At 41.6% G+C, this 64,004-nt stretch overlaps 1 protein-coding gene across 1 annotated transcript; it reads right to left on the bottom strand.

Moving 5' to 3' along the window:
* Window positions 1-11,757: 11,757 nt before the first annotated feature.
* LOC124291905 (fibroblast growth factor receptor 4-like) lies at window positions 11,758-57,950 on the bottom strand (the record flags this gene model as incomplete). Its single annotated transcript, XM_046728973.1, has 10 exons — window positions 11,758-13,727; window positions 17,508-17,613; window positions 18,472-18,680; window positions 18,963-19,085; window positions 21,523-21,731; window positions 22,570-22,680; window positions 24,170-24,401; window positions 25,776-25,891; window positions 26,898-26,963; window positions 57,768-57,950. Coding segments are annotated over 10 exons (1,538 nt in total), but the record flags the coding sequence as incomplete, so codon positions are not given.
* Between the last annotated feature and the right edge of the window lie 6,054 nt (window positions 57,951-64,004).

Raw genomic sequence — 64,004 nt, forward strand, 5'->3', positions numbered from 1 at the left:
AGATATTCCGTTTCCATCAAAAGCAACTAAACCTGTATGATATAATAAAGCGCAACAAAACATCACCACTCTATAAGGTAGATCAACATCTCAAAGCTCATGGCCATGACACTTTACGTTTACTGCCATACCAGTGCGATCTCATTTCAACAGCACTTATCTGGGGTATCATAAAATCTGATGTGGGTCGCGACAATACCACGTTCAAACTTTCGGACGTTCAAATCGAAGTACACATCGCCATCAGTAAAGTAACACCAGCAATCTGGCAAAACTGTGTACAGAAAGTTGAAAATGAAATAGAGAATCAGTTCTTGATAAAAAGTGGCTTAGATTATGCCACCATTCAACCAGTCATCATAAGTGTACAATCTGAGAGTAATGAAAGTAAATGCGGAATTTCCGCAGATTCCAGTCCGGAAGAGTTTTGAAACAACCCAAAACGTTGGCATACTAAGCTGCACGTGCTTCCCGCCCTTAAGGTTGTTCCTGCAACAGTACTACTGTTACTTTACCCTCGTAAAACTTCATCAAAACAAAATGATGATAGTTTGTTAAGTTGGAGTTTGTGATTGTGATTCATCGGTATCATTTTGACCCAAACAGGCTGTAGTTGTGACATGGAGTGGACCGGATCTGGATATTTCTCGTATCCCTGCGTCTGATAACGGTTCCATAGTTAATATGTAATGGTGCTTGGCGTTAGGTGAAGAAATCTTGCTTATCCCGACGCCGATTTGTTTTGTTGCGTTGAGGTTTTGTCAGTCGTGTCGCATTTTCACTTTTCACTTGGTGTACAATTGTGATGAAAGAAAAATGAAAACCCATCGTTTTCATTGTCCAACAAATCGTGATGCACGTTCATTTTATGCAGGTGTGTTTGGCTGCCACGCTCCCACCTGGTTGCGTTCAGCATTTCCCCCACTTTTTGGGGTATTTTTCCGTACTTTTTTCTATTTTGTTTCAATACAGATTCTTGTACCGTTGGTAAGGAGTACACGTACCTGCATCGAAATGTCGATTTATGAAATAAACGAAGTTGCTGCCCATAAAGTTTGTCGAGATTGTACTTTTTTCTACCCGAACAAATCACCCCAGAAACATGCAGACATGTGACATTCACATATGGTATTCACATATGGTATTCATTTTGTATGAATATAAACAAAACTCCCTCATATATTTCCAAATTAAAGTGTATGTTTTTTTTTTTGGCAGACTATATAGTTAGATGACTCTCAACTTTTGTCAAAACATATACATATCTTTTCACTTTTGGTTTGACAACTCTTCCCAAATTCATAAAAGCTGGATACTGTAATATCGGAGTGGAGGTATATGTACCAAATCCACTCCGGTGTTACAAATGCCAAAAATTGCACAGGTAAGTCAGTGTGCTCACGCTGCAGTGGGGCTCATGAAAGCACTGAATGTACTAATGACATGAAGTGTGCCAACTGCAGTGGTGGGCATCTGGCATCATCGAAAACTTGTCCAAAATTTGAGTATGAGTGCAATAATAATATTTCATACTTTGAAGCAAATGAATTGGTTCAGGCTCAGTCAAGACCAGCAACAGGTCTTACCTATTCTGCTACAGTATCTTCTCCTGTTCCCTCTACTGTCAAAAAAGCTGCATCCATTTCAACATCTTGTCAGACTGACATATCTTGGGTGAATGACGCTCAGATAACCTTAGATGACACGACTCAATCATCACAAGATTGTCAGCGCTCATCAGCCTCCCAGACTGAGGAGAACCAACTAGGACAGATATCAGATATTGATTTAACTCCAGATACTCAGAGCGTTGTTAAACTCTCAAATAAAGAAAAGAAAACGTTGAGAAGAAAGACAAGAGCCCTTCAACATTTAGAAGAGCCTTCTCCTTTAACACCTTCTGCGGCGGTTCAAAATCTGTTCGAACCGCTTGACATGGAGATCACTCCTTCACAAACAGGCTGTAGGAGTGGCGCTGCCGCGCGCTCACAATCTCCAGTGGAAGCTCCCAAAGCAGTTTTATGAAAATAATACAATGGAATTGCAGAGGCCTCAGGAACAATTTTAACGACCTACAATTATTGTCACAAGATTTTACACCGTCAGCTTTTAGTCTACAAGGGACATACCTAAAAAAGTACAGATCGATTTGAATTGCGTCGGTACAATTCGTTTCATTCATTCTCACCTCCAGGTGATAAGGCCACTGGTGGTGCTTCTATTCTCGTGAGGCAGGGTGTTATCCATAGCCCGGTTCCTCTTAAACCAATCTTCAGGCTGTTGCTGTCCGTCTCACTTTACAGATAACCTTTACACTTTGCTCTTTGTATATTTCTCCTTCTTCAGTTCTTCAGCAGTCCGATCTTCAGGATCTATTTGACCAGCTCCGGAAACCCTGTATCATCCATGGGTGATCTTAATGGACATAACCCTCTGCGGGGAAGTTCCGCAACTAACACTAAAGGTAAACTCCTTGAGGATTTCATTTCAAATAATAATTTATGCATATTTAATGATGGATCAGCCACATATTTGCATCCTGGTACAGGAACATATTCTGCACTTGATCTGTCACTAACAGATCCAAACATTTATAACGAATTTGAATGGTCGGTCCACGACGACCTGTGTGGAAGTGACCATTTACCCACAATACTTTCAGCTATAAACCCTAATGATGAGCCTCCTACAACAAAGCGGAATGTTACAAAGGCCAACTGGCCTTTATTTCAGACTCTTTGTTCTGACCGATTGAAATCTGACTGTTTTGTCAATGTTATGGATCCTATTCAGTTGTTCTCGGACAAGCTAAATATAATAGCTGATGAAACTATTCCTAAGTCCTCTGCGACACCACACATTCGTAAACCATGGTTTACTGATGACTGCAAACAGGCCAGGAAGTGTAGGAAGAAGGCAGAGAAATACTTTCGCCGGCATCCTACAGTTCACAATTTAAATAATGTTAAAATGACTAGTGCCAAGGCTCGACGTGCTTTCAAACAGACTAAGCGTCAGTCTTGGCGAAATTATGTTTCCAAGATAAACTCACGGACACCGATTTGAAAGGTGTGGAACATGATACAAAGGATAAAAGGTAAAGGTTCCAAATCTACTGTTCATCATCTGAAGGATGGTGATAATTTGTTAACTGATCAGACTGACATTGCCAATAAACTTGGTGAAATTCTCGCCAAACATTCGTCTTCATCCAATAATGTCCCTGAGTTTCAGAAACATCAGAAACAACAGGAGAAGAAAAGAATAAATTTTACTTCAGACAATGGAGAAGACCACAATGAATTATTTTCAATGCATGAGTTACGTACTGCCCTTGAGCAAGCTCAGCAACAGGGGCTGATAATATACACTATCAGCTCTTGAAGCATTTACCTGAATCATATTTGGAAACACTTCTAAATATTTTTGATACAATATGGACTTCAGGGAATTTCCCAACTTCGTGGCGTAAAGCCATAGTAGTCCCTATACCAAAGCCTGGCAGGGATCATACTGATCCGTCTAATTACAGACCAATCTCTTTAACGAGTTGCGTCTGTAAAACCATGGAACGAATAGTGAATAATAGATTAACATGGTATCTTGAAACCAATAATCTCATAACAAATATTCAATGTGGTTTCAGGAAAAATCGTAGTACCATTGATCATTTGGTACGTTTAGAATCCTTTGTCAAAAATGCAATAGTAAATAAACAACATGCAGTATCGCTATTCTTTGATCTCGAGAAAGCATACGATACCACCTGGAAGCATGGCATTTTAAAGGATTTACATGATTTTGGTTTAAGGGGTCGTTTACCTCTTTTTATATCACAGTTTTTAACAGACAGGCAATTTCAAGTCCGGTTCTACCCTGTCTGACCATTATAATCAGGATCAGGGTGTCCCACAAGTCAGTATTTTGTCTGTAACATTGTTTAGTATTAGGATCAACAGTTTATCAAAGGTTTTAAACGATTCAATTGATGGATCACTTTTTGTGGATGATTTTAACATTTCTTGTCGCGGTAAGAATATGCATACTACTGAACGGCAACTACAGTTGTGTTTAAACAAAATAAATAAATGATGTCTTGAAAACGGCTTTAAATTTTCTAAATCCAAAACTAATTGCATACATTTCTGCCGTAAGTATAAATCACATAAAGACCCAGAACTGTTTTTAAATGACACTCCCATCAAGGTTGTAAAAGAGGCCAAGTTCTTGGGTCTGATTTTCGACTCCCATTTAACCTTTCTTCCGCATATTAAATCCCTAAAAACTAAATGCATGAAGGCACTCGATTTATTGAAAGTCGTTTCTAATTCAAAGTGGGGAGAGGACCAAACTACCCTCCTACACATATATAGATCACTGGTCCGCTCGAAGCTTGATTATGGCTCCATCGTATATGGTGGAGCCTGTAAAAGCAACCTAAAACTATTAGATTCTGTCCACCACCAAGGTCTGAGACTTTGTCTTGGGTCATTCAGAACATCTCCTGTTGACAGTCTCTACGTCGAGGCAGATGAACCATCTCTTACCCAACGCCGTATAAAACTATCATTACAATATATTACCAAACTATATTCTAACGAGTCTAATCCTGCATTTCACTGCATCTTTAATTATCTTTATGAGGATTTGTACAACAAGAAATCTTCTCTTGTTCCGCCTCTTGGGCTCAGGATTAAGCCATTTATTACTGCTGCCGGCATTGAGCTGGAAAATATATCACTCACTAAATTTAAAAATCAGAAACTAATGACTTACTATATAAACAAGAATATAATCAATTAAAAAGAAAGTAAATATAATACATATAAATATTTATTTACAGATGGGTCCAAGGATGGTGGCGCGGTTGCTTGTGCCACTGTCATTGGGTCCAAAACAATATCTTCCAGATTACCCAATGACAGTTCAATTTTCACAGCAGAAGCAAACGCGATACTAACAGCTCTTAAATATGTAAATAGACACCCTAAATATAAACAATATATAATATTTTCAGACTCTCTTTCTTGCCTTCAGGCGATTAAAATATTTCTTGTAAACATCCACTTTTAAAAGAAATTATAGAAATATATAATGATCTTGCAACTGGCCAATACGACCTCGTCCTCTGTTGGTTACCCTGCCACGTTGGTATTTCTGGGAAGACAATGGCCGATTTTGTTGCAAAGGCAGCACTCAACAAATCTGTGACACCACTTCTTATTCCATACTCTGATAACAAAGCTAGTATTAGAACTTACATCAGCGATCTGATGCAGAAGAATTGGGACACCCAAGTAGGTATTAATAAATTACATGAAATAAAACCCTATATTGGTTACACTTACTTGGGTTGTCAGTCCAGATTTGAAGAGGTCATCATACGACGATGTCGTATTGGCCACACAAGATATACGCATGAGTACCTATTAAAAGGTGAGGATCCTCCGTTTTGTATCCCTTGTGATGAACGAATCACGGTCAAGCATGTCTTGCTTGACTGTGTTGAGTACTCCATCACAAGGGATAAATATTTTAAATCCCGAACTATGAAGGATCTTTTTACTAATATAAGTCCTCATTTAATCATTGCTTTTTTAAAAGAATTAAATTTGTTAACAGATTTGTAAATAGCTAAATATTTTATGATTGGAAGTTTGAATTAGTAACACAGATTGTTAGTGGCTGTATCCTCGAGGGGGGTTAAAGTACTGTAAAATTATTGTCCTTCTGAGAGGGTACGTAAGTCCCAAAACATTCAAAGTAAATTTCAACTTTCCGTTTTTTAATCGTAGAATATGTGTAATTTTAATGTATGGCTAGATATATCTCAATTGCTAACAGCTGAGGGGATGATGTAAATCCAGCTAGGGCCCATGCAGGAAGCAAATGTACTGTAAGTCCCCATGGTCCCTAGTGTGGTGATCTACCTTCAGTTGTTGGCAATCTATAGCCTGTTTTTATATTGTATTGTCATTTATAGTTCCAATATTTTAGATTTAATTGCTGGTTTTAAATGGATATCTTTGATACACTAGTAGTTTTACTGTTCTTCGTCAACAGGTTTTTTAATGTCCTACTTTATTGATCTATAATATAATTATAAACTGTTCTCGTCACGATATGGCTGAAATATTGCCGATGTGACGATAAATATTAACTCACTCACTCACTCACTCACTCTTACTCCAAGTCCTGTCTGAATAACAAAGACAAAGGATATCCATAACCATATTTAGGAACTGAACTTAAAACAGAACCTATTGCACAACTATTTTAGTCCTTTTCAAGTTGTTTTCACATAGCTGTTTCCTATTGCAGAAATTGACGTCATATATATACCTACTTCCTGGTTTCAGATTACTTATTTAATCAGACCAGTCTCTGTGTGTGCTACAGAAATGGACCAGACGTTGATCAGCTGATCATGTCGGCGTCTGGAATGTGTTTGTTACAAGATTGACATTTAAAACAAAAGTGTTTACTTCAAGATCTTTAGTTAGGGTTGAAAGTTGTTAGCACTTACTCACTCACTCATGGGAGGGGCGTTTGGGTAGCCCCCTGAGAGGGTACATAAGTCCCAAAACTTTCAAAGTAAACTTTAAACTTTTAAACTATGTATTTTTGTTATTTTAAAGTATGGCTAATTTTTCCAACAATCTCCAGAAGCTGAAGGGATGGTGTAAATCCAACTAGGGTCCATGCAGGTAGCAAAAGCACCATGGTCCCTAGTATGCGGATCTACCTTCAGTTGTTGGCGATCTGTAGCCAGTGTTTTATATTGTATTGTCTTCTTTAATTAAAATGTTTTCGTTGTTTTCAATTATAGGATATTTATAGGATATGTATATAGCACACACATATCCACGCAACTAGTACATGCTCAAGGCGAAATAGTTTTACATGCTATTTTATATTCATATCTGTGATACTCTAGTATTTTACTGTGCATCGTCGGCAGGTTTTCCTCTTCAAAATGTTTTTTGTATAAATTGTTTTCGTCACGATATGGCTGAGACATTGCCGATGTGACGTTAAATATTAACTCACTCAGTCACGGTTAGATAGCCTAGTGGATTTCGCTCGTCAAGCTGAAGACCTGGGTTCGATTCGCCACATGGGTACAATGTGTGAAGTCCATTTCTGGTGTCCCCCGCTGTGATATTGCTAGAATATTGCTAAAAGCGGCGTAAAACTGAACTCACTCACTGTTCATAGGAAGTATGCAGCTATATTGAAAATTTTCCTCCCTTAGGAGAATGCCCTTAATTGTTTCTGCCGTTGCCTTCGCAGATGCGAGTATAATAATGTTTGACATTGGCGTGATAAATATGAGCCTACTGACATGAGTTTGACTTCTAGATAAATGTTTAGCAATTACATGCAAATACAAATATTTTCAGCCATACGTTTTAGACATTTTCAGCAACACAGTCAAGTTAAAGACTGTCACCACAGTGACTGCCCACCAATACCAATCCTTGATTAAAAGAAACACTGGTCTTTATTCTCGTGACGGAACCTTCGCTATAGCATTGACGAAATTGTTCAAACCCTCCGTTGGTTATCATAGTAAACAAATGTTTGCCTTGCAGAGGCCGCCATTATGCAGTCATGGCCCTGGTTAGTGCACCCCCGTGAAGGTTCAGTAACCCATGCTTGTCGTAAGAGGCGACATACGGGATCGGGTGGTCAGGCTCGCTGACTTGGTTGACACATGTCATCGTATTCCAATTGCGTAGATCGATGTTCATGCTGTTGATCACTGGATTGACTGGTCCAGACTCGATTATTTACAGACCGCTGCAATATAGCTGGAATATTGCTGAGAACGTTGTTAAACAACAAACAAATAGTGTAGTGTTCGGGACAGCGAAATCAGGGAACTAGACAGAACATTTTGTGACTGCGTTTACATAGAAACAACAACAACAACAAAAATGTTCGGGTTCATATCAAAAGTCCATTCGTTTAGTAAAATGTTATGATGCATTCCCTTTGCAATACCCAACCTATACCTTTAGGCATACGTTCTGGGTTATTAATGCATTCAGTATGGGTTCTTTAAATATTACAGGGCCACCAAGGTGAAACCGGAAACGCCTTAAATATTTCGTGTCTTGAATCTCCAAGTTTCACTTCTCATCCTGCTTGCTCGAAATCTGTGAACCAATCATCGAAAAAGCAATATGGGATATCCATCGAAAGTTCCAGATTTTATTCACTCGAAATCAGATACCATCATAAATCCAGATGGCACCGCTCCCAGTGCAGATTGACTGAAATGTCCGGATATAATAATCATGGTTTTGAAGTCATTGCCCACTGTATCACGTCTCAAACAATTCCATCCATAAAAGGAATATCCATAGAAACGTGGATCCGGAAACACGAGATTACATGAATCAAAATACAGTGAAGGAATGTTGGTTTTAGATATTTTATATATAAGGCAACAAGCATAAAAACGTCCAACACATACACACTTAGAGACGTTATACGAAAGCAAAACGTGGACCTCCTTCTGCGTTGTACGTTGAAATGTTTATTGTCAATGCCTGGATGTCATCTGATGTATTGCTCTGACATGTGTCCTCGTCGTGTTGGTGATCGTCCTTGCTGGACCACTGGTCCTTTGTATAACGGGCATATTATTTTCCTGTCAGATAGGTCCACAAAAACACTCGACAAACGTGAGCTAACAAACCTGTTGGTTGATATACCTGTAGTATATACAGTTGATATCACATTCCTCCACATGCATCGTTCTGAACTAACAAACCTGTTGGTAGATATATCCTTAGTATATACAGTATATATCACACTTCATCGCTCTGAACTATCAAACCGGTTCGGAGATCTCCTAGAACGTACATACACCTAATCTTACACTCCCTCCACAATCGTTGGTCTGAACTTACAAACCAGTTCGGAGATCTCCTAGAACGTACATACACCTAATCTTACACTCCCTCCACAATCGTTGTTCTGAACTAACAAACTGGTTCGGAGATATCTCAGAACGTATATACACCTAATCTTACACTCCCTCCACAATCGTTGGTCTGAACTAACAAACCAGTTCGGAGATCTCCTCGAACGTACATACACCTAATCTTACACTCCCTCCACAATCGTTGTTCTGAACTAACAAACCGGTTCGGAGATCTCCTAGAACGTACATACACCTAATCTTACACTCCCTCCACAATCGTTGTTCTGAACTAACAAACCAGTTCGGAGATATCTCAGAAAGTATATACACTAAATATTGAACTTCCTCCACACTCGTCGTTCTGAACTAACAAACCGGTTCGGAGATATCTCAGAACGTATATACACCTAATCTTACACTCCCTCCACAATCGTTGGTCTGAACTTACAAACCAGTTCGGAGATCTCCTAGAACGTACATACACCTAATCTTACACTCCCTCCACAATCGTTGTTCTGAACTAACAAACTGGTTCGGAGATATCTCAGAACGTATATACACCTAATCTTACACTCCCTCCACAATCGTTGGTCTGAACTAACAAACCAGTTCGGAGATCTCCTCGAACGTACATACACCTAATCTTACACTCCCTCCACAATCGTTGTTCTGAACTAACAAACCGGTTCGGAGATCTCCTAGAACGTACATACACCTAATCTTACACTCCCTCCACAATCGTTGTTCTGAACTAACAAACCAGTTCGGAGATATCTCAGAAAGTATATACACTAAATATTGAACTTCCTCCACACTCGTCGTTCTGAACTAACAAACCGGTTCGGAGATATCTCAGAACGTATATACACCTAATCTTACACTCCCTCCACAATCGTTGGTCTGAACTTACAAACCAGTTCGGAGATCTCCTAGAACGTACATACACCTAATCTTACACTCCCTCCACAATCGTTGTTCTGAACTAACAAACTGGTTCGGAGATATCTCAGAACGTATATACACCTAATCTTACACTCCCTCCACAATCGTTGGTCTGAACTAACAAACCAGTTCGGAGATCTCCTCGAACGTACATACACCTAATCTTACACTCCCTCCACAATCGTTGTTCTGAACTAACAAACCGGTTCGGAGATCTCCTAGAACGTACATACACCTAATCTTACACTCCCTCCACAATCGTTGTTCTGAACTAACAAACCAGTTCGGAGATATCTCAGAAAGTATATACACTAAATATTGAACTTCCTCCACACTCGTCGTTCTGAAATAACAAACCAGTTCGGAGATATCTCAGAAAGTATATACACTAAATATTGAACTTCCTCCACACTCGTCGTTCTGAAATAACAAACCTGTTCGGAGATATCTCAGAAAGTATATACACTAAATATTGAATTTCCTCCACATTCGTCGTTCTGAAATAACAAACCTGTTCGGAGATATCTCAGAACATATACACACCAAATACTGCACTCCATCCACTCTCATCGCTCTGAACTAACAAAACAATCGGTAGATGCACCAGCATGTGTAATATCATATTTCTTCCGCTCTCATCGATTAATATAAAGAACGCCCTTCTCATTTAAAATGTCCTGAACCAGCTAACAGCTGCAGGCTGGTAGATATTTAAGAACGTATAAGGAGCTCATTTAAATTGTCCTTCAAACTAATCGTAACTCGTCGTAATAAACTGCTGACTGACTGACTGACTATGGTTTTACGCCGTTTTTAGCAATATTGCAGCAATTTGACGGCGGGTAACACCAGAAATGGGCTTCACAAATTGTACCCATGTGGGGAATCGAACCCGGGCCTTCTGCATGACGAGCGAACGCTTTAACCATTAGGCTACCCCATCGCCCCTGTAATAAACTAAAAAGCTGTTGGTAGATAAATCAGTACAAATGAACAGCTTTCCTTTCCATCCACATTCATCGTCCTAAACGCACGCACCAGTTGAAGATATCCCAGTTAGTATGAAGAGCTCTTATAAATGGTCATTCACACTCAATTTCTGGAACTAACAAATCAGTTGGTAGCTATACAACAACGTATAAAGACTTAGAGATAGTACCTTCAGACCCGTCAGTAAATATTCTAGTGCGTATGAGCAGCCTATATTACAATTCCACCACATTCACTGTTCTGAATTAACCAACCCGTTGGTAGATATCAGTACGTATAAACATCTTGTATCACATTTCCTCCACAATCATTGGTGTGAAGTAACCAGCCAATGGGTATATATCCCAGAATGTATGCACATCCAATATTACAGTACGTATATACACCCAATGAAATAATTCATCCAAACTCATCGTTCTCAACTAACTAACCAATTGGCAGATATACAGTGCACGTGACATATGATAACACATTTCTTGCACTCAAAAAACCCAACAACACTGAAATATTTAAGTTGTCCATTGTGCTCGCGGCGAGTACATCTAGCACGTTTCAGGACAGTTCTGTAACCTGAAATCATCTTTTCTACGATCTTTTCAAAATACGTTCCTCCATCGCCGTACTTGCGATCCTACATTGTCGTAGTAAAGAGTGTCGGTTTTTGTGAATTAATGACGAAACCTTAGTGGGAGTAGAGTCTATATGACTTCGGTGAGTTATAAATATCCACAGAAGTCGAATAAGCCCAACTTACTGCATGAGTGAATTAGAAAGTTTAGTTTTAAAACTAAATGGCAGCGGTCTGTAAATAATCGACCAGGCAATCCCGTGATCAACAGCATGAGCATCGTTCTACGCAAATGGGATATGATGACATGCGTCGACCAATCCAGTTAGTCGCCTCTTACGACAAGCATGGGTTGCTGAAGATTAATTATAACCCGGATCTTCACGGGTCCTGACTGCATGAAGTTAAATTTGCATATAGATGTACATTCTTCAGAAGAAATATTGCCATTTGGGTAATGCCACATCAGTGTCCATTGGCAGAGCACTCTCTGGTCATGCAGGAAAAGGGACATGGCTTGATTCGGACCGAGGATACATATAAAGAATACAGAACAAAGCGGCGGTTTGTACATGCCAACACAGAATATTCAAACTTGAAAAGAACTGAAGGGCGGAAAACCTCACGAACCCACTAACGATCCAATTCCTGAACCAGCAGTATAGTCTTGGAAGCGAAGGCCTCTCTGCTTAACACTCTAACGATCCAGTTCCTGAATCAGCAACATGGTTTTGAAGGCGGAGGTCTCTCTGTTTAACACTCCTCAACCAGAAATATGATCTTAAAGCCGAGGTCTCTCTGCTTAAGACACTACCAATACGGTTCCTGAACCAGCAACATAGTCTTAAAGGCGGAAGTCCCTCTGCCAAACACACTACCAATCCAGTTCCTGAACCAGCGACATAGTCATGAAGGCGGAAGTCCTTCTGCAAAACACACTACTAATCCAGTTCCTGAACCAGTGACATAGTCTTAAAGGCGGAAGTCCCTCTGCCAAACACACTACCAATCCAGTTCCTGAATCAGCGACATAGTTTTGAAGGCGGAAGTCCTTCTGCCAAACACACTACTAATCCAGTTCCTGAACCAGTGACATAGTCTTAAAGGCGGAAGTCCCTCTGCCAAACACACTACCAATCCAGCAACTGAACCCGTGACATAGTCATGAAGGCCGAGGTATCCCTGCCAAACATACTACCAATCCAGTTCCTGAACCAGCGACATAGTCATGAAGGCCGAGGTATCTCTGCCAAACACACTACCGATACAGTAACTGAACCAGTGACATAGTCTTGAAGGCGGAAGTCCCTCTGCCAAACACACTACCAATCCAGTTCCTGAACCAGCGACAAGGTCTTGAAGGCGGAGGTATCCCTGCCTAACACACTAACGGTCCAGTTCCTGAACCAGCAACATAGTCTTGAAGGCCGAGGTCTCTTTGCCAAACGCATTACCGATCCAGTAACTAAACCAGCAATATGGTGTTAGAGGCGAAGGTCTCTTTGCCAAACACACCAATGATCCAGTTCCTGAACCAGCAATGCAGCAATATGGTCTTATTGGCGGAGTTTTCTACACACTTGTAGGGTCACGTTAACCTTTCCAAAGTCGGAGAATGCTCACGATTATGAAGTTTGTCCATATGGCTTTTCTCGGTACCAGCTATGTAAAACCTAAATGTCACAAAGGTCACTTATTCTGTGGGTAGAACCTTGTTAAAGGGAGGCCTCTGTCGGAATTCATAGAAGATCAAGACCAATATCATATCACATGTCGAGATGCGTTCGTATAAATCTAAAAAAATAATCTCAATTCAAACTCTCACAAATATGTTCCGCCACATGGAGTACTGTGGAGAAAAGTTTGTACCCATATATACGGAATCGAACCTGGGGATTCGGCGTGACGAAAAATGTTTTTCCCATAAGGCTATTTCAACACCCGTTTTCAGTCGATGTCAGTGTTGTTCCACCTGTCCAAATCTTTATTGGGTCTTTAAGAAAATGTTTCACAACTGGGTCGATGTTTAGATGAGACAACTGTTTCGAAGCGAACCAAAGCAGCGAACCGGTTAACAAATCCAGTTGTGGAACTTGTTGACAGGATACTTCAGGAATAAAAACCAGTTTGCGAACTGGAATAACCGGAAGTTGACGTGTCGCTTGTGTCCACGCTGGTTGTCCTTCCGACAGATGGCTTGGTATTTTCTTGGCGGACGATCGTATCAGCTGATTTCGTCTGCGATGAGTGAATCGTCTCCTGTTTAGGGACACTTTCCAGTGCGAGGTATTCCTGTACGATAAAAGAAAAACTGTCAGCATGGACCAAATTTTACATCTGGAACGTAATCATCATCTGAAGCGGCGGGGTAGCCTAGTGGTTAAAGCGTTCGCTCATCACGCCGAAGACACGGGTTCGATTCCCCACATGGGCTCAATGTGTTGAGCGCACTTCTGGTGTCCCCCGCCGTGATATTACTGAAATATTTCCAAGAACAGCGTAAAACCTTACTTCAAAAATGGCTACAATCTGAGAAGCACATTTCTGGTTACCCCTGACGTGATATTGCTGGAATAGAGCTATATATACTCACTCAATCACTGACTCATCATTGGGTTGGGTATTTGCCACTATTGAACAGCGTTTAAGATAAATCATGGCGTGTGACTTAGTTGGAAGACACGCAACGTGATGAGGATGGACGGTTATAACTTCGGTGGAACTAATACCACTGATTTACATCAAACATAATGCTATAGTTTGGCATGAAATGCATGTGGACCCGGTTTTTTGTAAATATCTCTTCATCCAATGACCCAATCGATCTCAAACTGTGCAAGTGGATGTTTTGTCAGACAACATAATCACATTGTAAATCACCGATTTTATGCATTTGTATTAAAGAATCTGTCTATGTAACTGTCAACAGTAACTGGCAACAGATCCGAATCCTCTTAGACTTCAACACCGCCCAGCTTCTAACGACCAGCCTTGTTCTCTCTAAACTTGATTACTGCAACTCCCTCTATTACAACTTTCCTCAACAGCTCCTTTCACAACTCAAACGGATTCAGAATTCAGCCGCCCGTGTTGTTGCCCGTGCACCACGCTACCAAACTGTGACACCTATCCTCCAAACTCTTCACTGGCTTCCTGTATCAAGCAGAATTCAATACAAACTTCTTCTTCTTACACACAGTTGCATCTATGAAAACATGTTTTCTCAATATCTTAAAAGCCTCATTCATCTCCATGTTCCAAGCCGATTGCTCCGCTCGTCAAACTCCCTACTGCTTACACAGCCTCACGTCAAAACAGCCATGGGATCAAGAGCGTTCTCTGCTGCAGCCCCCTATCTCTGGAACATTCTACCACTCACCCTAAAAGAAATAGAATCTGCTGATGCTTTCAAAACTCATCTGTTCAAACTCTCTTTTCCATAGACATTGTCTACAATCTTTTCTCTTCATAGCGCCATTGAGCAATAACTTTTGGAAATAGGCGCTCTATAAATCAATTATTATTATTATTAAATAAACAGCAGAACGCAGACGGCTTGCAGAGGGAGGGAGCCAATGACCTGTAACAGCGGCAGTGGTGGGTCATAAAGGTCAACGTTCGTCAATGTAGGTCAGCTATGCACGTGACAGGTATGAAGAGGTGTCACAGGTCGTGAATAGGGTAAGGTGGGTGCCAACTGTTAACCATCATACGGAGTTTGTTTCTCTGTGTTGTTCAACATTAACCACAAAACCCATTAGTGAGAATTATTCTGTAGGTTAAAATCTTTAAATTTGTAATGTTAATGTCATATTTTGTTTATGCAGTACCTAAGTGGAAATGCATTTAAAGAACACAGAACGTATATTTACACTAAATCATTATTCGGACAACCTATGGTTAGAACTCAACAACAGTTAAAGCCCCGTTCCCTCGGACACAAGCGCACACAATCATGCACACTTATTGAAGAAAAGATAGAATGAAGACAAAAGTGTTATGTTTTGATGTCGTTCACATTCCAAATTAAGCAATGCATTTCTAATAGCTTTAAGCATATAGATAGTTAATATTTATATTTTCATGATAATTTTATGTGAAATGAGTGTTTCATGTTACACTATAAGTCGTTGGAATTAGTCAGTGCTGTCATTGTTAAAAGAAATTATATTTCTTTGAGCATTTCTGGCTGGATACTATTATTATCTGTAAATAATATAACAGAATTAAACTTCATCAAGTTCACTCAATTCTTCCACAGAGGAGTCATCAGTGTCCAGACGAATGACAACTGGATTAACTGTTTGCTCCTTCAAGCCATCTTTCTCCACCTTCTTGACATGCATGCCAGCGTGCAATGTCAATGTCACATATAGCAGTGTTGACAATGTGCTTGACATCATTCAACTTGATTGATTGATTTTTCCGGGCCACTGTACTTGTAAGGTCTCCCCAGATAAGTTCGATTGGGTTGAGATCACAGTGGTACGGTGGTAATCTCAAGACCTTATGGCCGTGTTGGCGTAGTATGTTGTCAATGTTATATGTGGGTGGAGGTTTGTTAGGTTTAATCAAAGAGTACAACTGTGGTTTAGTGGCCTTAATTGAAAATTGTATATTGTTATTTGTTAGCCATTGCTGCATATCTGACTTCTTTGTATTGGCACCTATTGTTTGGATCTCGAACACTGTGATAGGGAGCATTGTCCATGACAACAAGACTTTTGTAAGGCAGAGCTGGCAACAATTGTTCCTCAACATACTGTGTGAAAACCGTTGAGTTCATTTCTGTATGATAGTCCCTACCATCTGTGCTCTTTGACCGAAATACCAGATCACACCCAGGTAGGAATCCACGGTGGGAACCAGCATGAAGAATGATTAAACGTTCACCTTTGCCTGTTGGTATTTTCCTACCATCACTGGGATCAGTGGGTAGCCACTGTCTGGCAGCAGTATGGTTTGCATTGACCCAGGTCTCATCCAGATATATGGGTTCGAACCCATCCTCTCTTGCCTGCTTAATTTCTCTCAGATACACCTTATTTTCACAATATCAGATCTCTCACACATTTCAAGTTTCTGGTTTGCTACCTTCTTGTACTTGTATCCAAATTTGAGTAGTAGTTTGCTTAGCATAAACCTAGAAACATTAATGTCGTGATCCTCTGCGAGGATGTGTTTTAACTTTCTTGTGGACAGGTGTTCATTTCTAGCAAATAGCCGGCGAATGACATCTCTGATGACCCTGATGTCAAAAGAATCTAACTTTGGATGCCTACCTTTTTGTACAAGGTTTTGTTTATTGGTTGTTGGTTTATTTTTCACAATTTTTAGCACGATGTTCTTTTTCATGCCAAGAGCAAAAGTTGTACGTTTCATGTAATCCGACACGTTATAAATCGGTTTGCCTCGTTTGCTCTCTTTTTAAAAAAAATTCAACACATTTCTTATTAAACGTTTAGCATCATCTGAAGCAGCTTTCATGATGACAGCTAGAAGTAGTCAGTGTGAATGATCCAAACGGTCTATCACTGTGCAGTGCACAGGTAACTATCATGAACTGCACGTGCATTTACCTTTATGACCCAACACTGCCGCTGTTACAGGTCATTGGCTCCCTCCCTCTGCAAGCCGTCTGCGTTCTGCTGTTTATTTTGTTGACAGTTACATAGACAGATTCTTTAATACAAATGCATAAAATCGGTGATTTACAATGTGATTATGTTGTCTGACAAAACATCCACTTGCACAGTTTGAGATCGATTGGGTCATTGGATGAAGAGATATTTACAAAAAAACGGGTTCACATGCATTTCATGCCAAACTATAGCAAGTTGTTAAAATTATATTTCACGCCACTTACAACACGGAAGCACCATAATGAGAGAAGATCGGGAATCAAACCATAGGATCCTGATACGCCGAGGGGACGTAACTCGTTCAGCAAAATGCCGGACTATTGGTATACAACCTGGAGCTCTATCAATACTGTAATCTCACACGCAGCTACTTAGACAACTGGATACATTTCGCCATGGAAACATCATACCCGTGAAGAACAAGACGTACCCGTTCTGCAACTCCCAGAAGCAGCTGGTCGAGAATCTCTGTCAGTCTGTGGAATGGCGGCCTCTGTCTGGGATCTTCGTTCCAGCAAGCGCTTATAATTCCATACCTGAAGCAAACATTTTTCGCTGTTAAAACTACGTCCGTTTGCATACGAGTTTATGTTAAGAGACATTACCTTGACCATAGTTTGCTGGGATCGTTGGGATGTTAAAGTTGTAATACGATAATAAAGTTTAAATCATCATATTTAGCTACAATGTTCCCTGGTAGTTTGCCGCCATTCCTAAGATTCCAGGGAGAAATAAACCCAGACATGATGAACCCTGAATGTCTATCAAAGCCCATATATGATGCTTATCCATAAGGCTGCGGCGGGGACAAAATACCGTTGGCACTTACAGTTTATCAGGACAGTAAGGGAGCTGGGCCACGCGGTAGCCTGTACTTACAGTTTATAAGGACAGTTTGGGGGCTGGGCAACGCAGTAGACTGTACTTACAGTTTGTCAGGACAGTTAGGGGGCTGGGCCACGCGGTAGCCTGTACTTACAGTTTATAAGGACAGTTTGGGGGCTGGGCCACGCAGTAGACTGTACTTACAGTTTGTCAGGACAGTTAGGGGGCTGGGCCACGCGGTAGCCTGTACTTACAGTTTGTCAGGACAGTTAGGGGTCTTGGTCATGCGGTAGCCTGTACTTACAGTTTGTCAGGACAGTTAGGGGTCTGGGCCACGCGGTAGCCTGTACTTACAGTTTATCAGGACAGTAAGGGAGCTGGGCCACGCGGTAGCCTGTACTTACAGTTTGTCAGGACAGTTAGGGGTCTGGGCAGTTAGGGGCTGGGCCACGCGGTAGCCTGTACTTACAGTTTGTCAGGACAGTTGGGGGTCTGGGCCATGCGGTAGCCTGTACTTACAGTTTGTCAGGACAGTTAGGGGTCTGGGCCACGCGGTAGCCTGTACTTACAGTTTGTCAGGACAGTTGGGGGGCTGGGCCATGCGGTAGCCTGTCCTGTGGAGCTCCGACAGATGGTCAGCAGGCACTCCGGGGTAGGGGCTCCCTCCCAGGGTGGCGATCTCCCACAGGACGACGCCAAATGACCACACGTCGCTCTTGGTGCTGTACTGACCCCACAATAACGCCTCCGGACTGAGCCACTTGTAGGGGAGACGGCCCTGTGCAGAACAGAGGGAGGATGTTGACACTGAGTGCATCAGAGTGGAGTACGACGTGTTCCAGTCTTTCAGAGTAAATGAGTATGATATCACGCCCATGTTGAAAACATTATAGCAATATCACGGCAGGGGACACCAGAAATGGGCTTCACACGTTGTACCCATGTAGGGAATCGAACCCGTGGTCTTCAGCGTGACGAGCGAACACTTAAAGCACTGGGCTACTCCACTAGTATGTTCACTACAGTCTTATGTCATTATCACCATCATAATTGTCCTTACCTTAGATGCTCTGAAGTAGTAGCCATTTTCATACACGTCCCGAGTTAGCCCGAAATCAGAGATCTTTGCGATTGGTCCGGCTGCGATGAGTACATTCCGCGAGGCAAGATCCCGATGCACGCACTGTAGAAGAGAGTGAGTGAGTTAATGAGTTGGTGAGTTGAGTCTTAAGCAACTTTGACGTGACGAGGGTCTTTAACGTTTACAAGTTTTGGTGAAACTCAGTAACACGGTTGTGATCATCGGATCCTTGTCGGCTTGGGGGACGCAACTCTGCATAGCGAATTGTGGTGCTTTGTACACACTTTGTAAATATGCAAAATCAAGATAGTGATAATAATGTGTCCATTTATATAGCGCCAAACTCCACACCAGGTATGCTCATAGCGCTAACAATGAATAGCACAGCACATTATTACCCCGGATAACCCAAGCTGCCTGTTAGACGCTAGAAGGTTATAGTCACATTTCTTATCCCACCGGGTACCCGTTTTCTGCTGGGTGAACTGAGGCAGTTTTGAACAAACTCGCTTGCCTAGTGCAGGACAAAACATTATATAACAGAAAGTCTGTAGTGCTACAGAGAAGTCATAATGAATATAACATGCTTGTTTGGCTTCGTCGTAACCTTTTTCTCGTGTTTTCTCGTTTGTTGTTTAACGCCGCAGTCAGCATATTCCAGCTATATGGCGGCGGTCTGTAAATAATCGAGTCTGGACTAGACAATCCACAGATCAACATCTTGAGCATCGATCCACGCAATTGGGATACCTTCAAAACTTTTGATAATGCGCCTTAAAATACTTATACCTCAATTGAAGAGTCTTCAATTTATATATAAAAATACATGTATGTATGTATGTATGTATGTATGTATGTATGTATGTATGTATGTATGTATGTATGTATGTATGTATGTATGTATGTATGTATGTGATGTATGTATGTATGCATGTATATATATTGCTGTGTGAGTGCGTGTGTGTGTGCATGCGTGCGCATAAACATGATGCTTACTAATCTGGCATAGAGTCAATATTGTAAGTAGTATGTTTGTTTTGAAGAATTTATCAGCTAATACTTAAGACGTGTATACAAACTGGCGAGCTAGACTCTGTTCCGAGCTATAAATCAGATTTGACAAAAAGGAACAAGAAGCACTGTCAGTTATATCCTCTGTAATTATGATTTAAGTAAACAGACATCAATGATACAGAGCTATAATGTTCTGGCAGTGGATATATAGGACCCAGGAGGATAACAAGAGGATATATTGCCAGTTAACAGTCCGTAAACACAATGTGGTTCAAATAAAAGCCTCTCAGTTGGCAGTATTGATCTTGACGTTTTAATTAGTGTTTTGTGTCTACATGAGACATTGTCTGAGTAATTAAGGCTGTCACTAAGAGCTACACTGATATATCTGATAACGGTTGATTGAACAGACAGACTGGACTTTTGTGTGAGGCATGCTCTTCAGATAAACTTGTTGAGAACCCAAGAGTCCCCGTATCCACGTTTAAGTGAGTGAGTGTGTGAGTGTGAGTGAGTGAGTGAGTGAGTGAGTGAGTGAGTGAGTGAGTGAGTGAGTACTGCTTTACGCCGCTTTCATCAATATTCCAGCACTATCACGACCGGGGTTAATTAGTCCCCGTATCCACGCCTTGAGTGAGAGTGAGTGAGTGAGTGAGTGAGTGAGTGAGTGAGTGAGTGAGAGTGAGTGAGTGAGTGAGTGAGTGAGTGATATTCCAGCACTATCAGTGAGTGACCGCTTTCATCAATATTCCAGCACTATCACGACCGGGACATCTGACATGGGTTTCACACATTGTACCCATGTGGGGAATCGAACCCGGATCTTCGGCGTGACGAGCGAATGCTTTAACCACTAGGCTACCCCACTAGAACTGTAATTTTTACACTCTATAACATGGGTGAATCGGTTTTATTGTGACCCGACTGATTAGTTTGCTTCTTGTGTTTTTAGCAACTGGTTTGTCTGGTCCAAATTTGATTATTGACCTTTGTATGCGTCTGTGACCTTTGCGATCGGTCCGACAGGAAACGATAACCTTTACGCGAACACCATCTATCATCAGAATCAACGTGAACACCATTTATCATCAGTATCATCATGAAAACATACCGATGGTATTGAAAGCATTTTATAATGTTTTGTTTTTTTGTTTTTTTGTTGTTGTTTAAACCCGCACCAGAGCTAGCTTTGTAGAATCCCAATGGACATTCTCAAGACGGAAGACGCATAACGGGTGTTTATAGGTTCTCACAATAAATAGTGATTTTGGTTCGTTGGCTTGTTGTTTAACGTCGCACTCAGCAATATTCCAGCTACATGGCGACGGTCTGTTAATAATCAAGTCTGAACCAGACAATTCAGTGATCAACAGCATGAGCATCGATCTACGCAATTGGAATAAGATGTGTCAACCAAGTTAGCGAGCCCGACAACGCCTCTTAAGACAAGCGTGGGTTGCCGTAGACCATTTCTAACCAAGATCTTCACGGGTGTAATTTCTTATGTGAACTGACAAGTAGTTACCTTGAGGGATTCTAGATGTGCCATTCCTCTGGCGATCTGCCAAGCAAACAACATCAGCTCGGTCTCCTCCGTGATTTGGCGAGACTTCTCCTCGGCAATAGCGCCATCTGCACTCACACTAACGTAGTTCTCCAACTTGGCCGACTTCTCCTTCAGATATGACAATAAGTTGCCCATCTCAGCGTACTCCATAAGTATCGCCATTTGACCTTCAAATAACAAGAAATGGGATACTTTCTTTTTTAAGGTAGAACAAAACTAAGTTCACATAAATAGACCAGGATTGAAATATTGTGTCTTGACCAGTTCAACAAAATAAGAATCAGTTAAATCAAGAAAACCAAAAGGTTAAGGACACAACAGGAGGATCATATAAAGGATATTTCTTGTGATGATCGCGCAAAAACTGTTTCTGAAGCAAATTGAGGAACATTTACTCAATGCTTCTTAAAGTAAAGGGGCAATGGGATAGCCAAGTGGTTAAAGCGTTCGTTCGTTCAGAGCCGGGTTCGATTCTCCACACGGGTACAATGTGAAACCCGTTTCTTATGTTCCCCGCAGTGAAATTGCTTGAACATTGCTAAAAGCGGCGTAAAACCATACTCACTCATTCTGAAAGTAAATGTAAACTACCGGGCAAAAGAAGGTATGCACGTGAAAATTGGGTTTTGACCACACAGTATCTACATCACTGCAAACATTAGCTCCAAAACACAGCTATGATATCAAAAACACCTTCATCTTATATCCATTTCTTGTTTTTTTTAATCTTAGCCATCAACGAGTGGGTGGATGGTTTCTTTTACCAGGCAGTTTAAATATTTACACCATCGTAACGCATGGACATCGAACTATACTCGGTAACAAGGAAGTCATGGCGATTCATAGATTAGAAACTGAACATAATATAAAGCAAATAATTTCAAAATAATAGAGCCTGCTTACAGCATGGCAGTAAGGATATCACTTTTAATTAACAAGTTTGAAAATCATTGGAAAGGATGACAAGTGTAATTTGAGCCGGGTTTAAACATATTCTATAACAACCATTAAGACTGCACGATCCCACGAGACCAATGATGTTTGTGTGGTTGCCAAGGAGACGCATTTGGTCCAGTTCTGTCTTGAATGCTTGTCTTTCCTCGTCCGACGCGCTATCTACAAACAGATAAATTGATTAATTGATGTTATTCTATCTGTCCTGCTTGATGGATACATTATTTAATAAACAATCGGCGTGGTGGGGTAGCCTAGTGGGTAGCGTGTCATGCGTCCGTGATATTGCTGGAATAGTGCTAAAATGGGCGTAAACTCACACTCGCTCATAATCAATCTAAAGTTATAGGTTTTCTCAGTTCTACTTGAGCAAAATGTATACGAGTTCAGTTGCAGTGGTTTTTCAGTGTTGCGTCCCTTTGTCCTTTCAGGATCCGCTTATCATGGATTCGGCCATGAACTTGGTTTGCACCGAACCTTAAAAGGTCTATGACACTCACATGTATATACGTGTCGTTCTCTTATCACATACGCATACACGCACACATGTACGTTTTACGTTTTGTGTACCTGTAACCACTGTGAAATCCGACAGCGAGTTTATGATTAGCAATATTTTAATTGAACTACTTTAGGTTGTGTTTAATGATTTTCAGCGTGCATCAGATACTTCACCAACCAAGCATGTTGAAGCAGGTAGATGATGGAAAAGGACTTATCAAACTCTTCTACTGGTTAGTCTGAAGGGAAATATCTTTCTCTGACACGTAAATTACTGCAACTAATTACACAAATACCTCTACAATGATCAATACCATTGATCTAAATGCACCTTTTAGTATAGCACATAATTAAAGTGGGCGATATTGCTGGAATGGCTTAAGTGGAGATTGAGACAGGAATAAATACTGACACGAGTTGTATTATTGAGCCGTATACGTGATGGAAATGTCAAAACAGTTTCAAGTGTTATCAAATTGAAATACGATTCTTACATACCAATTAACCTTTCAAATCCACGTTTTCGGCCTTAACTGCCTTAATTGCTCAAACATGGAGGGTTTGCTTTATTGAATACTCTTTCTCCTTCTTTAACTTGCTTTTTCAGTGCAACTGTTTATTGAAGTCTGTTCAATATGTTGCACAGAAAATAAAATGTCTGTCTTCAGCTAGTTAATTCAGTAAGAGTATTTTATTAAGTGCATTGTCTCCTTGAAATGATTTCATACTCGTCAAGGTTATGGTGATTCACACTGTGTTGGATTACTATGATATATTAAGGTATCTGTTTTGCGCTTTGTTGTCCAAATAACCAAACGGTTGTTATACATTAGATTGACAGATGAAGACCATTGATCTTCAGCAACCCATGATCGAGCGGTCAAACTGGCTGACTTGGCTGATGCATGTGAGTGAGTTAAAATTGTCGCATCAGCATAATTTCAACCAAATAGCGATTGACGCATGTCGTATCCAAACTGCGTTGAGCGACGCTCATGGTGTCAACCACTTGATTGTCTGTTCAAAAACTCGATTAGATTCAGGCAATCATCACCTAGCTGGACAATTGCATTGTCCAACGTTAAACAAACAAACAAACAAACAAATAAAGGAACAAACATAAGTTAATGTATGTTTGTAAGAAACTGACCCTTGAGGCGTTTGATCGCTACACGCAATGGACGATTGTCTGTTATCCCGGTACCGTACGCGAAGCCCTCGTGCACGTTTCCAAATGCCCCTCTTCCAAGAAGACGTCCAATTTTTATCCGCTTTACGGTAATATGAGTCCATTCGGCATACCTCCCCTCGAAGGAGAAATATTTTCCATCTGGAAATCTACACTCGTCTGGCGAACCGTGTATTATCTTCACTCCCTTTTTCTGAAAGATAAAACACACCCTTCAGGAGAACATTGAGACGAAATCAGGAAACACGGAGTGCTGAAGTTTGGATAGCTGAAAAGTTAAGTCTTGACATTACTTCTCACCAACGCTTATTAAAAATATAAGACTGACTGGGTAAGGTTTTACGGCGCTTTTATCAATATTCTAACAATATCACAGCGGGGATACCAGTTTTGAATGTTGTTTAACACCGTACTCAGCAATAGTCCAGCTATTTGATGGAGGTCAGTAACTAGTCCAGTCTGGATCCTAGTGAGCAACAGCATGGTCTGTCGTCAGAGGCGGTTAACTGGTTCGGGTGGCCATGCTCCCGGGTTCCCAGTTGCACAGATCGATGATAATGATATAGATCACTGGACTGTCTGGTCCAGACTAGGTTATTACAGGAGAGTGGTGTTAAACAACAACCAAACGGAACCTGTCTGACGAAAACACATGCTATCATAGTACATGTACATTCGTAACTACTCGTGTCATTCCGGTGAGCCGGGTGGCGACTCGTACCATTCTCGTGGCCATGTTCACGACTGGGTCTTGTCTAAGCGCAAACGGGCACGGAGATGAATATAGTCTAGGACTATTTCCAAGAAAAGATAACTTTGAATTTCCAAACATGGCTACTCCGAGAAATTTATAATACAACACGAAATACACTGTAAGTAAGTTTGTAATGTCTTTAGCACATATCAGTAACAAGATAATTTTATAATCACGGAAATAATAATGAAAATCGATATTCGCAAAGAAACTATTTGACTCATTTCACATTTTACTACGCGCGATTGGTTTGCCACGATTCTTGGCAATAATGGCGTATTCTTTAGGTGAGGCGAGGTGAGGTGAAATTGGGTTTTACGTCGTGCTTGAGAATATTTCGCTCATATGACGACGTGTACCCCACTCAGACACAGTATACTGACTCCGAGCCGACCAGTCCTTGTTGTACCCATTAGTGCCGAGCGTCAGGTAGGGACCAACAAGTACCATATTTTAACGTCTTTTGGTATGACGCGGTCGGGGATCAAACCCGCGATCTTCCGTTCTCCGGGCGGACACTCAAACCACTGCACCACGGAGGCGGTCTACTCTACAGGTACGAGTCTTGTAGGTCACGGAAAGAGGCGAGTAGTTACGAATGAGTACACGTATTGCATCTGAGTGTCTGGGAATATCAAGGTGGAATTGTTCCCTAGCAATCTGTGATGCAAGCGACTTTTTGGATCAGGTTGGCTCCCCGAGTGTAGCTCACAATATCAACCACTGGTTTGAGTCAAGACTCAGTCATAAAGCCAGAATATAGGAAACAAATCAAATTTGTCAATGTTGAATTGGGTGTTGACGAAGTGTTACCCTTGATGTAAAGAAAAGCTGTGCGTATCTGGACCGGCGACGTCGACAGCAGACAGCGAGGACGATGACGATGCAGGTGGCGGACAAAAAGGAGGCCACGCCCATTGGTACATACACTGAAATATTACGACATGAAAGACATTAAGTGACTGCATTAATGTATAATGATGTGCCGCTAAGGTTTAGGTCTCAGAATTCAGAGATCTATTTGCTAACTTATATTTACTTCATCTGTTATCAGGGAGGAGATAAAATGAGACTTGAGGCGCTGATACTATATAAGCATGAGACGTACGACAGCTTGTTTATATGCAGTTTTCTTACAGCTTGTTCAGCTTGACCTGATCAAGTGAATACTAATGCATTGCGTGACCGTGCCACAACTCGTTCGGTCTATTATTGTCAAGGGGTGCACTTTTGTCAGTTGATTGTCAACATGTCCGAACAACCGAGACAAGGTCGCCGTTTGAATAGAAAAATCATCAGCAATGTCCTAACTTTCTTTAAAAAAGAAGCTACAGATGGTTTAATGTTTCCGATTCGGGCTGTAACGAATCCATGTATGCATGTTTCGCACAAATGCAATCATTAATAACATTCTTTGCTCCCCTATTTAATGAAGTTAACTCGACCAGCCGTTTGTGCCATTTGACCTCCTGGGTCATGCATATGCAGAGTAGCTCAGGTCAAGCTGAACAAGCTGTAGTCGACTATATTTACTTTTCAACCTTTTTCCACCACCAATTTGCGTTATTGCAGGTGAAGTGCGCATGTCTAAGCTGGGGTTCCGCACTGCAATAACCGCTACTTTATGAAGGGTGTCCACAGGTTTGGAAAAGGACTGTTTGTGATTTGTCAGTTCGCACGATCTGTACTTATGTAATTTTAGTTGAAAATGTATTCATAAATGAGTTAGTTGTGACCTTTTTACACGTTCATATTTAATATAACAGTGTTAGCAATATCCCATCAATATCAAGGCAGGGACGCCAGAAAAAGGTTTCACTCACTGTACGTAAGTGGGGAAACAGTGAACAGCGGTTTTCGTGACAAGCTTTTAACCTCGAGGCTACCCCATGATGGCTCTGATTATTGCTATCGGCTCATACAGCGTGGACATACCTTTGGGCAGGATCGAACTTGGCTTAACTTGCACATCTGGCTCTTCGTCCTTCGCAGGCAGGTGCGCTGAAACATAAACTGACGATCAGTACACGTACACAGGTAGCAAATGCTCTTCAAAATGAACGGCTTCAGGTCTATGACCTCAGTGTGTAATTACTGATGTTTTGGTCCAACCCGTGGTTAAAATAATGAGCAGCCATCAACACCGTTACGATGTCACAAAACAAGTCTGGGGACTTCTTTTATGGAGGATGCATGTATAACGCATTAAGCTCTATTCCTACGATTTGATTCCGCATGCGTGTCGAGACGAGTGAGCCGGGAGTAGGACCAGATTCATGTAGGTAATATAACGTTAACAAGACAACAGGGCAAGATACGCTCACGTCTTCGTGAACACCTATCTATCATCACTGTTTAAAAGTGATTTATTAACACATGGACCCGAGATGACCCGGGTTAGAATTGGTCTTCAGGAATCCATGCTAAGAGGTAAATAACGGGATCGGGTGGTCAAGCTCGCTCACTTGGTTGACACATGACATCGTTTCCCAGTTGAGAAGATCGATGCTCATGTAATCGATCACTGGATTGTCTGGTGCAGTGTTGATTATTTAGAGACCGCCGCCAAATAGCTGGACTATTGCTGAGTGCGGCGTGTGGAACACATATTAAAACATGATTGTATAGTTGACGTCGTACACTGGATCCTACATTGGGTCGAGATTTCTTATGAATGGTAATGGTTTCTATCGCTTTCATCTTAATCCGACTGCAAATGTTTACATTGACCTATTCTTTATTATTAGTTCCGAACGGGTTGAAAACAAGTCAACAAACATCTGTCTTACGTAGAACGGGTATACAGTTTATACAGCCTCGAGACCCCAGCTAATATTTAATCCCACCAGCCGACAAACAGCATAACATCCCAATCCAGTTTGATGTTAACACGTCATCAAATGTCAGTCTGTCACAGCGTAACGTCGCGCCGAGACCGACTTCATCATTAAGATGAAGAAAATACGCTGCTCTCACAAACAGACATTCCAGTCTACTGATTAATGAGACATTGGTGCAATGGAGCCTCCTCAACAGCTGACGGTGATGTTTGTTGCAGCCAAGCCGGCGTCCATGTGGGCCATCATGGGTGTAATATCAGTTGTATTAGTTACAGTTATGGTGACATGTGTGAAACTCTCATTTCCATTACATACGTAGACATTTAAATGTCACACGTCCATGCTGCCTTGCTTTAGAACACCAATATGTCTACAGCAAATATTAAATCCCAGCTTTCCTATGAATGACGCAAAGGTGTCTGCCGATACATTCTACATGATATTTAAGAACCCTTCTTCTTAAGAATCATCCACTGGTATTGAATCATCCAGAGAACTCTACTTTTACTATACTCTCCCAAAAATGAAACGCATATGTGTACTTTCACGAATATTTCACAGTCAAAAGTCTGTTCACATGTATAGCTTCTAAAATAATTAGTAAGTGAAGGCGTCCGTACCAGGTTGGGCGTTGTATTCAATATCTGTTGTGGCCACCATGAGCCCGAAAAAACTGTTCTACACAGAATAGGCCTTTGAATTCGACCTTGTGAAATTGTCGCCCAGTGCGACAGCTGATCAAACGTCTGGGGCGCCGGTTGACGTCGGCTGAGGTCATCCCACAAATGCTCGATGGGGTTGAGGTAGAAGATCGTGGAAGCACTGTAATGCTCTCATTCAGAAGATACTGAATACAGGCCTGCCATTATCTTGCTGGAACAACTCCCTCTGGCGGCCAATGATCGGAACATGGTAAATCCTTAAGATTTCGTCTCTGTATCGAAATGTTAAATTGACCTAAAGGCGCACAAAGTTCGATATTCGCGTGTAAAATATGTCTCCCCACATCGTGACACCCCACCACCATATCGGTCAACCTGGGCGACACAATTCTGTCAACACTTTCATTTCGACGTCGATAGACACGTACTGTTCCGTCACGGCACTGAAGCAGAAAGCGCGATTCGTCACTGAACCGTACACGTCGCTTGTTTTGTAGATTCAAGAATCGAACTTCATTGCACCACTGGACCCGTTGACGTCGATGTAGTCGTCGCACAACAGGGCCATAATAGGGTCTCCTGGCGCGAAATCCAGCTTCTTGTAAATGAATACGAATGGTTTGTGCCGACACTCCCCTCAGACCCGGCACTGCGCCTGCAGTTGCAGTTGCTGTGGCAGGTGGATTTCGCAAATGATGTACTTATCTTGCGCTGCAGTGGTAATCCGAGGTCTACCATTTGAGGCTCATCTTGCGTAAAATTGGTGTGTTGATATCGGTCCCAGAAACGACTGATGGTTCTCTGGTGAATATTGAGGTGACATAAAACGGCAGATTGGCATTGATTTACAGCAGTGAGTCGCGACACAGCGTTATACTTTTATTTAGTTAAAAAGCGCCAAAGACCGCCTAAAAGCATGCGTCCTCGTACTTTAACTATAATAGTTCAGGGCAAAAGTGTACTTTACTACACTATACATGGTGGGTAGACTGGACTGTATTTCTTAAATAAATACTTCGAGCTGTATATTAACAAGTACGTCGGCTTTCAGGTAACAATACTCGGACGCCCTGCCTTTGTCTGTGCGTCGCGATGACGTCATAATGGTTGTATGACGTCATTGTTTCATAACCAGGGCAATAATGCAATAAAGCACACTGAGCAATGTTTGTGTTTGGGTGTCAATAATCCAGTCTGAACCAGACAATCAAGCACTTGACAGCAAGAGCCTCGATCCAGTTGGGATACGATAACATGTGTCGACCAGGTCAGCGAGCCTAACCACCCGATCCCGTTAGTGGCCTCGTGCAATAAGCATGGGTTGATGAAAACCAATTCTAACCCGGATCTTCAATTATAAGTGAGTGAGTTAGTGAGTTAAGTCTTACGTCGCACTCAGCAATATTCCAGCTATATGGCGGCCGTCTGTAAATAATCAAGTCTGGGTCAGACAACCCAGTGGACAATCCAGCAAGGCAGTATGGACGTGTGGCAATTAAATGTCTACGTAGGTATAGCAAATGAGAGTTTCACACATTTCAACATAATTGTAACTACTACAGCTAATATTACTGTCATGATTGTCAACACAGAAGCCGGCGTTGGCTGCAACAAACATCACCGTTAGTTGTTGAGGAGGCTCCATTGCACCAATGTCTCATTAATCAGTAGAATGGAATGTCTGTTTGTGAGAGCAGCATATTTTCTTCATCTTAATGATGAAGTCGGTCTCGGTGCGACGTTACGCTGTGACAGACTGACATTTGATGACGTCTTAACGTCAAACTGGATTGTGATGTACTGCTGTTTGTCGGCAGCTGGGATTAAATATTAGCTGGGGTCTCGAAGCTGTGTAAACTGTATACCCGTTCTACGTAAGACAGATGTTTGTTGACTTGTTTTCAACCCGTTCGGAACTAACAATATATAATAAGTTCATATTTGTAAACATTTACACAATCGAATTAAGATGAAAGCGATCGAAAACTCTACCCAATGCAGAATCCAGTGTGCAACTATACATTCAACTTGTTTGTTTGTTTAACGCTGCCACCTATATGGCGGCGATCTGTAAATCCAGTGATCAACAGCATGAGCATCGATCTACGCAATTGGGATACGATGACATGTGTCAGCGAGCCTGACCACCCGATCCCGTTACTCGCCTCTTACGAAAAGACCAATTCTATTCCGGATCTTCAATGGCACGCACAGTTACTTTAAGAATGGCAATTTATGGAAGTCATGGCCGTTAAACATGTTAGTGAAAACGGTGCAGCAAGGGTTACACAACGGCATGTCCACTCCAAACCCCGCTTACAGGCAATACAAACATTATTTTCAGCTATTCATTATGCCCTTACATTATTGCCGACACGTTTGTCAGAAGTTAACAACTCTAACATTGCATTTCAGATTGTGAAATATGGTTGGTTCAATACTAATATTATTTTACACGGAAGCGGCATTGATTTACAGATTTCAGGTGTGGCTTGAGTTGACAACTGGCTTCTAGGGAAATTATTTTCAATGAAAGTGCTGTAAATGCCTTCCGGTGATGCTGTGTCAACTTATTGTCGCCTGTGTTTGGGCAATACACAATAGAAATTTTCTAATGCCTTTCTTCCAGCCGGAAAGCATGAACATAAAGCAGAAATATTGTCCTGTCAATATGCTTGTCCAATGTGAGACCAGTTTTTCTTAATTCGCAAATCCTTCCACATCAAAATGTCATCCTGTTTTGTTTCATACATCACACGCTGCATCAGCCGCGAGGCTCCGGGTTAAAATTGGTCTTCCGCCTCCCTCCCGTTTCTAATACCGCCTCATCAGCAAGCCGTGCTTGTACCAACTAACAGACCCGGGTGGTCAGTCTCGCTGCCTCTCATCCCAACGATGGTAATGGTGTCAGTCCCTGGATTGTCTGGTCCAGATTTAATTATTTACAGACCGCCTTCAAATCACTTGAATATCGCTAAGTGCAGCGTTAAACAACCAAAGTCGAGCTCGTATCTTAGAAACGAATTCATTTTTATTCCATGTCTAAGGATAGTCCATTCTACATTGGCAGGAGAACGGATATCATAGAAACATGAATAAATTCTGTTTCCACCAGAATATGATTTGTTAAGAAAATGAATAAGGAAATAGCCATCAATATAAAAAACGACTTCCAAAACCCCTTAACATTCAACTAACAAGCAGTCAAATGATTTATTGCTCCCAAGGACTGTTATGTCGGGCCTTGTCGGTAATAATCGAGTCGGAGAAAAAGATTTTATTCCTCGCATGGGAATAATAAGGTAAAGTTGGCATATGGCCAAAATTGGTATAAAACAATGATCACTATTGACAAGATGTACGATCGCACTTACGATGAATCTAATGTTTATGGAACCATTTTCTCCAATAAAGGCACAGGGTATTGAGCTGTGTACCATGTTAACGAAAACATCCACTAATGCGAGAGACACTGAAGTAATGGAATTTTAATCGATTATCACCTTACCCTACCCAAGCCAAGTATGCGTTATAGTGAAGGCATTAAAACAGACTTCTGAAACCGTGACGAATCAGTGAAATGTCCATGCAATTCCCTGTAACACATGTTGCCGTGTTTTTTAGGTGGAAAATTGTTTTGTTTTTTGTTTGTTTGTTGTTTAACAGCGCAGCCAGCAATAGTGGTCTGTAAATAACAGAGTCGCGACCAGATAATCCAGTGATCAACATCATGAGCATCGATGAGCAATTGGGATACGACGACGTTTGGGAAGCAAGTCAGCGTGCCTTACCACCCGATCCCGTTAGTCGCCTCTGCGAGACCAATTCCAATGCGTTTGTTGATTGGCAGGTTACGCTCGCCATTTCGCGAAAACTTGGTATCATCACTATTCGATAGTGATTCATAAACACATGGTCATGATTTTTTCGGATTTTTATGAAGCAAAAAGAGTTTTGCCGCATTAATTATTCTGAAGCACCGGATTCCAAACTGAGTGACAGGAGACGTATCGTCAAGTTTTTGGCCAATGATACAGAGCCAGTGTACCTTACCTACCAAATAACACTCATAACATAAAAAAGTGTGTGGAACTAACCAATAAAAGTTGAAATTCGGACTCCAGGTACAAGTTTCCAAGGACCAGTTTCAAAAGAAACTGACAGTCATTAAGTCCAGGGTCTAGATTATCGAAGCTCTCTTAACGCTAAGATAGTCGTAGGTTAATGCGAATGTATCTAAGAGAGCTTCGAAAATCTAGACCCTGGGTATTTATCATTGTAGATATAATGTAATGCCCTACATTATCGAGGATGTACATATGAGTACCTCTGTAGGGCACACAGAAGGCATATTTTGTTCAAATGGACAGAGAAAACTCAATGAAGACATTGAAAACAGTTCAAAATATACTCGAGTTCAAAACCTTTGCTGAATTGCCTGTCAACTGCAAAAAGTGAAACCTAAAAACATATAGAAACTGATGATAAAAATGATGGACACTGTGATGTATTATTCAAATAAAAAGAATTCGAGATAGCAAAGAAAAAACAACACACAAACAAAAACAAACAAAACCCAACGAAATAATTCTCCTCCATAATCGATTGTGTGTGTTGAGGCAAAACGAAACTGTCAGCATCAATTCTTAAGCTATGTTACGTGGGAGGGTCGCATCTGCGTAAATACAAATTGACAAAAATCTTTTCATAATCATAAAAAGAGCGCCAAACAATTTTGCATTATCGTACGAAATCTCTGCCTAAGGCGGCGTCAATTGTATAGACCTTTTGAATAGATTCAAAATATTTGCATTATTCGTTATATGTGGAATTAATTGAATAAATAGGAAATCCTTTTTTATTTCTTTAGTTCTCAAAATAATCATTTCAACGTCATTTTCAAAATTAGTATGTTTATACGCTTTTTAATTCATTACTTCTACAGTTGAAAAATATAATAAAGTAAACAATTCGTTGGGCTTTTCTCAAGGAGACGCTAATAGTTCCGAACTAGGCTTGTTTAATGCGGCGCCCACAAACGTCTTACATCTTTGTATTGTGAAAAAAGAGAGCTTAGAGGAACAACGATCCACACCGTCCAATCGTGATAATTTACACATTAATAACGATTTCAACGAACCATTCTGTACTCTATAGATCCGAAGACTGAGTGCTTCGACAGCCGTTGTTCCTTTCGAGTAATGTTATCCGACTTGACGTTTGCAATATTGATGGAGCCTATCAAACGCTGGAAATGTCTAATCACTAAGTGCAACTCTACTCTCGTGTCAATAACATCCACTATATACTTTTCTATAGTACTCTGTTCCTTCACCAATTCTTCATAAGAACGGGCGGTGGTAAAGCCTTGTAGATTAAGCGCTCGCACGTCACACCGAATACCCGGGTTCGATTTTCAAGCCTGAGTACAATGTGTGAAACTCTATTCTGGCGTCCCCAGCGGGGATGAACAGCGCTATAAGCTGCGCAAAGTCATACTCATTCGTTCGACTATTCACTCATGATAGCTTTTTTCCTTTGTTTGTTATCAACTAACTTCTCTTTTATGAACAAATTATATATAAGTAAACACACTATAATTCATGTTTCTATGAAATCCGCTTTCCTGTCAATGTAGAATGTATTATCCAGTGACATGGAATAAAAATGAATTCGTTTCTAAGATAAGAGCTTGGCTTTGGTTGTTTGTTAATTAACGCCTCACTCAGCAATATTCTAATCTGTCTGGACCAGATAACCCTGGGATTGATATCATGAGCATAGGTCTACGCAATTATGATACGATGACGTGTCAACCAAGTCATCTAGCCTGACCACCCGATCCCGTTAGACGCCTCTTACAACAAACATGGGTTACGGAAGACCAATCCTAACCCGGATCTTCACGGGTGTCACTAATAATAACAAAAGGCATGAAACTGGATGAATTGGAGACTACCGAAAAGCACTGATGAATGTCCCTTCATTGATTCCTGCTCACAATGTTATATTTTCTTCTGAACAAATGTATACATGAACATAAGGTATAAGGATGCAAATGGCAAAATAACTAAAAATATTAAAAAATCATGTGGTTGCACCTTTTGTTTGTGAAACCGGTACCTCACTACGCTAGCCGTATTGGCAACCTATGCTTGTCGTAAGAGTCTAACAGGATCGGATGGTCAGGATCGCTGAAGTGGTTGAAGAACCGCATCCGAATTTCGTAGATCTATCATGATGTTGATCACCGGATTGTCTGGTCCAGACTCGATTACTTACGGACCGCCGTCATTTTGCTGGAATATTGCCGTGTGCGGCCTCAAACCAACCAACCAACCAACCAACCAAATACAAAGCCAAAGAAATCTTCAACCATACGATCGGCGATATGGATTGATTCCATTGATATTTTCTTCAGCATTCGGAACCCCCCCCCACACACACACACACACACACATAATCAATAAAACGCAGAAATCCTAAAAAAAATCAAATTTACTTCCTTAATCGAAAATACCGAAACGAAAACATCAAATGCGACTCGTCCTGTGATGACGTTAATCTGGCTCATGTTGAATTGGACTGCGAAATGCAATCTTCACTCTATCCCAACTCAGAGCTGAATTCAATTACGTCTTGTGTATGGCTTTTGGGCATGAGATCGTGAAGCTGTAAGCAACATGGCGACACTGGCCAACGTCCATTAAGACTGTTTATTTGTTCCTCTAAACGCTTTCGTCTCAAAGTGTATTTGAATTAGTTTCAAATTTCAAATTCAATTAATGGCGAAGAAAATGTCATTTCAAGAAGACTTAAATCTTGTTTCTCTTGCCTCTCAAAAGCAAGACTCGGTAGTGTTAAAACTTTGATTTTTTAAAATTTAATGAAAAGGCTTACCCACAGGGCTAACAAGATTATACAGAAGTATATTGCAGAAGATTCAGTACTGCAGTAGGATGTTTATTGCTAAATAAAAGGTCGAAAACATTATGATGTACCATTATCATACCGTATACATGATTACATTTATATTTTAGATTATTCATACATCATGTAAAATACACTAAGGTACAAAAGAAAGTAGTCACAGGCGTTTGGGGAATACAAATATTCAGTAAATATTTTGAAAAGTGTTTTTGACTGTCACAAACATTGTGTACATGTTGTCAAAGCATCTGACTTTACAGTACTGTTAGTGGAAATTGTCAAATTTTGTTCCATCGCATGTGCATGGTATGCGCAAACAGATTGTTCGAGGTATACCTGTTAAAGGCACATATCAAAATGTCAAAATTATCAGCAGCGAAGAATTGAGAACGAACGTTCGGCTGTACAAGGCAGACCATTATGAGACTAAGTAGGAGCGTCAGTCAGACTGGCCGGACATCTGGCTGTCCCAGAAGTGGAAGACCGAGAGAGACCACCCCGCAAGATGACCATCACCTGCGCAACCGGATGCTCACAGTGACGTCATCAGCATCAACAGTGTTGGTCCACCGCATCAGCAGGATGTGATGAGACGGATGCGTGTCGTTGCATTTGGGAACGACATCTGTAGTGTTTTGGCAACACGTACACAACACTTTTCAACTTAGGGGGGCGTGGTGGGTGCGCTGTTGAAGGTACCAGGCTAGTGATCCAGCGAGCTTGAGGTGATGGCATCGAGCCCACCTGTGACCGGGTGTAAAAACCTTGGAGTCAACTTTGTGTGCAGACTCTTTCAGTGTTATCACAACCCCTAGTGTAAAGTACACAACCCTGTGCACTTAAAAGAACCCATGAATCCTTTGGTAAATGACCAGATGGTGGCCACATGAATACGTGCAAACACCTAGTTGCGGGTACAGCAACGTGCAGTAAACTTGGACAAAGTACTGTGACTATGTGTCCCAGTCCACCCAGCTGTGAATGGGTACCTCGTAAGGATGGGAAAGTCGCATTACCTTGGTGCGCCTAGTGGCTGCAAGAGTTGTATAATTCCCAGGGAGTTGAGATTGATAATACGATGTGCAGTTGAGATTGACATCCAATGATCGAGGGAAAACCCCAACAGCGCCTTGAGCAAGCACTAGCTGCGTGGACATAAGCGCTCTATAGAACCTATGGTAATAATAAACATATTTACGATAGTGTCGTTGTTTTTGTGTGTTAGATACTCCCTAAGCACCAGGCTTTTTTTCTTTCTTTCTTTCTGTACTTTCTTTCGTCAGCATATGTCCCTCTTGGACAAAGATGATTTGGCTGCTATGGCACTCTCGTTAAACATCGGAATAGAATGTGGGGATTACATTCAAAGAAACATTACTGTAACATTATACATGTAATTAGATTATCAATCAAGGGAACTACAAAACAAACATCGGACAACGCATCAAAACTCATGTTGACAGGGGCTGTGGGGTAGCCTAGTGGTTAAAGCGTTCGCTCGTCACGTCAAAGACTCGGGTTCGATTCCCCACATGGGTACAATGTGTGAAGCCCATTTCCGGTGTCCCCTTGCCGTGATATTGCTGGAATGAACATCAGGTGAGTTAAACGTCAGGTGAGCAAAACGGTAGTCCAATCCTCAGCTATGTAAGACATACTTGGTTATGGAATTTCACCATGGCCATATTACCATGACATTATTATTACACCTGAGGCCACGTACAAGCCGTTCTGTTGAGATTCAACTAAGAATCAATAATGTTCGTTTTCTAAACGTAAAATAAATATTAATCCAGTATTATAAACAAATACATTTTAAAATCATATCTTAAGATTATTGGCTTTCGATGAAAACATATATAGAACACCCTTCGACAGTTTGTATTCCGTGTGATGGTTACTAAAAGATAATTGTATATGATCAATATTATGTTTACATCATTTCTGTAAAAAAAACTCCAACAAATCGACCGTTGAAAAAATGAACAAACATCTTCTCATACATCTCTCAAACATATATTTTTAATTGCGAAACATAAACATGTAAGTCAAATGATTTTGGATTTATACATACTTCAACATCGTTACTATGGATGAGCATGGTAAACAGCAGACCGTTATTAAGTATATATTTAGTCACTTCCATTTTCTATATCTGTCCCGTGTGATTGTCTTTTTCTAACGTGGGAATGTGGACATCGTAAGGTTATACTGAGTGAGTGAGTTTGGTTTTACGCCGCTTTTAGCAATATTCCAGCAACATCACGGTGGGGACACCAGAATTAAGCTTCACACATTGTACCCATGTGGGGAATCGAACCCGGGTCTTCGGCGTGACGAGCCAACGCTTTACCCAGTAGGCTACCCCACCGCCCCAAGGTTATACTGCAGTTACGGTTAGATATTTCCTTCATGACAACGTTGACCATTCTGCACGTCTATGGCTAAGCATTGTGCGTAGGTAGCTTGGATGCACAGAGCTTTGTGTACCTTAACCAGTGTATCTGCAGTTTGTCTGAACCGACCAAATAGTCACCACACATTTCCAGCTAGTTCCTTGAGAAAATACTTTTAAAACAAAGAAAACCTACTTTCGTTTTTGTGTTGTTAATGAACGCGAGGGAGGATGATAACATTATTGGCTTCACACAAAATTCACTATTTGAAATATACACCACGGATTTCTACGTTAATGGCTACATGCTAGAAATGAGGCTAGATAGTCGTGCATCAGACGTTGGGTGCATCAGACGTTAGACAGACGTGACAACACATCTAACGTGAGGCAGAATACATCAGACATTAAACCACTCAGACGTTAAACGGGATATACATCAGCTTGTAGACAGAATACACCAGACATCAAACCACACAGACGTTAAACGGGATATACATCTGCTTGTAGACAGAATACATCAGACATTAAACCACTCAGACGTTAAACGGGATATACATCAGCTTGTAGACAGAATACATCAGACATTAAACCACACAGACGTTAAACGGGATATACATCAGCTTGTAGACAGAATACATCAGACATTAAACCACTCAGACGTTAAACGGGATATACATCAGCTTGTAGACAGAATACATCAGACATTAAACCACTCAGACGTTAAACGGGATATACATCAGCTTGTAGACAGAATACATCAGACATTAAACCACTCAGACGTTAAACGGGATATACATCAGCTTGTAGACAGAATACACCAGACATTAAACCACTCAGACGTTAAACGGGATATACATAAGCTTGGAGACAGAATACATCAGGCATTAAACCACTCAGACGTTAAACGGGATATACATCAGCTTGAAGACAGAATACATCAGACATTAAACCACTCAGACGTTAAACGGGATATACATCAGCTTGTAGACAGAATACATCAGACATTAAACCACTCAGACGTTAAACGGGATATACATCAGCTTGTAGACAGAATACATCAGACATTAAACCACTCAGACGTTAAACGGGATATACATCAGCTTGTAGACAGAATACATCAGACATTAAACCACTCAGACGTTAAACGGGATATACATAAGCTTGTAGACAGAATACATCAGACATTAAACCACTCAGACGTTAAACGGGATATACATCAGCTTGAAGACAGAATACATCAGACATTAAACCACTCAGACGTTAAACGGGATATACATCAGCTTGTAGACAGAATACATCAGACATTAAACCACTCAGACGTTAAACGGGATATACATCAGCTTGTAGACAGAATACATCAGGCATTAGAACAAATCAGACGCTAAACGGGTTACACTTCAGACGTTAGAAGAATACAGGATACTCGGAGCTCATACTGGATACTCGGAACTCATACAGGATACTCGGAACTCATACAGGATACTCGGAGCTCATACAGGATACTCGGAGCTCATACTGGATACACGGAACTCATACAGGATACTCGGAACTCATACTGGATACTAGGAGCTGATACAGGATACTCGGAACTCATACAGGATACTCGGAACTCATACAGGATACTCGGAGCTCATACAGGATACTCGGAGCTCATACTGGATACACGGAACTCATACTGGATACTCGGAACTCATACAGGATAATCGGAACTCATACAGGATACTCGGAGCTCATACTGGATACTCGGAACTCATACAGGATACTCGGAGCTCATACAGGATACTCGGAGCTCATACTGGATACACGGAACTCATACTGGATACTCGGAGCTCATACTGGATACTCGGAACTCATACAGGATAATCGGAACTCATACAGGATACTCGGAGCTCATACTGGATACACGGAACTCATACTGGATACACGGAGCTCATACTGGATACTCGGAACTCATCCTGGATACTCGGAGCTCATACAGGATACTCGGAGCTCATACTGGATACTCGGAGCTCATACAGGATAATCGGAACTCATACAGGATACTCGGAGCTCATACAGGATACTCGGAACTCATACTGGATACACGGAACTCATACTGGATACTCGGAACTCATACTGGATACTCGGAACTCATACAGGATAATCGGAACTCATACAGGATACTCGGAGCTCATACAGGATACTCGGAGCTCATACTGGATACTCGGAACTCATACAGGATACTCGGAGCTCATACAGGATACTCGGAGCTCATACTGGATACACGGAACTCATACTGGATACTCGGAGCTCATACTGGATACTCGGAACTCATACAGGATAATCGGAGCTCATACAGGATACTCGGAGCTCATACTGGATACACGGAACTCATACTGGATACACGGAGCTCATACTGGATACTCGGAACTCATCCTGGATACTCGGAGCTCATACAGGATACTCGGAGCTCATACTGGATACTCGGAGCTCATACAGGATAATCGGAACTCATACAGGATACTCGGAGCTCATACAGGATACTCGGAACTCATACTGGATACACGGAACTCATACTGGATACTCGGAACTCATACTGGATACTCGGAACTCATACAGGATAATCGGAACTCATACAGGATAATCGGAGCTCATACAGGATACTCGGAACTCATACAGGATACTCGGAGCTCATACAGGATACTCGGAACTCATACAGGATAATCGGAGCTCATACTGGATACTCGGAACTCATACAGGATAATCGGAACTCATACAGGATACTCGGAGCTCATACAGGATACTCGGAGCTCATACAGGATAATCGGAACTCATACAGGATAATCTGAACTCATACAGGATACTCGGAACTCATACTGGATACTCGGAACTCATACAGGATAATCGGAGCTCATACTGGATACTCGGAACTCATACAGGATAATCGGAACTCATACAGGATACTCGGAGCTCATACTGGATACACGGAACTCATACAGGATACTCGGAACTCATACAGGATACTCGGAGCTCATACAGGATACTCGGAACTCATACTGGATACACGGATCTCACACTGGATACTCGGAACTCATACAGGATAATCGGAACTCATACAGGATAATCGGAACTCATACAGGATAATCGGAACTCATACAGGATAATCGGAACTCATACTGGATACTCGGAACTCATACAGGATAATCGGAACTCATACAGGATACTCGGAACTCATACAGGATACTCGGAGCTCATACAGGATACTCGGAACTCATACAGGATAATCGGAGCTCATACAGGATACTCGGAACTCATACAGGATAATCGGAACTCATACAGGATACTCGGAACTCATACAGGATACTCGGAACTCATACAGGATAATCGGAACTCATACAGGATAATCGGAACTCATACAGCATACACGGAACTCATACTGGATACTCGGAGCTCATACAGGATAATCGGAACTCATACAGGATAATCGGAACTCATACAGCATACAAGGAACTCATACAGGATACACGGAACTCATACTGGATACTCGGAACTCATACTGGATACTCGGAACTCATACAGGATAATCGGAACTCATACAGGATACTCGGAGCTCATACAGGATACTCGGAGCTCATACTGGATACACGAAACTCATACTGGATACACGGAGCTCATACTGGATACTCGGAACTCATACTGGATACTCGGAGCTCATACAGGATACTCGGAGCTCATACTGGATACACGGAACTCATACAGGATACTCGGAACTCATACAGGATACTCGGAGCTCATACAGGATACTCGGAACTCATACTGGATACACGGATCTCATACTGGATACTCGGAACTCATACAGGATAATCGGAACTCATACAGGATAATCGGAACTCATACAGGATAATCGGAACTCATACAGGATAATCGGAACTCATACTGGATACTCGGAACTCATACAGGATAATCGGAACTCATACAGGATACTCGGAACTCATACAGGATACTCGGAGCTCATACAGGATACTCGGAACTCATACAGGATAATCGGAGCTCATACAGGATACTCGGAACTCATACAGGATAATCGGAACTCATACAGGATACTCGGAACTCATACAGGATACTCGGAACTCATACAGGATAATCGGAACTCATACAGGATAATCGGAACTCATACAGCATACACGGAACTCATACTGGATACTCGGAGCTCATACAGGATAATCGGAACTCATACAGGATAATCGGAACTCATACAGCATACAAGGAACTCATACAGGATACACGGAACTCATACTGGATACTCGGAACTCATACTGGATACTCGGAACTCATACAGGATAATCGGAACTCATACAGGATACTCGGAGCTCATACAGGATACTCGGAGCTCATACTGGATACACGAAACTCATACTGGATACACGGAGCTCATACTGGATACTCGGAGCTCATACTGGATACTCGGAGCTCATACAGGATACTCGGAGCTCATACAGGATAATCGGAACTCATACAGGATAATCGGAACTCATACAGGATAATCTGAACTCATACTGGATACTCGGAATTCATACAGGATAATCGGAACTCATACAGGATACTCGGAACTCATACAGGATAATCGGAACTTATACTGGATACACGGAACTCATACAGGATAATCGGAGCTCATACTGGATACACGGAACTCATACAGGATACTCGAGCTCATACTGGATACACGGAACTCATACAGGATACTCGGAACTCATACAGGATACTCGAACTCATACTGATACTCGGATCTCATACTGGATACTCGGAACTCATACAGGATAATCGGAACTCATACAGGATAATCGAACTCATACAGGATAATCGGAACTCATACAGGATAATCGGAACTCATACAGGATAATCGGAGCTCATACAGGATAATCGGATCTCATACTGGATACTCGGAACTCATACAGGATAATCGGAACTCATACAGGATACTCGGAGCTCATACAGGATACTCGGAGCTCATACAGGATAATCGGAACTCATACAGGATAATCGGAACTCATACAGGATAATCGGAACTCATACAGGATACTCATACAGGATACTCGGAACTCATACTGGATACTCGGAACTCATACAGGATAATCGGAACTCATACAGGATACTCGGAACTCATACAGGATAATCGGAGCTCATACTGGATACTCGGAACTCATACAGGATAATCGGAACTCATACAGGATACTCGGAGCTCATACCGGATACATGGAACTCATACAGGATACTCGAACTCATACAGGATACTCGGAGCTCATACAGGATACTCGGAACTCATACTGGATACACGGAACTCATACTGGATACTCGGATCTCATACTGGATACTCGGAACTCATACAGGATAATCGAACTCATACAGGATAATCGAACTCATACAGGATAATCGGATCTCATACTGGATACTCGAACTCATACAGGATAATCGGAACTCATACAGGATAATCGGAACTCATACAGGATACTCGGAGCTCATACAGGATACTCGGAGCTCATACAGGATAATCGGAACTCATACAGGATAATCGAACTCATACAGGATACTCGAACTCATACAGGATACTCGGAACTCATACAGGATAATCGGAGCTCATACTGGATACTCGGAGCTCATACAGGATAATCGAACTCATACAGGATACTCGAGCTCATACTGGATACACGGAACTCATACAGGATACTCGGAACTCATACAGGATACTCGGAGCTCATACGGATACTCGAACTCATACGGGATACACGGAACTCATACTGGATACTCGGATCTCATACTGGATACTCGAACTCATACAGGATAATCGGAACTCATACAGGATAATCGAACTCATACAGGATAATCGAACTCATACTGGATACTCGGAACTCATACAGGATAATCGAGAACTCATACAGGATACTCGGAACTCATACAGGATACTCGGAGCTCATATTAGGATACTCGGAACTCATACAGGATAATCGGAACTCATACAGGATACTCGGAACTCATACAGGATAATCGGAACTCATACAGGATACTCGGAACTCATACAGGATACTCGGAACTCATACAGGATAATCGGAACTCATACAGGATACTCGGAACTCATACAGGATAATCGGAGCTCATACTGATACTCGGAACTCATACAGGATAATCGGAACTCATACAGGATACTCGGAGCTCATACAGGATACTCAGAGCTCATACTGGATACACGAAACTCATACTGGATACACGGAGCTCATACTGGATACTCGGAACTCATACTGATACTCGGAGCTCATACAGGATACTCGGAGCTCATACAGGATAATCGAACTCATACAGGATAATCGAACTCATACAGGATAATCTGAACTCATACTGATACTCGGAACTCATACAGGATAATCGGAACTCATACAGGATACTCGGAACTCATACAGGATAATGGAACTTATACTGGATACACGGAACTCGTACAGGATAATCGGAGCTCATACTGGATACACGGAACTCATACAGGATACTCGAGCTCATACTGGATACACGGAACTCATACAGGATACTCGGAACTCATACAGGATACTCGAACTCATACTGGATACTCGGATCTCATACTGGATACTCGAACTCATACAGGATAATCGAACTCATACAGGATAATCGGAACTCATACAGGATAATCGGAACTCATACAGGATAATCGGAACTCATACAGGATAATCGGAGCTCATACAGGATAATCGGATCTCATACAGGATAATCGGAACTCATACAGGATACTCATACAGGATACTCGGAACTCATACTGGATACTCGGAACTCATACAGGATAATCGGAACTCATACAGGATACTTGGAACTCATACAGGATAATCGGAGCTCATACTGGATACTCGGAACTCATACAGGATAATCGGAACTCATACAGGATACTCGGAGCTCATACCGGATACATGGAACTCATACAGGATACTCGGAACTCATACAGGATACTCGGAGCTCATACAGGATACTCGGAACTCATACTGGATACACGGAACTCATACTGGATACTCGGATCTCATACTGGATACTCGGAACTCATACAGGATAATCGGAACTCATACAGGATAATCGGAACTCATACAGGATAATCGGATCTCATACTGGATACTCGGAACTCATACAGGATAATCGGAACTCATACAGGATAATCGGAACTCATACAGGATACTCGGAGCTCATACAGGATACTCGGAGCTCATACAGGATAATCGGAACTCATACAGGATAATCGGAACTCATACAGGATACTCGGAACTCATACAGGATACTCGGAACTCATACAGGATAATCGGAGCTCATACTGGATACTCGGAGCTCATACAGGATAATCGGAACTCATACAGGATACTCGGAGCTCATACTGGATACACGGAACTCATACAGGATACTCGGAACTCATACAGGATACTCGGAGCTCATACGGGATACTCGGAACTCATACGGGATACACGGAACTCATACTGGATACTCGGATCTCATACTGGATACTCGGAACTCATACAGGATAATCGGAACTCATACAGGATAATCGGAACTCATACAGGATAATCGGAACTCATACTGATACTCGGAACTCATACAGGATAATCGGAACTCATACAGGATACTCGGAACTCATACAGGATACTCGGAGCTCATACAGGATAATCGGAACTCATACAGGATAATCGGAGCTCATACAGGATACTCGGAACTCATACAGGATAATCGGAACTCATACAGGATACTCGGAACTCATACAGGATACTCGGAACTCATACAGGATAATCGAACTCATACAGGATACTCGGAACTCATACAGGATAATCGGAGCTCATACTGGATACTCGAACTCATACAGGATAATCGGAACTCATACAGGATACTCGAGCTCATACAGGATACTCGGGCTCATACTGGATACACGAAACTCATACTGGATACACGGAGCTCATACTGGATACTCGGAACTCATACTGGATACTCGGAGCTCATACAGGATACTCGAGCTCATACAGGATAATCGAACTCATACAGGATAATCGGAACTCATACAGGATAATCTGAACTCATACTGGATACTCGAACTCATACAGGATAATCGGAACTCATACAGGATACTCGGAACTCATACAGGATAATCGAACTTACTGGATACACGGAACTCGTACAGGATAATCGGAGCTCATACTGGATACACGGAACTCATACAGGATACTCGGAGCTCATACTGGATACACGGAACTCATACAGGATACTCGGAACTCATACAGGATACTCGGAACTCATACTGGATACTCGGATCTCATACTGGATACTCGAACTCATACAGGATAATCGGAACTCATACAGGATAATCGGAACTCATACAGGATAATCGGAACTCATACAGGATAATCGAACTCATACAGGATAATCGGAGCTCATACAGGATAATCGGATCTCATACTGGATACTCGGAACTCATACAGGATAATCGAACTCATACAGGATACTCGAGGCTCATACAAGATACTCGAGCTCATACAGGATAATCGGAACTCATACAGGATAATCGGAACTCATACAGGATAATCGAACTCATACAGGATACTCATACAGGATACTCGGAACTCATACAGGATAATCGGAACTCATACAGGATACTCGGAACTCATACAGGATAATCGGAACTCATACAGGATACTCGGAGCTCATACAGGATACTCGGAGCTCATACAGGATAATCGGAACTCATACAGGATAATCGGAACTCATACAGGATAATCGGAACTCATACAGGATACTCATACAGGATACTCGGAGCTCATACTGGATACACGGAGCTCATACAGGATACTCGAACTCATACAGGATACTCGGAGCTCATACGGGATACTCGGAACTCATACAGGATACACGGACCTCATACTGGATACTCGGATCTAATACTGGATACTCGGAACTCATACAGGATAATCGGAACTCATACAGGATAATCGGAACTCATACTGGATACTCGGAACTCATACAGGATAATCGAACTCATACAGGATACTCTGGAGCTCATACAGGATAATCGGAACTCATACAGGATACTCGGAGCTCATACAGGATACTCGGAGCTCATACAGGATAATCGAACTCATACAGGATAATCGGAACTCATACAGGATAATCGAACTCATACAGGATACTCATACAGGATACTCGGAGCTCATACTGGATACACGGAACTCATACAGGATACTCGGAACTCATACAGGATACTCGGAGCTCATACGGGATACTCGGAACTCATACAGGATACACGGAACTCATACTGGATACTCGGATCTCATACTGGATACTCGGAACTCATACAGGATAATCGAAACTCATACAGGATAATCGGAACTCATACAGGATAATCGGAACTCATACTGGATACTCGGAACTCATACAGGATAATCGAACTCATACAGGATACTCGGAACTCATACAGGATACTCGGAACTCATACAGGATAATCGGAACTCATACAGGATACTCGAGCTCATACAGGATACTCGGAGCTCATACAGGATAATCGGAACTCATACAGGATAATCGAACTCATACAGGATAATCGGAACTCATACAGGATACTCATACAGGATACTCGGAACTCATACTGGATACTCGAACTCATACAGGATAATCGAACTCATACAGGATACTCGAACTCATACAGGATAATCGAGCTCATACTGGATACTCGAACTCATACAGGATAATCGAACTCATACAGGATACTCGGAGCTCATACCGGATACATGGAACTCATACAGGATACTCGAACTCATACAGGATACTCGGAGCTCATACAGGATACTCGGAACTCATACTGATACACGGAACTCATACTGATACTCGGATCTCATACTGATACTCGGAACTCATACAGGATAATCGAACTCATACAGGATAATCGGAACTCATACAGGATAATCGGATCTCATACTGGATACTCGGAACTCATACAGGATAATCGAACTCATACAGGATAATCGAACTCATACAGGATACTCGAGCTCATACAGGATACTCGAAGCTCATACAGGATAATCGGAACTCATACAGGATAATCGGAACTCATACAGGATACTCGAACTCATACAGGATACTCGAACTCATACAGGATAATCGAGCTCATACTGGATACTCGAGCTCATACAGGATAATCGAACTCATACAGGATACTCGGAGCTCATACTGATACACGGAACTCATACAGGATACTCGGAACTCATACAGGATACTCGAGCTCATACGGGATACTCGAACTCATACAGGATACACGGAACTCATACTGATACTCGATCTCATACTGGATACTCGGAACTCATACAGGATAATCGAACTCATACAGGATAATCGAACTCATACAGGATAATCGAACTCATACTGGATACTCGAACTCATACAGGATAATCGAACTCATACAGGATACTCGAACTCATATTAGGATACTCGAGCTCATACAGGATACTCGAACTCATACAGGATAATCGGAGCTCATACAGGATACTCGATATACAGGATAATCGAACTCATACAGGATACTCGAACTCATACAGGATACTCGAACTCATACAGGATAATCGAACTCATACAGGATACTCGAACTCATACTATGATAATCGGACTCATACTGGATACTCGGAACTCATACAGGATAATCGAACTCATACAGGATACTCGGAGCTCATACAGGATACTCGGAGCTCATACTGGATACACGAACTCATACTGGATACTGGAGCTCATACTGGATACTCGGAACTCATACTGGATACTCGGAGCTCATACAGGATACTCTGGAGCTCATACAGGATAATCGGAACTCATACAGGATAATCGGAACTCATACAGGATAATCTGAACTCATACAGGATACTCGAACTCATACAGGATAATCGGAACTCATACAGGATACTCGGAACTCATACAGGATAATCCGAACTTATACTGATACTAATTTGAGAACTCGTACATAGGATAATCGAACTCATACAGGATACATGGAACTCATACAGGATACTCTCGAGCTCATACTGGATACACGGAACTCATACAGGATACTCGGAACTCATACAGGATACTCGGAACTCATATACTGGATACTCGGATCTCATACTGATACTCGGAACTCATACAGGATAATCGGAACTCATACAGGATAATCGGAACTCATACAGGATAATCGGAACTCATACAGGATAATCGGAACTCATACAGGATAATCGGAACTCATACAGGATAATCGAATCTCATACTGGATACTCGAACTCATACAGGATAATCGAACTCATACAGGATACTCGAAGCTCATACAGGATAATCGAACTCATACAGGATAATCGAACTCATACAGGATAATCGGAACTCATACAGGATAATCGAACTCATACAGATACTCATACAGGATACTCGGAACTCATAGTGGATACTCGAACTCATACAGGATAATCGGAACTCATACAGGATACTCGACTCATACAGGATTATCAGAGCTCATACTGGATACTCGGAACTCATACAGGATAATCGAACTCATACAGGATACTCGAGCTCATACCGGATACATGGAACTCATACAGGATACTCGAACTCATACAGGATACTCGGAGCTCATACAGGATACTCGAACTCATACTGATACACGGAACTCATACTGGATACTCGAGATCTCATACTGGATACTCGGAACTCATACAGGATAATCGGAACTCATACAGGATACTCGAGCTCATACAGGATACTCGGAGCTCATACAGGATAATCGAACTCATACAGGATAATCGAACTCATACAGGATACTCGAACTCATACAGGATACTCCAGAACTCATACAGGATAATCGAACTCATACTGGATACTCGGAGCTCATACAGGATAATCGAACTCATACAGGATACTCGAGCTCATACTGATACACGGAACTCATACTGGATAATAGGATCTCATACTGGATACTCGGAACTCATACAGGATAATCGGAACTCATACAGGATAATCGGAACTCATACTGGATACTCTGAACTCATACAGGATAATCGAACTCATACAGGATACTCGAACTCATACAGGATACTCGAACTCATACAGGATAATCGGAACTCATACAGGATACTCTGGAGCTCATACAGGATACTCGGAACTCATACAGGATAATCGAACTCATACAGGATAATCGGAACTCATACAGGATAATCGGAACTCATACAGGATACTCCACACAGGATACTCGAACTCATACTGATACTCAGAACTCATACAGGATAATCGGAACTCATACAGGATACTCGAAGACTCATACAGGATAATCGAGCTCGTACTGGATACTCGGAACTCATACAGGATAATCGAACTCATACAGGATACTCGGAACTCATACCGGATACATGGAACTCATAATAGGATACCTCGAACTCATACAGGATACTCGGAGCTCATACAGGATACTCGGAACTCATACTGGATACACGAACTCATACTGGATACTCGGATCGATCCTCATACTGGATACTCGGAACTCATACAGGATAATCGGAACTCATACAGGATAATCGAACTCATACAGGATAATCGGATCTCATACTGGATACTCGGAACTCATACAGGATAATCGGAACTCATACAGGATAATCGAACTCATACAGGATAATCGGAGCTCATACAGGATACTCGGAGCTCATACAGGATAATCGAACTCATACAGGATAATCGGAACTCATACAGGATACTCGGAACTCATACAGGATACTCGGAACTCATACAGGATACTCGAGCTCATACTGGATACACGGAACTCATACAGGATACTCGGAACTCATACAGGATACTCGGAGCTCATACGGGATACTCGGAACTCATACAGGATACACGGAACTCATACTGGATACTCGATCTCATACTGGATACTCGGAACTCATACAGGATAATCGGAACTCATACAGGATAATCGGAACTCATACAGGATAATCGGAACTCATACTGGATACTCCCGGAACTCATACAGGATAATCGAACTCATACAGGATACTCGGAACTCATACAGGATACTCAGGAGCTCATACAGGATACTCGAACTCATACAGGATAATCGGAGCTCATACAGGATACTCGGAACTCATACAGGATAATCGGAACTCATACAGGATACTCGAACTCATACAGGATACTCGGAACTCATACAGGATAATCGAACTCATACAGGATACTCGGAACTCATACAGGATAATCGGAGCTCATACTGGATACTCGGAACTCATACAGGATAATCGGAACTCATACAGGATACTCGAACTCATACAGGATACTCGAGCTCATACTGGATACACGAAACTCATACTGGATATTAAGACGGAGCTCATACTGGATACTCGGAACTCATACTGGATACTCGAACTCATACAGGATACTCGGAGCTCATACAGGATAATCGGAACTCATACAGGATAATCGAACTCATACAGGATAATCTGAACTCATACTGGATACTTCGAACTCATACAGGATAATCGGAACTCATACAGGATACTCGGAACTCATACAGGATAATCGGAACTTATACTGGATACAACGGAACTCATTATAGGATAATCGAGCTCATACTGGATACACGGAACTCATACAGGATACTCGAACTTCGGAGCTCATACAGGATACTCATACAGGATACTCGGAACTCATACAGGATACTCGGAACTCATACTGGATACTCGAATCTCATACTGGATACTCGGAACTCATACAGGATAATCGGAACTCATACAGGATAATCGGAACTCATACAGGATAATCGGAACTCATACAGGATAATCGAACTCATACAGGATAATCGAAGCTCATACAGGATAATCGGATCTCATACTGATACTCGAACTCATACAGGATAATCGGAACTCATACAGGATACTCGGAGCTCATACAGGATACTCGGAGCTCATACAGGATAATCGAACTCATACAGGATAATCGGAACTCATACAGGATAATCGAACTCATACAGGATAATCTGATACTCATACAGGATACTCGGAACTCATACTGATACTCGAACTCATACAGGATAATCGGAACTCATACAGGATACTCGACTCATACAGGATTATCGGAGCTCATACTGGATACTCGAACTCATACAGGATAATCGAACTCATACAGGATACTCGAGCTCATACCGGATACATGGAACTCATACAGGATACTCGAACTCATACAGGATACTCGAGCTCATACAGGATACTCGAACTCATACTGGATACATCGGAACTCATACTGGATACTCGGATCTCATACTGGATACTCGAACTCATACAGGATAATCGAACTCATACAGGATAATCGAACTCATACAGGATAATCGAACTCATACTGGATACTCGAACTCATACAGGATAATCGGAACTCATACAGGATAATCGGAACTCATACAGGATACTCGGAGCTCATACAGAGATAATCGGAACTCATACAGGATAATCGAACTCATACAGGATACTCGGAACTCATACAGGATACTCGGAACTCATACAGGATAATCGAGCTCATACTGATACTCGAGCTCATACAGGATAATCGAACTCATACAGGATACTCGGAGCTCATACTGGATACACGGAACTCATACAGGATACTCGAACTCATACAGGATAATCGGAGCTCATACAGGATACTCGAACTCATACAGGATACACGGAACTCATACTGGATACTCGAATCTCATACTGGATAATCGGAACTCATACAGGATAATCGAACTCATACAGGATAATCGAACTCATACAGGATAATCGGAACTCATACTGATACTCGAACTCATACAGGATAATCGAACTCATACAGGATACTCGGAACTCATACAGGATACTCGGAACTCATACAGGATAATCGGAACTCATACAGGATACTGGAACTCATACAGGATAATCGGAACTCATACAGGATAATCGGAACTCATACAGGATACTCGGAACTCATACAGGATAATCGGAACTCATACTGATATACTCGGAACTCATACAGGATAATCGGAACTCATACAGGATACTCCGGAGCTCATACCGGATACATGGAACTCATACAGGATACTCATACGGAACTCATACAGGATACTCGGAGTTCATACAGGATACTCGGAGTTCATACAGGATACTTTTACGTTTATCTGTTTAATGTATGCTATGGCGTGTGTGTTTAAAGTCGGACCCGAATTCGATGAGATTAAAGACATCATTACTGCAGTCATCCTTTACAGCAGACCCTACCGTTCAGGACAACCACGATACATAATCATCTCGACCTAAAACCTAGACTGTTGAATATACTTTTCCTATAAGCCCCACATGTGTAAGAAATATTTTGTATGGAACCATATGTTGTTTCCTTTGCTCACGTAAATTTTTTGTCCCAGAGGCTTTGTAAAAATAAGTACTTGACGATAAGAAGAGATTACTATTACTCCCTAATTAGCACGCCCAACCGTTAAACTCAAACTTAATAATGCACCTTTAAGAATGTTTGATCATCTGCTATATAAATATTATGTCCAATAACATAAAAATACATATTAAAATCCTACGCTAGGAGTGTTTACTTTCGACGAAAGAAAATCTAAAGAACTGCCTTTAAAAATAAGCTATTGTGATTGGGCAACATCAATATAATTATATCTCTATCAATACTTAGATGTATATTTACATATTTCTCTAAAACAAACATCTTACATAGATGCATCCAGCATATATTTTCAATGACGAAACATAAAGATGTTGTTGAAATCCTTTTGGTATATTAGAACATCGTTGCTATTGATGAGCACAGTAAACAACACACTGTTAGTATTTATATTCGTTCATTTCCACTTTCGATTTCCGTCCGTCCCATACATTATTAAACACGTTGTCTAACGTGAGATGGTCAACACATGCTGTCCACAATCACGTGAACATCAATAATTTGTCCGATAGACAAGGTCAGAAATGTCCCTTGATCACATCATTGACCATTCTAACGGAATGAACATCGCAAAGGTCCCACAATGTACATCCATAGCTAAGGTCGATATAACTTTGCCTGAACTAACTTGTCGGAACAGATGATAAGATCGTATGAATTGGACCTAAAAGCGTCCACGCGTCTTGTTTCGGGACGTGTTGGTTTTCTTCATTGAGTAGGGGCGGTTGGGTAGCCTAGTGGTTAAAGCGTCCTCTCGTCACGCCGAGGACCCGGGTTCGAATCCCCACATGGGCACAATATGTGAAGCCCATTTCTGGTGTCCCCCACCATGATATTGCTGGAATATTGCTAAAAGCGGCGTAAAACCATACTCACTCACTCACTCTTCACTGAGTATGCAATAGATACTGCTATAAGGGAACGTTCATAATTTATGGGTGGGGGTGGGGTGGAATGTGCGGATGATGATGATTTTGTCGGGGAGGGTGGGGTAGGTGGGTGGCACCCATCTTGTTCTGGGGAGGTAGGGGTCATCGTTGGTACAAGGCATAAAATTGTACTAACTAAAACTAAAATCACTCATTCTGACTTTTATGTAACATTTATTCATGATACCATTTCCGTCACATCAGTATATGACTAGTCCAAACTGCTTTTGTAAATTTCCAACAAAAATATTTTATGTCTCTATAAAAACCCGGAAGCACAATTAGACCCCTTCCCTAAAAGAAATGACCAGTCTGTAAGTCAATTGCAAGTAGGTTTAGTGTCCCTGTTACGAACACTCATTGAATGAATATTATCGGAAGCTGTTTTCCCAACTATCCTTGTATCACTAATGGTTGTTGCCGTGATGTGTGGGTTGAGAGCCTAATGACATGGGGACCTGTCGGTTTTGAGCAATTAAACTGGCGTTCAAAAGAAGGTACACAGGCAAAGATTTGGTCAAATAGCACAAAATCAACATTTTTTTTAAAGATAATTTCATGTGTTTATTGAGGCACATGGTCAAACAGAACTCCTCACAATAAAATGAAACTTTAAGCGTGAACATTATTGCCTTATGGTACTGTCAAACATGCACGGGTCCAAATGACACATTTCATTATTGCAGATGAAAAGTTCAGTGTTGATTACCAGACACCCAAATGTCACAAAAACAGGTATCACATTCAGTATCTTGTATGGCCTCCACGGGCATCAATGCAAGCCTGTACTCGTCTCCTCGTGGAAAACGTAAGTCGCCTGATGACGTCATTTCGGAATTCTTGCCCATTCCTCACGGAGAGCATTTTCAAGCTGTCGTACATTAACGGGCTGCTGTTGCCGAAGTCGGAATTGTCTTCCGAGATGGTCCCATAGATGTTCAATCGGGTTGAGGTCAGGTGAACGAGCGGGCCATGGCAATACATCAATATTATGGTGTTGGAGAAAGTCTGTGGTGATCCTGGCTGCGTGGGGTATGGCGTTATCATGCAGGAAAATAATTCCATGATGTTGTCGCATGAAAGGCAATACAACAGGTCGCAACACTTCATCACAGTATCGCTGGGCATTCAGATTGCCATGAATTCGTCACTAAACGTGTCTTCTGATCACCACAAACTGCTCCCCCATACCATAACACCGCCGCCACCAAAGGTGAACATCTTGTATACAGTTTGGTGCCAACCGTCTCTCCCTGACGCCGATATACCCTTATTCTACCGTCAGCATGAAACAGTTTGAATCTGCCTCTCATCACCGAAGAGAACACGCACCCAGTTACGACGTTGCCACCGATGCACAGTCCTTTGTCCACTGTAAACGGTTCCTACGATGTAGAGGCGTCAAGCGACATGCCACGGAAAGGTCGACAGGCCGGGATACCAGCAGCACGGAGTCGCCTCATCACCGTGTACCTGCTGATGTGGTGACCTAATGCTGTCGCTGCTGATGACGTTGCAGTCAACATTCGATTGCGTAAGTGGATTGTCCGCAGGTGCTGGTCATCTTGTGGTGTAGTGACTCTCGGACGTCCAGTTCGGGGTCGGTCAGCTGTCTGGCCTGGTCTGCTGAACACGTCCGGAACAGTCTGATTATGGTTTGTCTTGTGCACTGGAAGGTCCTTGCAATATGACTGTTGGACGCCCCCCATCTGTGACATACCAATGGCTCTCTCTTTGCGCCGGTGTTAGTCTTGGCATTTTCTTCGTGTTTATTGTCGTCTGCCATATCAGCATTGGGATGAGTGTCTTTATACCCGTTTACAAGTTGATTGCATGTGCAAGAGGGAATGATCACAATTTCCACAAATCTCGTGTTGCACGTGCAGCCACACATATGGCTGCATTTTGAACATTTTACCCTTTATAGTTGCCTTTGTGAGATCTATTTTCAGTGCAAATCTTGATGAATTGAAACGAGCTTCATGTACGGTGAACAAAAGTTTAGGTGTGTACTTTCTTTTTGAACGTCAGTTTATGTTAATGTCATAATTAAGAGATTATTCCAGATCCTGAACTTCCTTCCTTTTATGCTATGCAGTGGTCATATTTTAAAGTTAATTCAGAGACTAATCCGCCTATATCACATGTTAAGATCAGTGCCAAAACCTTTAAAGCCAATACGACATGCGCGTGACATGTAAAAAGATTACACATTGCCAGAAGCTATTGATGCTCACAGAAGGAATTGATCACCTATGTTCTTTCAGAGATAGGCTTTGGCATCAGTCTTCAAAGAGTCTTAACGTTAAGGAGGCAAAGGATCTCTTTTGTCTGTAGCTGACATCTAATTACGAGAATGTTGCAGGTGTTTCAGCTGTAGGTCTCGATCACATCATGATCTTTATCTAGACGGTTAATTGAGTCAATGATTGAGAATGGTTTCCGTCTCGTTTGGCAATATTGTAGAGAAGAAACGTGCACACCTTCAAGTGGGTAATTGCATCCGGTCTCCGTCATGACAAACATTCATGTTGACATGAGTGAGTGAGTGAGTTTGGGTTTACGCCACTTTTAGAAATACTCCAGTAATATCACCGCGGGGGACACCCGAAATGAGCTTTACACACAGTACCCACGTGGGGAATCGAACTCGGGCGTTCACCTGATGAGCGACCTAACTGCAAGGCTTTCCCACCGACCCGGTCTAGCGATGACAAAATTGCCACCATCTGTTAAATAACACGTGGATGTGTGTTTCCTTTTTGGGAGTCGATCTCCGGCCTTTGGGGTGATGTCGGAACACTTTGTCGGCTACCTTACTGCCACTAATTTGGTCAAGATGGCATATCCGGCGCTCATTGTTTCCAGTCATTATTGTAAATACCTTGAAGCGCACAGTAAAACCCATTTCTGTAACACATGTCATCATAGTATTTTTTATTTGCTTTTCCTTGTCATATTTAAAACGATGTATGCATGGCCTTGTAAAACCTGACTTGGTATTTCTCTCCGCAATCACAATCCATTAGCTTATTGACACTTCTCCAGTCCAAGGGCAGATTTTATCAGCTCTATTTGACAGTGTTTGTCAATGTTGTAGGTGGTGTCTCTCGAGACAAGTGACTTTAGCCTCTGTTCACCCAGCTGTCAATGGATACCGGAAAGTGGAGATGGCAATCTGATTTCTAAGTATACCTTCTAGCGCCTCATGGGCACATTTGGTTGTATTCATATATACACACTGACCCATTGATCAATCAATATTTATATAGCGCTTTGATCAAACAAGGTCGTGTTGAATCATGGGTATTATCAATATACATATATATAATGTATAATGTTTGTACAAGAATACTAGTAGTGAGTATGGTTTTACGCCGCTTTTAGCATTATTCCAGCAATATCACGGCTGGGGACAACAGAAATGGGCTTCACACATTCACCCATGTGAGGAATCGAACCCGGTTTTCGGCGTATCGAGCGAACACTTAAACCACTAGGCTACCCCACCTCAACATACAGGAATACTACAGCATTGATCAGTGTAATACAGAAACAGAAAGTATTACCTGTGACTCTGTATGGCCGTACTGGCGCCTTGCACGTGGTGATGTCCTTTATCGGTCTGCCTGCGTCATCCAGACACTGACACATTTCCGGTTCAGTGCTGCCCTCTGGGCTGAAGGCGTGCTCCTGACAGGGTAGGCATGCGTGGAGCCCGTACTGGGACTTGTACGTGTTTTCAGGGCACTCTGGGAACAAGGGTTTTCGTCATTATATTGTATGAAATATGTGTTCGGGCAGACTGAGAAAGTACATACGCCACTGAAAGTGAATGCCCTGTCATGGTAATAGGCTTAAACCATAGGGTATACAAGGCAAAATAGGGTTGACATCTGGTGTTTGCGTTATATTGTAAGTTCAAATTCGTATCCAGACAACAAGACACCCGGTACTCTGAATCACAGAAAAGTGTTGAGTTTAGTTTTACGCCGCTTTTAGCAATATTCAAAGGCGGGGGATACCAAAAATGGGCTCCACACGTTGTACCCATGTGGGGAATCGAAACCGGGTTTTCAGCGTGACGGGCGGACGCTTTAACCATTAGACTACCCCACCACCCCGAATCACATAAGAAAATAACATTATCGAAATTGTGTTGATTCAGGGATGCAGGTAAATCTGATTAATACTAAAATTATGGTATTTTGAAAAGTGATTAGATGTGTCTTCGGGATCGTTTAAATAGAAACAACATAAATAATGTCCATTATCATTTGAAATCTCTACTAAACACAGTGCCTTTGTACGGTTCCGACCGTTTCATGGCCACATGTTAATGAATAATGAGGCGTTAAAGTATCCTGCACCACTTGTTTTGAATTCAGTTAGGCCTTGAACGTTGGACAGTTAAATGACACACGCCAAAAAGCCTATTCTGTGTATCGTTACTTTCTTCTGTATATGTCATATGTGTCTCTTTGGACAAAGATGAATTGGCTGCTATGGCACTCACTTTAAACATCGGGGATAGAATTTGACGATTACATTGAAGAAACATTACAATATAATTAGATGATCAATGCAGGGAACTGCAAAACAAACTCCAGACAAAGTCAAGCTTATAGGAGGAGTGGGTTAGTCTAGTGGTTAAAACGTTCGCTCGTCACGCCGAAGACCCGGTTCCAATCATCACATGGGTACAATATGTGAAGCTCATTTTCTGGTATCCTCCACCATGATATTGCTGGAATGTAATGGGTGGCGTAAAACCCAATTCGCTCACTCACTGTATTGTTACCAACAATAATAAGGTTATACACCTGGACCCGGTTGTATCAAACTTTTAATGAAGCATTAACGTGCCATTAAACGTTCATTAACTAGGCTAATGTATCATTAAATTCTGTTGTACTAACGTTTTAATGATGCTCTGTTGTCATTAGTGCGTCATTAACTTAATGAAGATCCTGGGTATCATTAGAGCGTCATTAAACTTCCTGGAAAAGTGAACAGTGCGCCAGAATTTCGTTTGCGCCGCACTGGATCTACCTACAGCTATAAAATTACACAGAAATGTAGAGTATTGAATGTCCTATCTCATGGTATAAACTCAGTTTGAAACGTAGACACTGCTGAATGTTACTCCTAATTTTGTTATGCGTTAAAAACAGTAAATTTCTCTGCTTTTTATCGTGCACTGATAAAAGTACTGTGCTACTATAGTTTTAATTTGGCATCTTTACGGAAAGTGTGAGTGAACAAAATTCTGCCTGATACCTGAATGACATAGGTATGTATTAAATTAGTTTGTGTGCTTATGTAAAACGTTATACACTCAATCTTAAAAGTGACTCGCAATATGTGTTGAAAATGGATTTCCCCCTATGACGTCAAATGGCTACATAAAGGTCACACGCTTATAAAGATAAGGGGGCCTCACTCAGGTATGCTTCATACTAAGTCATTGTAGCATTTTTATTTATTATGTCAGTTTTACTTAGGTTTAAAATACTAAATGATGATAATGAAATTAGTTTCATGAAACCATATGTGAACGATACACAAAGTATTCATTAATAATACAAGTGTAATCCGCAGGACAGTGTGATTGTGTTTACTCTTATTCAACCGACCTTCACCTCAAAGAAATTGCCACATATGTCCAACAATGTTGATGTATGACATCACTACCGATGACCGATTTCTCATGAAATGGCGGCTTCGTGGATATGGGTGCCCATGATTTTGCGAGGGAACCTTTGTCCATAAATGTATGATGTAAGTAATCGGAAACATTCTGACTATCTGCGTATGGTTGTTTGTTTTTATTGTTTTCATTGAAAAAGCCAGAAATGCCGATTATTGCCTATGTCGTTCTCCATGATTTTGCGTCTCGCAGAACTTTCGTATGAATATGTGTATCAAATTTCCAGTATTGTATCTGTTTTAAGTTTTCTAGTTCTTGCTACGATACTCTTTCCGTGCATATTCTAAAAATATTGAGCTCATGCATGCTGGGCGAATAAACGAACTGATGTCTAAAAAATTGAGAAATGCTACTGCACAGTATAAAATCTGCTTTTGCTTTGATTATATTTCTAGCAAGCGCTGTGTAATGAGCACAACGTCCCGTTTTCACAATCTTAATATGTTTCTGTTTTTCTTAGACACTTGGTTATAGTGACAAAGACCATTTGAAATTTGATTCTAAAATGTATGAGGAATTCAGCGATGCATTTGTCACAACTGAATATGAAATATACATGATTTTATAGGCGTCCTATGACTGGCTTTAGCGAAACTTCTTGATTTTGTAAACACTATCCAATATGACGGAAAGCTCCACTTCGGCGTTCGTGTTCGTATATTCCAAAACATCCCAACTGATTCTAGGTTTATCGGCGACGTTTCAGAATTATTTAGCTGTGTTTCTTCACAGCAGTCGAAATGTTTGTTTTGTTCCGAGGGGTTTAGCCCCTATTACATGTTAACAGCGTGGAATTGTGGGAAGAAATTTGGGAATCCCCGGATTTAATGAAAACATTTACATTAGGACGTCATTAGATAATGATACGCTAATAAATGTTTGATAAAACCGTTTTTAATGATGCCATTAACTAATGATGCATTTAGGATTTAATGTATCATTAGGGTTTAATGTTGACATTAGTTAATGAAGGAATGATACAACCGGATCCAGGCTATCAACCATCATTATACTTTAATGCAGAAACTGACCAGCTTCATTTTGTCAAGACCTTGATGTTCCACATAATTTTGTATAGCGCCTTGTTTCCACCATGCGGTGCTCTACGGCGTTGTGAGAAAGAGTCTTAAGAGGAGAAAACACACGGAGTTCGAAATAATTACAGTGTAGTAGTGTACACAGATGATTAGAGTAGCTTTGAGAATGCAATTTTGAAAAGATGAGTTTTTAATGCCGTTTTGAATGCGGACTCTGATGACTGTGATCTCAAATGAACCAGTAAGGTAATATCACTGTCGTAGAAGAATTCCTTTTAAATATAGACATATTTTCATAACAAACAAAACATTAGGGAGAAGACTGAAAAACTATAGATTTTATGGCCAACAATTACGACGACAACAATATGGCCGTATGGCCATCTTGGATGAGATATATACCAGTATTCCAGACTGAAAAATAATTGCTTTGTCTTTGAAACCAAGTATCTATGACTGTAATTAGTTACTTGAAACAGAATTCGAATTTATATGACTTTTACTGTTGAAATGTATACCTCATATGACCTGCCTACGTCTTTTTAATGAAAGAAAGCTGAATTTCAAATTATTAGGGATATTTTAAGAAACCAAAATTACCGCACATACTGAAAGACTGTATATATTACGGTCTTAAGATGTCTTTGTCCAGAATCAATTCCAAAGCGGCTATTGAAGTTTAAATATTCGGGCATTGTCCCTTAATCTTTTGATACTGGTATAAGTCTTGGAAAGATGTAATTGGTAATATCGATTAACCGATGAAGCAATAACTCGCAAAAAATTAATCCACTCAGATCTTACCCTCATACCGCTCCCCCGTGACTGGTCAGGTTTACATAATTCCACGAGCTGCATAGGAGTGGTCATATTGGCATAATTGGACTGTTTTAGTTACAGTTACCGATCGATTCTCCTCGCATACTCGTAGTTCGTACAAGATGCCGGCTGATTGGGGAATAATAATAGCTAAGGCCACTTATATAGCGCTTAAAGTACCCGTGAAGGTCCGGGTTAGAATGAACCTTCAGTAACCCACGCTTGTCGTAAGAGGCGACTAACGGGATCGGGTGGTCAGGCTCAGCTTGGTTGACACATGTCATCGGTTCCCAATTGCGCAGAACGATGCACATGCTGTTGATCACTGGATTGTCTTGTCCAGACTCGATTATTTACAGACCGCCGCCATATAGCTGGAATATTGCTTAGTTGCGTAAAAACGGAACTCACTCACTCACTATAGCGCTTAACTTCACGCAATACCATTCTGCATTGCATCCATGCATTAGGTATAAGGTGGATGTATATTCACGATGGTCATGTAATGACAGTTATGTGAACGACTGAAACTAGCGAGTCCCCGATCCAATATGGAGTCTCCCTAAATGTCTTTTGGCGGATTTGTGTGGACCTAGTAGTGTAGGCTGCCATTAAGTTTGTTGGTTCCAACATACCTCGACATCTGCCCCGACGCATTGTCCAGTTTGGTGAACAGACACACGTGTCTGACCCGGTAGTAATAGTGCCTTGACCTCTCAGTCACGCTGACATACATGGGCTGGAACCGTAGCTAGCTTTGTAGAACCCCAGTGGACATGCTGCAAGATGGAAGACACGTAACGGGTGTTTTATAGGTTCTCAAAAATATTAGTGAAATGGTGAAATGATCAAGTTAACTCGGCTTCTGACACGCATGCAGGTGTGTGTGTGTGTGTGTGTGTATTGTGTGTGTGTGTGTGTGTGTGTGTGTGTGTGTGTGTGTGTGTGTGTACTTTGTTGTACTTGTCATGCCGTTCATATGTGATATGCGTCACAAAGAGAAGGTATTTGTCGTGCAAACGTTGACAGACATAGCATCTATGCCTCCAAACGTTTTGCGATTGACGCTATGATTGATATTTGTTTGGTCGTTGTTTCACACCGCTCTCAGCAATATTCCGGTTTTTGGCGGCGGTCTATACATAATCTGGACAATACTATGACTGGGTACGAGCATTGATCCGCGCAACTGGGATACGATGACATAGTCAACCAAGTCAGCCAGCCCGACCAATCTGATCCCGTTAGTAGCCTCTTACGAGAAGCATGGCTTATGAAGACCAATTCAAACCCGGATGTTCACGGGTCTTGTGTCAGAGGTACTGCAGGGATTGATATGAAGATCTGCGGAATTGAGAGAATTGTCGTTATGTCGTATTAAAATGCCCTTCCTCAAAACAAGTAAAGTGAGTCAAAATACACCAAAACGCGACACGCGACATCGCGACAACGCGACATTTTCGCCCATTTGTCGCAGTATTGTCGCGATGTCGCGTGTCGCGTTTTGTTTAATTTTGCTTCACTTGCTTGCTTCTGGAGTAAGTGACAACGCAACAATGCGACAACGCGACAATGTCCTCCAGGATTCCATAGAAATTATGTACGACTACATGCTTCTGAGTGATTGACGTCACTGACATGTAAAGTAAGTATAAACCACTGGATATGGTTGCCACTACGAGCAACATATTCAGTGCGTTTTGGCTTCTGGCTTTGCTTGCTGCTTCAACACCACACCGCCAACATTCCAGCCTATGGCGGTGATCTGTAACAATCGACCTGACCAGACAACCAGCATCACCATCATGAGCATTCATCTACAGAACTGCATACCATGTGTCAATCCTCAGCGAGCCTGACCACCCGATCCCGTTAGTCGCCCCCTTATGGCACTCACGGGTCACTGAAGATCTACCCTACCCGATCTTCACGAGTCTATTCAGGCGCACCTTCAGCAGGTACATTGCTTCAATATGATGCACGCAATGACCACAGACGTCGGTGTGGTTTTGTGTGTATCCAGGAAGGCAAGCATTAGGAATTTCTCTTTGTCCACTTGCTGAATGTTGGACACATAGTGGATTAATGCATCCCTCCTGCTCAGGGAGGGAGCTGGCATGCCACGTAGGAGACTGGGTAAGATAAATATGGCCAGGTTAGAGTTACAAGTTTCTAGGGGACTCAACGGCGATGTATATACATGTATATGCATCAGGGAATTGAGCTTTGAATCCAGACTA

This window comes from Haliotis rubra, unplaced genomic scaffold, assembly GCF_003918875.1.
Source record: "Haliotis rubra isolate DU_JTF1 unplaced genomic scaffold, ASM391887v1 Scf501, whole genome shotgun sequence".
In the NCBI taxonomy this organism is placed as follows: Eukaryota; Metazoa; Mollusca; class Gastropoda; order Lepetellida; family Haliotidae; genus Haliotis; species Haliotis rubra.